The following is a 72,089-nucleotide window of genomic DNA, read 5'->3' on the forward strand; positions in this document are numbered from 1 at the left end:
AAGTCAGCGGCAAGCATACCTATTTTATCAGCCAACTGTGTGCTCGGGAACGCACTGGTAGAGAGCTTCTCTTTCATGGTCTGGCAGCTGGGAAAGTGGCTCAAATTTTCTTTCCGCATCTGCGTCTCCCACAGAGTCAGTTTGGTTTTAAATGCCTTCACTGTACTGTACATATCAGAGATGACACGATCCCGACCCTGCAGCTGCAAGTTTATTGCATTCAGATGACTCGTAATGTCACACAGAAAAGCCATTTCACACAGAAACATTTCGTCTCGGAGTTGTGTTGTGTCTTTCCCTTTGCTGTCCAAGAACAGACAAATCTCCTCACGAAGCTCGAAACATCTTTGAAGCACCTTTCCCTGGCTTAGCCATCGCACCTCTGTGTGATAAGGCAAATCACCATGCTCCGTTTCTAACTCCGTCAGAAATGCCTTGAACTGGCGGTGATTCAAACCTTTGGCTCTGATAAAGTTAACTGTGCGCGTGATGATGCTCATTACATGCTCCATTTTCAAGGCTTTACCGCACAACGCTTCCTGGTGTATGATACAATGATAAGCTGTCAGCTCACCTGTCGCGTTTTCCTCTTGCATCTTTTCCCGTATCTTCGCCACCAGTCCGCTCCTGTGTCCACACATCGCAGGTGCTCTGTCGGTTGTCAAACCCACGAGTTTTTCCCAAGGCAGCTCCATCTCATTTACACATCTTGACACCTCTTCATACAAATCATGCCCCGTAGTTGTGCCATGCATAGGACGTAAAGCCAAAAACTCCTCTGTCACGCTTAGGTTGGAGTCCACTCCGCGGATGAAAATTGACAACTGGGCAATGTCAGAAATGTCGGTGCTCTCATCCACAGCCAAGGAATATGCAATAAAATCTTTTCCCTTTTTCACAAGCTGCTCTTTTAGATTGATGGACAACTGGTCTACTCTCTCGGCAATGGTGTTTCTGCTCAGACTCACATTTAAAAAGAGTTGCCTTTTTTCTGGGCAAACTTCGTCACAAACTTTAATCATGCAGTTTTTGATGAAATCCCCCTCCGTAAATGGCCGGGCTGATTTAGCGATCTCTTCTGCCAAAATAAAACTGGCCTTGACAGCAGCCTGGCCTTGTGATTTGGCTTTTTTGAACAGAGCCTGTCGAGATTTGAGGCCTCGTTTTAATTCCTCTGCCTTTTGTAGCCTTTGTTCCATGTCCATATTCTTGTTTTTGTCCGCGTGTTTCGTTTCATAATGTCGTCTCAGATTATACTCTTTCAGTACCGCCACACTTTCTCCACACAGAAGACACACAGGTTTTCCAGCTACCTTCGTGAACATATACTCCGACTCCCACCTTGTTTGAAACCCCCGGTTCTCAGTATCCACCTTCCGTTTTGCCATTTTTGATGGGTATCTGAAAGTTAATTTTACTGTGATGCTGACGACTGCTGTGCCAATAAATATTGAAATGAAGCAGCCTACTGCTCGGTGCGTCACCTTTGCATTGTGGGAAATGTAGTATTGGTGCGTGTAAAAGATCTGCGGGCTGCCGGCTTGCTGCGGGCCGGTTCTAATAATAAATCAAGATCATCCCAGGGGCCGTAAAAAACCTTCTTGCGGGCCGGATGTGGCCCGCGGGCCTTGACTCTGACATATGTGACTTACAGGGACATCATCTGGAGGCCCAGAGGAACACTTACAGGGACATCATCTGGAGGCCCAGGGGAACACTTACAGGGACATCATCTGGAGAATGGCCAAGGAGAACACTTACAGGGACATCATCTGGAGAATGGCCAAGGAGAACACTTACAGGGACTTCATCTGGAGAATGGCCAAGGGGAACACTTACAGGGACATCATCTGGAGAATGGCCAAGGAGAACACTTACAGGGACATCATCTGGAGGCCCAGGGGAACACTTACAGGGACATCATCTGGAGGCCAAGGGGAACACTTACAGGGACATCATCTGGAGGCCAAGGGGAACACTTACAGGGACATCATCTGGAGAATGGCCAAGGAGAACACTTACAGGGACTTCATCTGGAGAATGGCCAAGGAGAACACTTACAGGGACTTCATCTGGAGAATGGCCCAGGGGAACACTTACAGGGACTTAATCTGGAGAATGGCCAAGGGGAACACTTACAGGGACATCATCTGGAGAATGGCCCAGGGGAACACTTACAGGGACTTCATCTGGAGAATGGCCAAGGAGAACACTTACAGGGACATCATCTGGAGGCCCAGGGGAACACTTACAGGGACTTCATCTGGAGAATGGCCCAGGGGAACACTTACAGGGACTTCATCTGGAGAATGGCCCAGGGGAACACTTACAGGGACTTCATCTGGAGGCCAAGGAGAACACTTACAGGGACATCATCTGGAGGCCCAGGGGAACACTTACAGGGACATCATCTGGAGGCCCAGGGGAACACTTACAGGGACATCATCTGGAGGCCAAGGGGAACACTTACAGGGACATCATCTGGAGGCCCAGGGGAACACTTACAGGGACATCATCTGGAGAATGGCCCAGGGGAACACTTACAGGGACATCATCTGGAGAATGGCCCAGGGGAACACTTACAGGGACTTAATCTGGAGAATGGCCAAGGGGAACACTTACAGGGACTTCATCTGGAGAATGGCCCAGGGGAACACTTACAGGGACTTCATCTGGAGAATGGCCAAGGGGAACACTTACAGGGACATCATCTGGAGAATGGCCAAGGAGAACACTTACAGGGACATCATCTGGAGGCCCAGGGGAACACTTACAGGGACATCATCTGGAGAATGGCCAAGGAGAACACTTACAGGGACATCATCTGGAGAATGGCCCAGGGGAACACTTACAGGGGCATCATCTGGAGAATGGCCAAGGAGAACACTTACAGGGACATCATCTGGAGGCCCAGGGGAACACTTACAGGGACATCATCTGGAGGCCCAGGGGAACACTTACAGGGACTTCATCTGGAGAATGGCCAAGGAGAACACTTACAGGGACTTCATCTGGAGAATGGCCAAGGAGAACACTTACAGGGACTTCATCTGGAGAATGGCCAAGGAGAACACTTACAGGGACATCATCTGGAGAATGGCCCAGGGGAACAAGTTTCTGGACGAGAAGAAGCTCCGCATCAAAGAGGTTCTGATAGCGCAGGATCAGACTGCCAGGGAGAAACTGTGGCCGCTTATACAGAAGGCACAACGAGAGGGAAAGAAGGCTGGGTTCAAGGGCCCACGCGCGTTTATCCAAGGAAGAATGATTACTGGGTAACTCTGTTGACATGAACCATACTGGAACTGTGAGTACTGCCAAGACTACATTTAATGTACTGCCATGAGTTAATGCACCGTGCGAACTACAATTTATGAACACTTGCCAACTAACAAAGGGGGAAAAAGAGATGTGTTATTCTGTTAACCACCGCTACCTCAGCTGAGGGTAGTTTTCCGTCAGAGTAATCCTCTGCTTCAATGTTTGTTTTATTGTTCACGTTACTACTTTGTTTTCAACTCACTCAATATCGTTAGTCTGAATGCTCGGGGTTTGAGAGATCTTACTAAAAGGAAAGCCTTATTTTTTATCTAGTAAAAGCAGTAACGCAGATTTTGTCCTTCTTCAGGAAACTCATTCGTGTGAAAGTGATTTGAGATGTTGTAAATCACAATGGGGAGACACATGGCCTATTTCAGTCATGGATCAAATCATTCTGCTGGTGTTTTGACACTTATTCACAAGTTTAAAGGTGACGTTCTAGAATCCACATATTCACAAGTTTAAAGGTGACGTTCTAGAATCCACATCTTCACAGTTTAAAGGTGACGTTCTAGAATCCACATATTCAAAAGTTTAAAGGTGACGTTCTAGAATCCACATCTTCACAGTTTAAAGGTGACGTTCTAGAATCCACATCTTCACAGTTTAAAGGTGACGTTCTAGAATCCACATATTCAAAAGTTTAAAGGTGATGTTCTAGAATCCACATCTTCACGGTTTAAAGGTGACGTTCTAGAATCCACATATTCACAAGTTTAAAGGTGACGTTCTAGAATCCACATATTCACAGTTTAAAGGTGACGTTCTAGAATCCACATCTTCACAGTTTAAAGGTGACGTTCTAGAATCCACATCTTCACAGTTTAAAGGTGACATTCTAGAATCCACATCTTCACAGTTTAAAGGTGACGTTCTAGAATCCACATCTTCACAGTTTAAAGGTGACGTTCTAGAATCCACATATTCACAAGTTTAAAGGTGACATTCTAGAATCCACAACTTCACAGGACGGGAGATGGGTCATAGTAACTGTTAAACTTGACAATGCTATTTTCATCATCTGTAATGTGTATGGACATAACTCACATGCTCCTAATAAGACCATTTTTACCCAATTTACCAGAAAAGTACAGGATTTAAACAACATATACTCGCTTTTCTAATAATTTCCGGGGATTTTAATGAAACACCTGATGCATCTGCTGATCGTTTTCCTCCTAGAACGAGTCAAAGCCCTCAAAAATAGTAACATTAACATTACCACGCCTGGCATTATTTCAATCCGGATGCTAAGGGTTATACCCACAAAACAGATTCCTAATTCACCCGTTTTGTTAGAATTTGTTATAGCTGTAGATCATCAGTTGGCCCCTTTTCTGATCATCACTTGATTTCCCTGAATTTACAAGCTACTAAAAAAATCTAAAAGGTACTCGAGGATATTGGAAATTAAACAACACACTTCTTAAAGATCCTATTGTCATTGGAAACATCAAATCGTTAGCCAAAGATATTTTTTACAAGAAAAGACATGTGTCATGGAAGTAGATGGGAATTTTTCAAATGTAAAGTCAGAGTCATTAAATGTGCCAAAGAGCTGATTGCACTTAAAAAGAACCTTAGAGAAAAATAGTGGATGAGCAAGCTTGATAGTTTTCTAAAGAAAGATCATCTATCTCAAGAAGAAGAGTCTGTATTTAAATCTTTACAACTAGAATTATAACTGCTTTACACAGATCAAAGAGGGCCTTTGTCAGGTCAAGAGCCAAATGGAGTGAAGAGGGGAAAGAAACACTGGTTACTTGAAAAGAGAAACTACAGAAGAAAATCTATAACTGCACTCAAAATGAATGATGTGTTATGCAAAGATCCCATTACAATGTCAACATTTGTCAATTCCTTTTATGAAAACCTTCACAACTCACAATTTCAGGAAGATGGTTATGTCCCTGTAATTGAGGATGATTTCCACTCAGTTTGCGATTCACCTGTGTCAATTGAAGAAATTAGAGAGGCTCTGAATTCAATGAAAAAGGGGGAATCACCTGGCCCTGATGGCCTGACAGTTGAATTCTATAGACAGTTTTGGGAGTTACTAGAAGACCCGATTTTTTAAATGTGTTTCAAGATTGCATTGAAAATGGGGAAATGGTCTCCACTATGAAACAGGGCCTTATTTCACTGATCCCGAAGCCCGATAAAGACCCTTCTCTCATTGATAATTGGAGACCAATTACGTTATTAAATATTGATTGCTCTGGTTTATGCCAAAAGATTAAACCGTCTGGCTTCGGTGAAAATGTTATCAAAGTCATTTGCATGTTTTACAAAGATATAAATAGTTCTGTGTTACTGAATCTTTTGGATGTACTAAGGTTTAGTATCAACAGAAGTGTACGACAGGGATGCCCGATTTCGCCATTTTGGTTCATTTTGGTTGTGGAACTTCTATCTCTAGATATTCTGAATAATGCAAATCTGTATGGCTTAACCATTTTTAACAGAGAAATCAACATGCTCCAACTGGCTGATGATACTACTCTTTTCTTAAGAGACAAACACCAGGTTGTCCTTAATGCTATTACTGCATTCTCTATTGCATTAGGATTCAAACTGAATGTTTCTAAATGTGAAATCTTATGTTCATATGACTCTGATGATAAAGAATTAGAAAATATTCCTGTAAAGGACTGTGTTAAATATTTAGGAATACATCTGTCAGACAACATAGGAATTTCTCTCCTAAAATTAAGAAAACAAAAAATATATTTTATAATTGGCTCCAAAGGGCTCTTTCTATACTTGGGAGAGTGATTCTGTCCAAGGCAGAGGGACTTTGTGTACCCCTCATTATATTTATTTGTAAATCCCTCTACTTGTAAAGAGATCAACAAGACCTTTCTTGACTTCATCTGGAAAAATAAGTCTCACAAACTAAAAGAGTCAGTCCTCCCTAATAAAAGAGCTGAAGGAGGTCTGGAAGTGTTGGATTTTGTTGACACTTTCAAGATCAACTGGTTGAAAATGTGTTTGAACGATACTCATTCAATACGGTATTTCATTACAAATAATGTGTTTAATAAGTTGGGAGGTCTTCAATTTTTACTGAAATTTAAATATATTTCTGGAAGATTACCCGCTAAATTGTCTGGGTTTCACCAACAAGCTTTAATGGCCTGGAAAATATGTTTCCTGGACAGTTTTTCCCCACATAAAGCTCTTTTGTGGAATAATTCAGACATAACTATAAGGAATAAGTCATTGTTCTACCCCAGCTGACATGAGAGGAATATTGACTTTGTTCTTGATGTTTTTGACAACAGGGGTAATATTCTCACATATGAACAGTTTATAACATTGAAAGAGTTTCCAATACCTTTCAGAGAGTTTATTTCTGTGATCAAAGCCGTTCCCAGTGGTCTAACTACACGAATGAAAACTCATCTTATCTTTGGTGATGATCACAAAGCTTATCCAGAACTCAGATTGGAAGGCGTGGGCTTACTTGAGAAATCTTGTTGTAATAAATATATAAGACAAATTCACCATTCACAGAACCAACTTACGCCTAGAGGAAAATGTTTATGACACATGCTTATTCCTGACATTGTCTGGAAAAAAAGCTTGGTTAAAACCTCTCTGGGATTTGTGGGACGATAGCGTCCCACCTCGCGAACAGCCAGTGAAATTGCATGGCGCCAAATTCAAAACAACAGAAATGTCATAATTTAAATTCCTCAAACATACAAGTATTATACACCATTTTAAAGATAAACTTCTTGTTAATCCAGCCACAGTGTCTGATTTCAAAAAGGCTTTACGGCGAAAGCACACCTTGCGATTATGTTTGGTCAGCGCCACAGAAAACCATACAGCCATTTTCCAAAGAAGGAGAGGTGTCACAAAAGACAGAAATAGAGTTAAAATTAATCACTAACCTTTGATGATCTTCACCGGATGGCACTCCCAGGACTCCATGTTAGACAATAAATGTGTGTTTTGTTCGATAAAGTTCCTCTTTATGTCCAAAAACCTCATTTGAAATTGGTGTGTTATGTTCAGAAATGCATTGTCTCAAACAAACATCCAGTGAAAGTGCAGAAAGCCACATCAAATTACAGAAATACTCATAATAAACATTGATGAAAGATGCAAGTGTTAAACATACGATTAAAGATAAACTTCTCCTTAATGAAACCATACAGCCATTTTCCAACCAAGGAGAGGTGTCACAAAAGTCAGAAATAGCGTTAAAATTAATCACTTACCTTTGATGATCTTCATCTGATGGCACTCCCAGGTCTCCATGTTCGACAATAAATGTTCGATAAAGTTAATCTTTATATCCAAATACCTCCTTTTTGTTTGCGCGTTTAGTTCACTAATCCAAATGCACAAGGCGCGGGCACTAAGTCCAGACGAAAAGTCCAAAAAGTTCCTTTACAGTTCGTAGAAACATGTCAAATGATGTATATAATCAATCTTTACGATGTTTTTATCATAAATCTTCAATAATATTCCAAATGGACAATTCCTTTCTCATTAGAAAGGAAAAGGAACGGAGCTCGCGCTCATGGCCGCACGCGAGACGTAGCTAAAGGCTTTCAGCCAGACCACTGTTTGAAACAGCTCTTATTCACTCCCCTTTCACAGTAGAAGCCGGAAACAAGGTTCTAAATACTGTTGACATCTAGTGGAAGCCTTAGGAAGTGCAATATGACCCCAAAGGCACTGTATATTTGATAGGCAATCACTTAAAAAAACTACAAACCTCAGATTTCCCACTTCCTGGTTGGATTTTTCTCAGGTTTTTGCCTGCCATATGAGTTATGTTATACTCACAGACATTATTTTAACAGTTTTGGAAACTTTAGAGTGTTTTCTATGCATATTTTAGCTTCTGGGCCTGAGCAGCAGGCAGTTTACTCTGGGCACCTTATTCATCCAAGCTACTCAATACTGCCCCCTGTTCCCAAATAAGTTTTAAGGCCTTACAAAATATTGTATACCAGACAAATTTAAGGAAGTGCATTTCAAAATTCTACATAAGATACATCCATGTAATTCTACGTTGTCCGAATGTGTGGCTATTGATGATGTCTGCGTCTTCTGTAAAAAAAGAAGGTGAGAATCTGACTTGTTCTTTGAATGTTTGCAGAATACTTATTTACCATTATGAACACTACCCATGTTTTACATGGAGGATATAATATGTTACCATTATGAACACTACCCATGTTTTACATGGAGGATATAATATGTTACCATTATGAACACTACCCATGTTTTACATGAAGGATATAATATGTTACCATTATGAACACTACCCATGTTTTTGACATGAAGGATATAATATGTTACTATTGCAATGATAACAAGACCATTGCATTTTTTTTAAATTCTTGTTTCCAAATACTTTATACACGAGCAAAAATTCCAGAATTCTATAACAAAATGACACATATTTTTGATTGAATATAATTATCTGGTTAATACATTATCCCCAGTTAATAACAACAAGAACAACATCTTCCTGAATCATTATAATAAGATGTTTTCAGCGTTAATACTACAATTATAATTATTTTAATTATTATATTGATATTTTTGGTATGTTTTAGTATTTTCTTGTTAATTCCTGTGTTTTGTTTTGTATTATGAATAAAATAATAATAATAAATAAATATTACAGAAACCAGAAGATTTGTGAACTACAAAAAAATAAAATAATATTAAAATAAACAGATCATCAGATGTGTTGTGGGAAGGGGGGATAGACACACACACACACGCACGCACGCACACGCACACACACACACACACACACACACAAACAACATGCACAAACAACACACACGCACACAAATAACACACACACACACACATACACACAACCAACACACACCCAGACGCGAACAACACAGACAACACACAGACACGAACAACACACACACGAACAACACACGGACAACAAGCAAACAACACACACACAAACAACAAGCAAACAACACACACACAAACAACACACACACGAACAACAAGCAAACAACACACACACAAACAACACACAAACAACACACACACGAACAACACACAAACAGCACACACACGAACAACACACACAGGGAAATCATGTGATATGAATATGATACAGTACAAGGAAGCCTTTTGGAGCACAGAGCAGTACCAGAATATTGGCCAGATCTCCTTTCTATTCCTTTGAGGGTTTCTTCCATATCACTGGTCTCTTTCATGTTTCTTAAATCATGCTGGCTTGAACACAGCATTTCTGTTGCTACTTTTTATTTATGTTATTATAAATGGCCCATTAATGAATTAATGGCTCACTCTATGCTATGTGTGTGTGTGCATGTGTGTAGTAGTATTTTTCATTATTACTAGAAATAAAGGATTTCAGCATTTAATTACTCTCAATGAAATGACATAGTAAAATATATATATACAGAACCAGTCACAAGGTTGGACACCTCCTCATTCCAGGGTTTTTATTTTTATTTTTACTATGTATCTACATTGTAGAATATTGGTGAAGACATCAGAACTATGAAATAACACATTTGTAATCATGTAGTAACCAAAAAAAGTGTTAAACAAATCAAAATATATTTTATATTTGAGATTCTTCAAAGTAGCCACCCTTTGCCTTGATGACAGCTTTGCACACTCCGGGAGATTTATTTTGATTTTTTATTCTACAATGTTGAAAATAGTAAAAATAAAGTAAAACCCTGGAATTAGTAGATGTGTCCATATATTATTTTGTAGTTCTTATTACCTGGAATTTCAGGGTCAAATGAATAAGGGTGCTCTCGAGCAGCTAGATGTTCTTCACCACTCGGACATCAGATTTGCCACCAATGCTCCTCAATTAAAGGACACATCACTGCACTATATATATATATATTTTAAATTGAACCTTTATTTAACTAGGCAAGAACAAATTATTATTTACAATGATGGCCTACACCGGCCAAACCCGGACAACGCTGGGCCAATTGTCTGCCACTCTATGGGCCTCCCAATCCCGGCTGTTTGTGAGGCCTACAGTGACGTGTCAAGCACTAAAATACAGTGCCTCAGACCGCTGCGCCACCCGGGAGCCCTATAAACTATACTCTTCTCTAAACTGGTCATCTCTGGAGACCCGTTGCAAGACCCACTGGTTGATACTATTTATAAAACACTCTTACTGTAGGCCTCACTCCCCCCTACTGTAGGCCTCACTCCCCCCTACTGTAGGCCTCACTCCCCCCTACTGTAGGCCTCACTCCCCCCTACTGTAGGCCTCACTCCCCCCTACTGTAGGCCTCACTCCCCCCTACTGTAGGCCTCACTCCCCCCTACTGTAGGCCTCACTCCCCCCTACTGTAGGCCTCACTCCCCCCTACTGTAGGCCTCACTCCCCCCTACTGTAGGCCTCACTCCCCCCTACTGTAGGCCTCACTCCCCCCTACTGTAGGCCTCACTACCCCCTACTGTAGGCCTCACTCCCCCCTACTGTAGGCCTCACTACCCCCTACTGTAGGCCTCACTACCCCCTACTGTAGGCCTCACTACCCCCTACTGTAGGCCTCACTCCCCCCTACTGTAGGCCTCACTCCCCCTACTGTAGGCCTCACTACCCCCTACTGTAGGCCTCACTACCCCCTACTGTAGGCCTCACTCCCCCTACTGTAGGCCTCACTCCCCTTACTGTAGGCCTCACTCCCCTTACTGTAGGCCTCACTACCCCCTACTGTAGGCCTCACTACCCCCTACTGTAGGCCTCACTCCCCCCTACTGTAGGCCTCACTCCCCCTACTGTAGGCCTCACTCCCCTTACTGTAGGCCTCACTACCCCCTACTGTAGGCCTCACTCCCCCCTACTGTAGGCCTCACTCCCCCTACTGTAGGCCTCACTCCCCTTACTGTAGGCCTCACTCCCCCCTACTGTAGGCCTCACTCCCCCTACTGTAGGCCTCACTCCCCCTCACTCCCCCTACTGTAGGCCTCACTCCCCCCTACTGTAGGCCTCACTCCCCTCTACTGTAGGCCTCACTCCCCCCTACTGTAGGCCTCACTCCCCCCTACTGTAGGCCTCACTCCCCTCTACTGTAGGCCTCACTCCCCCCTACTGTAGGCCTCACTCCCCCTACTGTAGGCTTCACTCCCCTTACTGTAGGCCTCACTCCCCCCTACTGTAGGCATCACTCCCACTACTGTAGGCCTCACTCCCCCCTACTGTAGGCCTCACTCCCCCCTACTGTAGGCCTCTCTCCCCCTACTGTAGGCCTCTCTCCCCCTACTGTAGGCCTCACTCCCCCTACTGTAGGCCTCACTCCCCCCTACTGTAGGCCTCACTCCCCCTACTGTAGACCTCACTCCCCCCTACTGTAGGCCTCACTCCCCCTACTGTAGGCCTCACTCCCCTCTACTGTAGGCCTCACTCCCTCTACTGTAGGCCTCACTCCCTCTACTGTAGGCCTCACTCCCCCTACTGTAGGCCTCACTCCCTCTACTGTAGGCCTCACTCCCCCTACTGTAGGCCTCACTCCCCCTACTGTAGGCCTCACTCCCTCTACTGTAGGCCTCACTCCCTCTACTGTAGGCCTCACTCCCTCTACTGCAGCCCTCATCCTCCACATACAACATCCGTTCTGCCAGTCACATTCTGTTAAAGGTCCTCAAAGCACACACATCTCTGGGTCGCTCCTCTAGTGACTGGAACGAGCTGCAAAAACACTCAAACTGATCAGTTTTATCTCCATCTCTTCATTCAAAGACTCAGTCATGGACACTCTTACTGACAGTTGTGGCTGCTTTGTGTAATATACTGTATTGTTGTCTCTACCTTCTCTACCTTCTTGCCCTTTGTGCTGTTGTCTGAATAGTTGCCCAATAATGTTTGTACCATGTTTTGTGCTGCTACCATGTTGTTGTCATGTTGTGTTGCTACCATGCTGTGTTATGTGTTGCTACCATGCTGTGTTATGTGTTGCTACCATGCTGTGTTATGTGTTGCTACCATGCTGTGTTATGTGTTGCTACCATGCTGTGTTATGTGTTGCTACCATGCTGTGTTATGTGTTGCTACCATGCTGTGTTATGTGTTGCTACCATGCTGTTATGTGTTGCTACCATGCTGTGTTATGTGTTGCTACCATGCTGTGTTATGTGTTGCTGCCATGCTGTGTTATGTGTTGCTGCCATGCTATGCTGTTGTCTTAGGTCTCTCTTTATGTAGGATTGTGGTGTCTCTCTGATCATGATGTGTGATTTGTCCTATATTTTGTTTCCTCTTTTGGTAGGCCGTCATTGTAAATAATACTTTTTTCTTTACTGATTGGCCTAGTTAAATAAAGTGTAAATTAATAAAATTTAAAATTTAAAAAATGAAGGATCCGTTAACAGAATTACCTATATTTATCTTGAAAAAGGTTGCTAATGATTCAAATTATAGGCTTTGTTTACATGATTACTTTCATCTGAATCAGTTATGATTTCGGAGGAAAGGCTATTAAAGCCAGAAATGAGGACAATAGACCAACTATCGGACTACCTTTATGGCTGAACCGAACTGGGGGGGGGGGGGGGGAGAAAGAGAGAGAGAGAGAGAGAGAGAGAGGGAGAGAAAGAGAGGAGGAGGAGGAGGGGATAGCCTAAGAGGAAGGAAACGGCGAGGGCTTCATCAACAGACAGGGGAGTCTCTTGTCAGGCTGATAGAAGGCTGGCTATATCAAATGAAAGCCTGACACGGGATACGCCACGGAAATCTCTCTGGCTGAGATAACCTCGTCGACGTTTACAGAAAATCATTCCAGCGGCTGGAGATCCAGATGTTTACGTAAAACAAGCTGTCAATCGTATTCGTGGAACTGGAACTTTCATCGCATTTTGATTCTCTCTGTGCTGCTTGGGGGGGTGGCTACAACGGTGCCACATTTAACTCGTTTGCGTCACGCTTTGGAGTTTCCTCCCTGGTTAGACATTTGGCGTTTGCTGAGGTTTTGAGACCAAAACCGAAATTCCAGACCATTTTTGGCTGGTGGGCTAAAACTGCGTTCTCCGATGGGTTACATTTGTACATTTGTTTGATCCTGGGGTGTGCGCTGCGCGATGGCCGCGTCGGGCGGACGGAAGAGCGAGAAGTTGGACGAGGCACAGGCGTTGGCCCGGAGCTGCGCGGGGAGACCGGACTTTCTCCCGTGCGACGGACTGTCCATCTGCGCAACACACAGCCACGGGAAGTGCTTCAAGCTCCACTGGTGCTGCCACTTGGGATGGTGTCACTGTGAGTAGCCTTGCTTAAAGACCGTCGATGTCTCACCATTCTCTGGGTTCTCCATGTGCTTAGCTGTGCTCTCCGCTCACTCCCTGGTTGGAAGGAGAAATTCAATGAATGTCTATAAATAGCCTGTTATATGCGAATGTTTACAAGAATAGCAGCCTATTGTTTGACTTCAGACAATTCTACTGCCCTACCAAGCAAAAAGGCAGTAACTGCTCATAGCTTGGAACTGAGAAAAATGGCTTTTATTTACGTTGGTTTCATAGTAACTTTATACAGTTACTGCTAACATGACCCCTATTTTATCCTGAACACAATACAACAGAGACAGGATACTTTTCCACATGATTATGCATGTCTTTAATTCTATCAAAAATGACTAACTCATTTTCAACCAAATGAGCAATTACTGCCTTTTTGCTTGGTAGGGCAGAATAGCACTCCTCCGTTTTTGTTGGCTTGTTGTTAACCAGACATACATCCTCTTAGCTGGATGGGACAAGTCAACACAGACATTCTGATGTGATAGACTACATATCTAAATACAGAGCCTAAATTCAGCTGATAAAACCAGTAGCAGGCTAGAATATTGTTCCTAGTTATTCAATGTTGGCTCAGTGGTGCAGACAGACAGACAGACAGACAGACAGACAGACAGACAGACAGACAGACATGGACGCACACACACAGTATGATGAACCTCCACCAGTGTACCATTCATGGACTGTCACCCTCACAGCTGGAAGCTGCTGATAGAGAGAGAATGAATGATGTTAAAGACAGTGAATTCATTCAACCTCTTATTCATCAACAGACCATGTCTGTCTTGCAGCTCAGCCTCAGCAGTTGGCTACTGAGATGACTAAATAGACTACACTGTCTTACAATCTATAGGAATCTCATGACCAAGTCTCCAAGAATTCAGACAGGACTGCCAGACTAGAGTATTGAGGATCATTGTCTGGACCTTGAGGTTATAAACTACAGTTGGCTCTCGTTACACCAACATATGTTTTTGGGCAACAAGCTTGTTTCTCTGCACCACAACAGACATTGATGAAGGTATTATCTGGTTTCTCTGTACTACAACAGACATTGATGAAGGTATTATCTGGTTTCTCTGTACTACAACAGACATTGATGAAGGTATTATCTGGTTTCTCTGCACTACAACAGCTGGTATATGATGAAGGTATTATCTGGTTTCTCTGCACTACAACAGACATTGATGAAGGTATTATCTGGTTTCTCTGCACTACAACAGCTGGGTTATGATGAAGGTATTATCTGGTTTCTCTGCACTACAACAGACATTGATGAAGGTATTATCTGGTTTCTCTGCACTACACCAGACACTGATGAAGGTATTATCTGGTTTCTCTGCACTACAACAGACATTGATGAAGGTATTATCTGGTTTCTCTGTACTACAACAGACATTGATGAAGGTATTATCTGGTTTCTCTGCACTACAACAGACATTGATGAAGGTATTATCTGGTTTCTCTGCACTACACCAGCTGGGTTATGATGAAGGTATTATCTGGTTTCTCTGCACTACAACAGACATTGATGAAGGTATTATCTGGTTTCTCTGCACTACACCAGCTGGGTTATGATGAAGGTATTATCTGGTTTCTCTGCACTACAACAGACATTGATGAAGGTATTATCTGGTTTCTCTGCACTACAACAGCTGGGTTATGATGAAGGTATTATCTGGTTTCTCTGCACTACAACAGCTGGGTTATGATGAAGGTATTATCTGGTTTCTCTGTACTACAACAGACATTGATGAAGGTATTATCTGGTTTCTCTGCACTACAACAGCTGGGTTATGATGAAGGTATTATCTGGTTTCTCTGCACTACAACAGACATTGATGAAGGTATTATCTGGTTTCTCTGCACCACAACAGACATTGATGAAGGTATTATCTGGTTTCTCTGCACTACAACAGACATTGATGAAGGTATTATCTGGTTTCTCTGCACTACAACAGCTGGGTTATGATGAAGGTATTATCTGGTTTCTCTGTACTACAACAGACATTGATGAAGGTATTATCTGGTTTCTCTGTACTACAACATACATTGATGAAGGTATTATCTTGTTTCTTTGCACTACAACAGCTGGGTTATGATGAAGGTATTATCTGGTTTCTCTGTACTACAACAGACATTGATGAAGGTATTATCTGGTTTCTCTGTACTACAACAGACATTGATGAAGGTATTATCTGGTTTCTCTGCACTACAACAGACATTGATGAAGGTATTATCTGGTTTCTCTGCACTACACCAGCTGGGTTATGATGAAGGTATTATCTGGTTTCTCTGCACTACAACAGACATTGATGAAGGTATTATCTGGTTTCTCTGCACTACACCAGCTGGGTTATGATGAAGGTATTATCTGGTTTCTCTGCACTACAACAGACATTGATGAAGGTATTATCTGGTTTCTCTGCACTACAACAGACATTGATGAAGGTATTATCTGGTTTCTCTGCACTACACCAGCTGGGTTATGATGAAGGTATCGTTACATTGTTAATAATGTATTACAACACCACAACACCAAGTAGTGAAACTGAGTGAAGTTACACTCAGCCACCAGTAGAGGGCAGGCTCACTTCCTCACTGTCTGACCAGGTTACACGTGGTGAAAACAGGTGATAGAAGACCAAGCCAATGCTGAGGGATATATAGAGTGTGTGTGTGTGTGTGTTTGTGTGCCCAACATCCCCACTAAACCTAATCATCAGACACACTGCAGTTTATCAAGCGTCTACTGTACCTTCTGCAGCAAAGTGTTTGGAGTAAATATTACACTTTCTAAGGAGTGTCTGGAACTGTATCTGTCTAGACTAGCACCCATTAGAGTAGCATGGAGACTGAGTCCCAGAGAGAGTTTAGTTTTCCTCAGTCAACTAAGGAGGGAGGGAGGGAGGGAGGGAGGGAGGGAGGAGGAAAAGGGAAGGGAGGAAGAGGGAGTGTTTAACCAGGGACCATAAAGCCCTGTGGTTAACCAGGGACCATAAAGCCCTGTGGTTAACCAGGGACCATAAAGCCCTGTGGTTAACCAGGGACCAAGGGTTTGACGTGTGTGTGTGTGTGTGTGTGTGTGTGCCCGTGCGTCTTTGTCCATATGTTTGTACGTTTTGGAGAAGTGAGACCCTAGAAACGCCTGTGAAATGTGTTGTCAGTCAGTTTCCTTTTCTGTATCAGTAACACAGTCATCTGTCCCGACTCTTGACTTCACAGTGCTGTTCAGTAACTGGTAGCTGCGTGTCTGTCAGCCTACATCCTCTGTAATGCTCCTCCATTCTCCGTTTGCTGCATTGTTATTGTGATGGGTAAAGTCAAGCAGTCCTGTGTCTCCGGGCCAGACCCCAAAACAACATTGTTATTGTGATGGGTAAAGTCAAGCAGTCCTGTGTCTCCGGGCCAGACCCCAAAACAACATTGTTATTGTGATGGGTAAAGTCAAGCAGTCCTGTGTCTCCGGGCCGGACCCCAAAACAACATTGTTATTGTGATGGGTAAAGTCAAGCAGTCCTGTGTCTCCGGGCCGGACCCCAAAACAACATTGTTATTGTGATGGGTAAAGTCAAGCAGTCCTGTGTCTCCGGGCCGGACCCCAAAACAACATTGTTATTGTGATGGGTAAAGTCAAGCAGTCCTGTGTCTCCGGGCCAGACCCCAAAACAACATTGTTATTGTGATGGGTAAAGTCAAGTAGTCCTGTGTCTCCGGGCCGGACCCCAAAACAACATTGTTATTGTGATGGGTAAAGTCATGCAGTCCTGTGTCTCCGGGCCAGACCCCAAAACAACATTGTCATTGTGATGGGTAAAGTCAAGCAGTCCTGTGTCTCCGGGCCGGACCCCAAAACAACATTGTCATTGTGATGGGTAAAGTCAAGCAGTCCTGTGTCTCCGGGCCGGACCCCAAAACAACATTGTCATTGTGATGGGTAAAGTCAAGCAGTCCTGTGTCTCCGGGCCGGACCCCAAAACAACATTGTCATTGTGATGGGTAAAGTCAAGCAGTCCTGTGTCTCCGGGCCGGACCCCAAAACAACATTGTCATTGTGATGGGTAAAGTCAAGCAGTCCTGTGTCTCCGGGCCGGACCCCAAAACAACATTGTCATTGTGATGGGTAAAGTCAAGCAGTCCTGTGTCTCCGGGCCGGACCCCAAAACAACATTGTCATTGTGATGGGTAAAGTCAAGCAGTCCTGTGTCTCCGGGCCGGACCCCAAAACAACATTGTTATTGTGATGGGTAAAGTCAAGCAGTCCTGTGTCTCCGGGCCGGACCCCAAAACAACATTGTCATTGTGATGGGTAAAGTCAAGCAGTCCTGTGTCTCCGGGCCGGACCCCAAAACAACATTGTTATTGTGATGGGTAAAGTCAAGCAGTCCTGTGTCTCCGGGCCGGACCCCAAAACAACATTGTTATTGTGATGGGTAAAGTCAAGCAGTCCTGTGTCTCCGGGCCGGACCCCAAAACAACATTGTTATTGTGATGGGTAAAGTCAAGCAGTCCTGTGTCTCCGGGCCGGACCCCAAAACAACATTGTTATTGTGATGGGTAAAGTCAAGCAGTCCTGTGTCTCCGGGTCGGACCCCAAAACAACATTGTTATTGTGATGGGTAAAGTCAAGCAGTCCTGTGTCTCCGGGCCGGACCCCAAAACAACATTGTTATTGTGTCAAGCTGAAGTGACAGAGGATGGCATTTCAAAAAGTATATCATAGTCAGACTGTATTCTATAGCCTGAACACACTAATGTTATACACAGAACACCAACACACAGCTGTCTCTGGGCTGACTGTCTGTGTGCTGACCGTCTCTGGGCTGACCGTCTCTGGGCTGACCGTCTCTGGGCTGACCGTCTGTGGGCTGACCGTCTCTGGGCTGACCGTCTCTGGGCTGACTGTCTCTGGGCTGACTGTCTCTGGGCTGACGGTCTCTGGGCTGACGGTCTCTGGGCTGACGGTCTCTGGGCTGACTGACTCTGGGCTGACTGACTCTGGGCTGACTGACTCTGGGCTGACTGATCACTGAGAGAACAGGCAGAGAGGGGTCACTCTCAGAGGTTATAGTTCAGCTGCCACTTGACCTCTCTGGTCCGTCAAACCTTATCAAACCATCTGGCCCGTTGCCATTTGTGATCCCCCCACACCCAACCTCCCTCTCCTCCCATCCTAGATGATTCAGACCCTGCTGGCAGCATTAACAGAGGTATCCCTCTGGGGGGATGGAGGTATGGCAACAGCTCTCTCTCTCTCCTCCTCCTCCTATGGAAACAAACATTGCTGAGGCTGTTACAGCCATGTTTCCATCACCTCCACTGTGTATATTATATGAAGTGTCTATAGTTCTCCCACCGATGCCGCCGTTGTTATGCATAATATTATATGAAGAGTATGAAGTGTACATTAGACAGGGGTTATAGTTAATATAGGTCATGAATAATAAACAGGAAGTGTACATTAGACAGGGGTTATAGTTAATATAGGTCATGAATAATAAACAGGAAGTGTACATTAGACAGGGGTTATAGTTAATATAGGTCATGAATAATAAACAGGAAGTGTACATTAGACAGGGGTTATAGTTAATATAGGTCATTAATAATAAACAGGAAGTGTACATTAGACAGGGGTTATAGTTAATATAGGTCATGAATAATAAACAGGATGTGTAAATTAGACAGGGGTTATAGTTAATGTAGGTCATGAATAATAAACAGGAAGTGTACATTACAGGGGTTATAGTTAATGTAGGTCATGAATAATAAATAGTGAATAATACACAGGAAGTGTACATTAGACAGGGGTTATAGTTAATATAGGTCATGAATAATAAACAGGATGTGTAAATTAGACAGGGGTTATAGTTAATGTAGGTCATGAATAATAAACAGGAAGTGTACATTACAGGGGTTATAGTTAATGTAGGTCATGAATAATAAATAGTGAATAATACACAGGAAGTGTACATTAGACAGGGGTTATAGTTAATATAGGTCATGAATAATAAACAGGAAGTGTACATTAGACAGGGGTTATAGTTAATGTAGGTCATGAATAATAAACAGGAAGTGTACATTAGACAGGGGTTATAGTTAATGTAGGTCATGAATAAATAATAGTGAATAATACACAGGAAGTGTAAATTAGACAGGGGTTATAGTTAATATAGGTCCTTAATAATAAACAGGAAGTGTACATTAGACAGGGGTTATAGTTAATATAGGTCATGAATAATAAATAGTGAATAATACACAGGAAGTGTACATTAGACAGGGGTTATAGTTAATATAGGTCATGAATAATAAACAGGATGTGTACATTAGACAGGGGTTATAGTTAATATAGGTCATGAATAATAAACAGGATGTGTACATTAGACAGGGGTTATAGTTAATGTAGGTCATGAATAATAAACAGGAAGTGTAAATTAGACAGGGTTATAGTTAATAGAGGTCATGAATAATAAATTATGAATTAACAGTCTGAGAAGTAATGTGATAATAAACAGGAAGAGACATGATGTCCTCTGAGGGAGCAGGAAATGTACTACTTCCTGCTTGCATCTACAGGCTTAAAACCACAGTCTCTGTATGTCGTCATCCCAAATGGCACCCTATTACCTATTTAGTGCACTACCCCATAGGACTCTGGTCAAAAGTGGAGGGGAGTGTATGTCAAATCAAATCAAATCAAATTTATTTATATAGCCCTTCGTACATCAGCTGATATCTCAAAGTGCTGTACAGAAACCCAGCCTAAAACCCCAAACAGCAAGCAATGCAGGTGTAGAAGCACGGTGGCTAGGAAAAACTCCCTAGAAAGGCCAAAACCTAGGAAGAAACCTAGAGAGGAACCAGGCTATGAGGGGTGGCCAGTCCTCTTCTGGCTGTGCCGGGTGGAGATTATAACAGAACATGGCCAAGATGTTCAAATGTTCATAAATGACCAGCATGGTCCAATAATAATAATGTGTGTGGAGTGGGGGTACCTGTCATCCTCTACATGTGGCTGTCATCCTCTACATGTACCTGTCATCCTCTACATGTGGCTGTCATCCTCTACATGTACCTGTCATCCTCTACATGTACCTGTCATCCTCTACATGTACCTGTCATCCTCTACATGTACCTGTCATCCTCTACATGTACCTATCATCCTCTACATGTACCTGTCATCCTCTACATGTACCTGTCATCCTCTACATGTACCTGTCATCCTCTACATGTACCTGTCATCCTCTACATGTACCTGTCATCCTCTACATGTACCTGTCATCCTCTACATGTACCTGTCATCCTCTACATGTACCTGTCATCCTCTACATGTAGCTGTCATCCTCTACTCTACATGTACCTGTCATCTTCTACTCTACATGTAACTGTCATCCTCTATATATATGTATATATATATATATCTGTACTGTAGTCTGGTCCTGGTAGATACTGTGTGTATTTTAGTCCTGGTAGATACTGTAGTCTAGTCCTGGTAGATACTGTGTGTAGTCTAGTTCTGGTAGATACTGTATGTAGTCTAGTTCTGGTAGATACTGTAGTCTAGTCCTGGTAGATACTGTATGTAGTCTAGTCCTGGTAGATACTGTATGTAGTCTAGTCCTGGTAGATACTGTATGTAGTCTAGTCCTGGTAGATACTGTATGTAGTCTAGTCCTGGTAGATACTGTAGTCTAGTCCTGGTAGATACTGTATATAGTCTAGTCCTGGTAGATACTGTGTGTAGTCTAGTCCTGGTAGATACTGTGTGTAGTCTAGTCCTGGTAGATACTGTATGTAGTCTAGTTCTGGTAGATACTGTATGTAGTCTAGTTCTGGTAGATACTGCATGTAGTCTAGTTCTGGTAGATACTGTATGTAGTCTAGTCCTGGTAGATACGGTATGTAGTCTAGTCCTGGTAGATACTGTATGCAGTCTAGTCCTGGTAGATACTGTATGTAGTCTAGTCCTGGTAGATACTGTATGTAGTCTAGTCCTGGTAGATACTGTATGTAGTCTAGTCCTGGTAGATACTGTATGTAGTCTAGTCCTGGTAGATACTGTATATAGTCTAGTTCTGGTAGATACTGTATGTAGTCTAGTCCTGGTAGATACTGTGTGTAGTCTAGTTCTGGTAGATACTGTGTGTAGTCTAGTTCTGGTAGATACTGTATGTAGTCTAGTTCTGGTAGATACTGTATGTAGTCTAGTCCTGGTAGATACTGTATGTAGTCTAGTTCTGGTAGATACTGTATGTAGTCTAGTCCTGGTAGATACTGTATGTAGTCTAGTCCTGGTAGATACGGTATGTAGTCTAGTCCTGGTAGACACTGTATGTAGTCTAGTCCTGGTAGACACTGTATGTAGTCTAGTCCTGGTAGATACTGTACTGTATGTAGTCTAGTCCTGGTAGATACTGTACTGTATGTAGTCTAGTCCTGGTAGATACTGTATATAGTCTAGTCCTGGTAGATACTGTATATAGTCTAGTCCTGGTAGATACTGTATATAGTCTAGTCCTGGTAGATACTGTGTGTAGTCTGGTCCTGGTAGATACTGTATGTAGTCTAGTCCTGGTAGATACTGTATGTAGTCTAGTCCTGGTAGATACTGTAGTCTAGTCCTGGTAGATACTGTATGTAGTCTAGTCCTGGTAGATACTGTATATAGTCTAGTTCTGGTAGATACTGTATATAGTCTAGTCCTGGTAGATACTGTATGTAGTCTAGTCCTGGTAGACACTGTATGTAGTCTAGTCCTGGTAGATACTGTAGTCTAGTCCTGGTAGATACTGTATGTAGTCTAGTCCTGGTAGATACTGTAGTCTAGTCCTGGTAGATACTGTGTGTAGTCTGGTCCTGGTAGATACTGTATGTAGTCTAGTCCTGGTAGATACTGTATGTAGTCTAGTCCTGGTAGACACTGTATGTAGTCTAGTCCTGGTAGATATTGTAGTCTAGTCCTGGTAGATACTGTATGTAGTCTAGTCCTGGTAGATACTGTAGTCTAGTCCTGGTAGATACTGTATGTAATCTAGTCCTGGTAGATACTGTATGTAGTCTAGTCCTGGTAGATACTGTGTGTAGTCTGGTCCTGGTAGATACTGTAGTCTAGTCCTGATAGATACTGTAGTCTAGTCCTGGTAGATACTGTATATAGTCTAGTCCTGGTAGATACTGTGTGTAGTCTAGTCCTGGTAGATACTGTATGTAGTCTAGTCCTGGTAGATACTGTAGTCTAGTCCTGGTAGATACTGTAGTCTAGTCCTGGTAGATACTGTATGTAATCTAGTCCTGGTAGATACTGTATGTAGTCTAGTCCTGGTAGATACTGTAGTCTAGTCCTGATAGATACTGTAGTCTAGTCCTGGTAGATACTGTATATAGTCTAGTCCTGGTAGATACTGTGTGTAGTCTAGTCCTGGTAGATACTGTATGTAGTCTAGTTCTGGTAGATACTGTACTGTAGTCTAGTCCTGGTAGATACTGTATGTAGTCTAGTCCTGGTAGATACTGTATATAGTCTTGTTACGTTCCCCAGTTTATGTGTTGTAGTTTGTGTATTTGCATGTGTTTATTTCAGGAAATGGCTTCCTGAAATCCCTCAAGCAGCTGATTGGTCGACTCCAGGGCTAATTGGAGAGCTGACCCCGCCCCCTCGTCAAGACACAGCTGTCTCCAATTATACATTCATTCTGAAGCTATATAAAAGCCAGTGTTCTGTTCAGGAGAGAGAGATTTTGGAGGTAGGGATTGCTGAGAGAGATTTTGCTAGAGAGATTTTGGAAGAGAGATTTTGGAGGTAGGGATTGCTGAGAGAGATTTTGCTAGAGAGATTTTGGAGGTAGGGATTGCTGAGAGAGATTTTGCTAGAGAGATTTTGGAGGTAGGGATTGCTGAGAGAGATTTTGCTAGAGAGATTTTGGAGGTAGGGATTGCTGAGAGAGATTTTGCTAGAGAGATTTTGGAGGTAGGGATTGCTGAGAGAGATTTTGCTAGAGAGATTTTGGAGGTAGGGATTGCTGAGAGAGATTTTGCTAGAGAGATTTTGGAGGTAGGGATTGCTGAGAGAGATTTTGCTAGAGAGATTTTGGAGGTAGGGATTGCTGAGAGATTTTGCTAGAGAGATTTGGAGGTAGGGATTGCTGAGAGAGATTTTGCTAGAGATTTGCTCTGAGGTCATTGCAGAGCGATTGTTTGTGATAGAGAGTTTTGCTAGAGGTTGATCTTGCTGGGAGTTCATTGCTGGGAGTTTGTTGTTGCTATGTTCTGTGAGTTTGTTGCTCATGTAGAGCTTATTTGATGTCCTTTGTTTTTTAGTTTGTTTGTGAAATTGTTTAATATTCTGTTTCATTTGTTCCCAGGGGGGAAGGGGAAGGCACCTTGGGAGTGCTTAGGCAAGAGGCCCGCGGGCATACATATACCCGTAGTATATTCATTGTCTAGGCACACTAGGTAAGACCTGGGCGGACCACTCCCTGTATTTTGGTTAGGGCACCAGGTGGTGCTAAATTAGGTAAGTTGTGGGTAGGCAGGTAAGATAGGAGAGGGGGGGCTTTGAGATTTACTTTCTTTGCTTTGGTTCCGTCCAGCCCCTTTTTCCCATATTACCGTGTAAAGGAATAAAGTCCTTGTAAACGGTACCACATACTGTCTGTGTCATCCTTACTCACACCTACAGTCCATACCTCTTTCACTTCACAGAGTTTAGTTGTAGCAGGGTGTTGCGTTCCCTCTTCATAGAGGCGTGCGTAACAGTCTAGTCCTGGTAGATACTGTATATAGTCTAGTCCTGGTAGATACTGTATATAGTCTAGTCCTGGTAGATACTGTATATAGTCTAGTCCTGGTAGATAATGTATATAGTCTAGTCCTGGTAGATACTGTATGTAGTCTAGTCCTGGTAGATACTGTACTGTATATAGTCTAGTCCTGGTAGATACTGTATATAGTCTAGTCCTGGTAGATACTGTACTGTATATAGTCTAGTCCTGGTAGATACTGTACTGTATATAGTCTAGTCCTGGTAGATACTGTACTGTATATAGTCTAGTCCTGGTAGATACTGCGTGTAGTCTAGTCCTGGTAGATACTGTATGTAGTCTAGTCCTGGTAGATACTGTATGTAGTCTAGTCCTGGTAGATACTGTATGTAGTCTAGTCCTGGTAGATACTGTATGTAGTCTAGTCCTGGTAGATACTGTATGTAGTCTAGTCCTGGTAGATACGGTATGTAGTTTAGTTCTGGTAGATACGGTATGTAGTCTAGTTCTGGTAGATACTGTATGTAGTCTAGTCCTGGTAGATACTGTATGTAGTCTAGTTCTGGTAGATACTGTATGTAGTCTAGTCCTGGTAGATACTGTATGTAGTCTAGTTCTGGTAGATACGGTATGTAGTCTAGTTCTGGTAGATACTGTATGTAGTCTAGTCCTGATAGATACTGTAGTCTAGTTCTGGTAGATACTGTATATAGTCTAGTCCTGGTAGATACTGTATGTAGTCTAGTCCTGGTAGATACTGTATGTAGTCTAGTCCTGGTAGATACTGTATGTAGTCTAGTTCTGGTAGATACTGTATGTAGTCTAGTCCTGATAGATACTGTAGTCTATTCCTGGTAGATACTGTATGTAGTCTAGTCCTGGTAGACACTGTTTTAACAGCCGTTCTAGATGCTCTGTCTTGAGAGGAGCTACCTGACTGCTAGTGTAGGAAGTATGAATTATTGAACAGACAGAGAGACTGCTCTGTCCACACTGACCCAGAACCAAGGGATTACCAAGGGAATTACCCAGAGAACCTAGGACAGGGATGGGCAACTCCAGTCCTCCAGGGCCTGATTGGTGTCACACTTTTGCCCCAGCTAACACACCTGACTCCAATAATCACCTAATCATGATCTTCAGTTCAGAATGCAGTTAGTTTAATCAGCTGTGTTCGCTAGGGATGGGGGAAATGGTTGACACCACTTCAGAGGTGGGCTTGAACCCAACCTGAGAGTTTCAACCTGAAACTCACCCGAGAGCTACACCCTGAGAACTATAACCTGAGAGCTACAACCTGAGAGATACACCCTGAGAGCTACAACCTGAGAGCTACACCCTGAGAACTATAACCTGAGAGCTACAACCTGAGAACTATAACCTGAGAGATACACCCTGAGAACTATAACCTGAGAGATACACCCTGAGAGCTACACCCTGAGAACTATAACCTGAGAGATACACCCTGAGAGCTATAACCTGAGAGATACACCCTGAGAACTATAACCTGAGAGCTACACCCTGAGAACTATAACCTGAGAGATACACCCTGAGAACTATAACCTGAGAGATACACCCTGAGAACTATAACCTGAGAGCTACAACCTGAGAGCTACACCCTGAGAGCTATAACCTGAGAGATACACCCTGAGAACTATAACCTGAGAGCTACACCCTGAGAGATACACCCTGAGAACTATAACCTGAGAGATACACCCTGAGAACTATAACCTGAGAGATACACCCTGAGAACTATAACCTGAGAGATACACCCTGAGAACTATAACCTGAGAGCTACACCCTGAGAACTATAACCTGAGAGATACAACCTGAGAACTATAACCTGAGAGATACACCCTGAGAACTATAACCTGAGAGATACACCCTGAGAACTATAACCTGAGAGCTACACCCTGAGAACTATAACCTCAGAGCTACACCCTGAGAACTATAACCTGAGAGATACAACCTGAGAACTATAACCTGAGAGAGACACCCTGAGAACTATAACCTGAGAGATACAACCTGAGAACTATAACCTGAGAGATACACCCTGAGAACTATAACCTGAGAGCTACACCCTGAGAACTATAACCTGAGAGCTACACCCTGAGAACTATAACCTGAGAGATACAACCTGAGAACTATAACCTGAGAGATACACCCTGAGAACTATAACCTGAGAGATACACCCTGAGAACTATAACCTGAGAGATACACCCTGAGAACTATAACCTGAGAGCTACACCCTGAGAACTATAACCTGAGAGCTACACCCTGAGAACTATAACCTGAGAGATACAACCTGAGAACTATAACCTGAGAGATACACCCTGAGAACTATAACCTGAGAGCTACAACTGTATGATCAAATAGAAATATATTCATGCAGTGTATGTCTGTTTCCTTATTAGTCCCTGGAGGCTGGGTTGGAGTGGTACTATGCACGTTCTCCTCTGTGATTACTCAGAGGGACAGGAAGTGAAAATAGGGCTGAAAATAGGAATGGATTTGTCACTCGTGGTTTTTGTGAATTTTTTATTAAAAATGCAAAAAAAACTGTGGCCTCTTTACATTAGAGTGGCTGAAATGTTTCATTCTGAAAACAGGTTTTCTACCCCTCTTCAAAACCAGTGGCCTCATTTTACATTAGTAGCTGAAATGTTTTTCATCCTGAAAACAGTCGCTACACAACTGTAGTTTTATGAAACCTGTATGATGCGACAATTCTGACAGTATCGTAAGTATTTCGGACTGTTTGTACTCTACAATATGACATACAATACGTTCTGTCTCTACATGTGCTCCAGAGGTGTTTCCTCCACAACTTAATATGTTGTGAAATGTTGATGACTGTTGCTGAGATGGAAAGGGACCATTGGTGAAGGACAATCTGTCACAGCTAGTGGTGTTAGAAAGGGACAATCAGTCACAGCTAGTGGTGTTAGATAGAAAGAGACAATCAGTCCCAGCTAGTGGTGTTAGATAGAAAGAGACAATCAGTCCCAGCTAGTGGTGTTAGATAGAAAGAGACAATCAGTCCCAGCTAGTGGTGTTAGATAGAAAGAGACAATCAGTCACAGCTAGTGGTGTTAGATAGAAAGAGACAATCAGTCCCAGCTAGTGGTGTTAGATAGAAAGAGACAATCAGTCCCAGCTAGTGGTGTTAGATAGAAAGAGACAATCAGTCCCAGCTAGTGGTGTTAGAAAGGGACAATCAGTCCCAGCTAGTGGTGTTAGATAGAAAGAGACAATCAGTCCCAGCTAGTGGTGTTAGAAAGGGACAATCAGTCCCAGCTAGTGGTGTTAGATAGAAAGAGACAATCAGTCACAGCTAGTGGTGTTAGAAAGGGACAATCAGTCCCAGCTAGTGGTGTTAGATGGAACAGGACAATCAGTCCCAGCTAGTGGTGTTAGATAGAAAGAGACAATCTGTCACAGCTAGTGGTGTTAGAAAGGGACAATCAGTCACAGCTAGTGGTGTTAGATAGAAAGAGACAATCAGTCATAGCTAGTGGTGTTAGATAGAAAGAGACAATCAGTCCCAGCTAGTGGTGTTAGATAGAAAGAGACAATCAGTCACAGCTAGTGGTGTTAGATAGAAAGAGACAATCAGTCCCAGCTAGTGGTGTTAGATAGAAAGAGACAATCAGTCCCAGCTAGTGGTGTTAGAAAGGGACAATCAGTCCCAGCTAGTGGTGTTAGATAGAAAGAGACAATCAGTCACAGCTAGTGGTGTTAGAAAGGGACAATCAGTCCCAGCTAGTGGTGTTAGATAGAAAGAGACAATCAGTTACAGCTAGTGGTGTCAGATAGAAAGGGGACAATCAGTCACAGCTAGTGGTGTTTGATTGTCCCCTTTCTATCTAACACCACTAGCTGTGACTGATTGTCCCCTTTCTATCTGACACCACTAGCTGTAACTGATTGTCCCCTTTCTATCTGACACCACTAGCTGTAACTGATTGTCCCCTTTCTATCTGACACCACTAGCTGTAACTGATTGTCCCCTTTCTATCTGTCACAGCTAGTGGTGTTAGAAAGGGACAATCAGTCACAGCTAGTGGTGTTAGCTAGAAAGGGACAATCAGTCACAGACAGTGGTGTTAGATAGAAAAGGGACAATCAGTCCCAGCTAGTGGTGTTAGTCATGTCACCAGATCTGCATATTACTGGGACTTATCTGTTTAATGTCGCTGCCAGAGCCAATAATGTATGTCATCTCTCATTCGAGAGTGCGTATGTGTTGAATCAAAGTTTATTGGCGTGTGCGTGTGATTAGCAGAGGTAGATTCCCAGCTGTGCTTGAGAGCTCAGCCTAATCATCTGTAAATGTCTCTAAATACCACCAGTCCCCATGATGCATCTCTTCACAGCATCTCTGTGAATTCATTATTCATGACATAACATCCAATCAGGTGGGAGGGAGGTTGACGACCAGGAAACTCCCTGTTTAGGGGAACTGTCTCTGTATGTAGTGTCTTTAGTATGACATTAGGATGTTATATCATGTATTACATCGCTAGCCATGCACCCCTTTATGTGGGTTAAAAGCCCTTTTGAAGGCTAAAGTGTAGCTAAGCTAACAACACTGAAACAGCCTCAGGAAGTCTTCAGTGAACCATCTGAAATGCTTCTTTAGCAGGCTATGAGTCTTCCTATAGTGCTGAAACCCAAACTTCATATCCAACCTTTACATCCCATCTCAACTTATATGAATTGAGGCTAAGACCCTGGAATGCTGCCTTCCTTCCTTCCTTCCTTCCTTCCTGCCTGCCTGCCATCCGTGTCTCTCTGTGTGTGACTGACTCTGATCCTGGTAAACTAGTGTTTTAGCCTTTCATCCATCTTACAGCTACTCTACAGCCCTGAAACCACACACACACACACACACACACACACACACACACACACACACACACACACACACACACACACACACACACACACACACACACACACACACACACAGCAGCAACCCTGAAACGTCGCAGCACATTCAGCCCAGACGAGGACATTTGCAAAGTGGAGCGAAAAGCCAGTCTTCAACCTTCCACACACATCCACAATATACAGTACATTAACAACCTTCCACACTATCCAGTACATTAACAACCTTCCACACTATCCAGTACATTAACAACCTTCCACAATATACAGTACATTAACAACCTTCCACAATATACAGTACATTAACAACCTTCCACAATATCCAGTACATTAACAACCTTCCACACACATCCACAATATACAGTACATTAACAACCTTCCACAATATCCAGTACATTAACAACCTTCCACAATATCCAGTACATTAACAACCTTCCACACACATCCACACTATCCAGTACATTAACAACCTTCCACACTATCCAGTACATTAACAATATCCAGTACATTAACAACCTTCCACAATATCCAGTACATTAACAACCTTCCACACTATCCAGTACATTAACAACCTTCCACACTATCCAGTACATTAACAATCTTCCACAATATCCAGTACATTAACAACCTTCCACACTATACAGTACATTATCAACCTTCCACACATATCCACAATATACAGTACATTAACAACCTTTCACACAGATCCACAATATACAGTACATTAACAACCTTCCACAATATACAGTACATTGACAACCTTCCACACAGATCCACAATGTACAGTACATTAACAACCTTCCACAATATACAGTACATTAACAACCTTCCACAATATACAGTACAATAACAACCTTCCACACACATCTACAATATCCAGTACATTAACAACCTTCCACACTATACAGTACATTAACAACCTTCCACAATATACAGTACATTAACAACCTTCCACACAGATCCACAATATACAGTACATTAACAACCTTCCACAATATACAGCACATTAACAACCTTCCACAATATACAGTACAATAACAACCTTCCACACAGATCCACAATATACAGTACATTAACAACCTTCCACAATATACAGTACATTAACAACCTTCCACACAGATCCACAATATACAGTACATTAACAACCTTCCACAATATACAGTACATTAACAACCTTCCACACAGATCCACAATATACAGTACAATAACAACCTTCCACAATATACAGTACATTAACAAACTTCCACAATATACAGTACATTAACAACCTTCCACACAGATCCACAATATACAGTACATTAACAACCTTCCACACAGATCCACAATATACAGTACATTAACAACCTTCCACAATATACAGTACATTAACAACCTTCCACAATATACAGTACATTAACAACCTTCCACAATATACAGTACATTAACAACCTTCCACAATATACAGGACATAAACAACCTTCCACAATATACAGTACATTAACAACCTTCCACAATATACAGTACATTAACAACCTTCCACAATATACAGTACAATAACAACCTTCCACAATATACAGTACATTAACAACCTTCCACACAGATCCACAATATACAGTACATTAACAACCTTCCACAATATACAGTACATTAACAACCTTCCACACAGATCCACAATATACAGTACATTAACAACCTTCCACACAGATCCACAATATACAGTACAATAACAACCTTCCACAATATACAGTACATTAACAACCTTCCACAATATACAGTACATTAACAACCTTCCACAATATACAGTACATTAACAACCTTCCACACAGATCCACAATATACAGTACATTAACAACCTTCCACACAGATCCACAATATACAGTACATTAACAACCTTCCACACAGATCCACAATATACAGTACATTAACAACCGTCCACAATATACAGTACATTAACAACCTTCCACACTATACAGTACATTAACACACAAACATCTCCATGCCTTGTCCTTCAACACAAACAGTGGTCACTGAAACAGTCCCAGCCTTGGAGCTTCCTGTCAGAGGAAAATCCCTGAGAGGGCCATCCTCACACCGAGTGCATGGATGGATGGGAAATACATTATTTTGGGGATTCAGGCCTTGAAATACTTTTTATTTAATTGAATTTGAATCTTATTTATTTTTTACAATAGATCAGGCTAGAGAAGGGTGGGTGTGATTGTATCACTGTGCTGCTAGTCAGTCAGCCAGCCAGCCAGCCAGTCAGTCAGCCAATCTGTCAGCCAGACAATTAGTCATCCAGCCAATCAGCCAGCCAATCAGCCAGTCATCCAATCAGCCAGCCAGTCAGCCAGACGTGTGCTGCTCTCACACATAATGTTAACATGTGGGCAGTGAGTGTGACTGTGCATGAGGTACTGGTACAGTAATCAAAATCAAATCAAATGTATTTATATAGCCCTTCGTACATCAGCTGATATCTCAAAGTGCTGTATAGAAACCCAGCCTAAAACCCTAAACAGCAAGCAATGCAGGTGTAGAAGCACGGTGGCTAGGAAAAACTCCCTAGAAAGGCCAAAACCTAGGAAGAAACCTAGAGAGGAACCTAGGAAGAAACCTAGAGAGGAAACAGGCTATGAGGGGTGGCCAGTCCTCTTCTGGCTGTGCCGGGTGGAGATTATAACAGTACATGGCCAAGATGTTCAAATGTTCATGAATGACCAGCATGGTCGAATAATAATAACCACAGGCAGAACATTTGAAACTGGAGCAGCAGCACGGCCAGGTGGACTGGGGACAACATGGTGGGCAGTCGTGCTGACAGACATGAGCTCTCTCGCTCAATTTCTTTTCAATTCAAATTGTTTTATTGGCATGCCGTAACGATGTACAGCACCAGTCATAAGGTTTGGACACACCGACTCATTCAAAGGTTTTTCTTCATTTTTTTAAACCATTTTCTACATTGTAGACATCAAAGACATCAAAACTATGAAATAACACACATGGGATTAAGTAGTAACCAAAAAAGTGTTAAACAAATCTAAATATATTTTAGATTCTTCAAAGTAGCCACCCCTTTGCCTTGATGACAGCTTTGCACACACTTGGCATTCTCTCAACCAGCTTCACCTGGAATGCTTTTACAACAGGCTTGAAGGAGTTCCCACATATGCTGAGCACTGCTTTTCCTTCACTCTGCAGTCCAACTCATCCCAAACCATCTCAATTGGGTTGAGTTCGGGTGATTGTGGAGGCCAGGTCATCTGATGCAGCACTCCATAACTCTCCTTCTTTGTCAAATAGACCTTACACAGCCTGGAGGTATGTTGGGTCATTGTCCTGTTGAAAAACTAAAGATAGTCCCACTAAGCTCAAACCAGATGGGATGGCGTATCGCTGCAGAATGATGTGGTAGCCATGCTGGTAAAGTGTGCCTTGAATCCTAAATAAATCACAGACAGTGTCACCAGCAAAGCACCCCCATACCATCACACCTCCTCCTCCATGCTTTATAGTGGGAACTACACATGCAGAGATTATCTGCTCACCTACTCTTCGTCTCACAAAGACATGGCGGTTGGAACCAAAAATTAAAAAAATCTCAGACCAAAGGACAGATCTCCACCAGTCTAATGTCCATTGCTCGTGTTTCTTGGCCCAAGCAAGTCTCTTCTTCTTATTGGTGTCCTTTAGTAGTGGTTTCTTTAGTAGTGGTTCCTTTAGTAGTGGTTTCTTTGCAGCAATCTGACCATGAAGGCCTGATTCACAGTCTCCTCTGAACAGATGATGTTGAGAGGTGTCTGTTACTTGAACTCTGTGAAGCATTCATTTGGGCTGCAATTTCTGAGGCTGGTAACTCTAATGAACGTATCCTCTGCAGCAGAGGTACCTCTGGGCCTTCCTTTCCTGTGGCGGTCCTGATGAGAGCCAGTTTCATCATAGCAGAGGTAACTCTGGGCCTTCCTTTCCTGTGGCGGTCCTGATGAGCCAGTTTCATCACAGCAGAGGTAACTCTGGGCCTTCCTTTCCTGTGGCGGTCCTGATGAGAGCCAGTTTCATCATAGCAGAGGTAACTCTGGGTCTTCCTTTCCTGTGGCGGTCCTGATGAGAGCCAGTTTCATCATAGCAGAGGTAACTCTGGGCCTTCCCTTCCTGTGGCGGTCCTGATGAGAGCCAGTTTCATCATAGCAGAGGTAACTCTGGGCCTTCCTTTCCTGTGGCGGTCCTGATGAGAGCCAGTTTCATCATAGCAGAGGTAACTCTGGGCCTTCCTTTCCTGTGGCGGTCCTGATGAGAGCCAGTTTCATCATAGCAGAGGTAACTCTGGGCCTTCCTTTCCTGTGGCGGTCCTGATGAGAGCCAGTTTCATCATAGCAGAGGTAACTCTGGGCCTTCCTTTCCTGTGGCGGTCCTGATGAGAGCCAGTTTCATCATAGCAGAGGTAACTCTGGGCCTTCCCTTCCTGTGGCGGTCCTGATGAGAGCCAGTTTCATCATAGCAGAGGTACCTCTGGGCCTTCCCTTCCTGTGGCGGTCCTGATGAGAGCCAGTTTCATCATAGCAGAGGTAACTCTGGGTCTTCCTTTCCTGTGGCGGTCCTGATGAGAGCCAGTTTCATCATAGCAGAGGTAACTCTGGGCCTTCCTTTCCTGTGGCGGTCCTGATGAGAGCCAGTTTCATCATAGCAGAGGTAACTCTGGGCCTTCCCTTCCTGTGGCGGTCCTGATGAGAGCCAGTTTCATCATAGCAGAGGTAACTCTGGGCCTTCCCTTCCTGTGGCGGTCCTGATGAGAGCCAGTTTCATCATAGCAGAGGTAACTCTGGGCCTTCCCTTCCTGTGGCGGTCCTGATGAGAGCCAGTTTCATCATAGCAGAGGTAACTCTGGGCCTTCCCTTCCTGTGGCGGTCCTGATGAGAGCCAGTTTCATCATAGCAGAGGTAACTCTGGGCCTTCCCTTCCTGTGGCGGTCCTGATGAGAGCCAGTTTCATCATAGCAGAGGTAACTCTGGGCCTTCCTTTCCTGTGGCGGTCCTGATGAGAGCCAGTTTCATCATAGCAGAGGTAACTCTGGGCCTTCCTTTCCTGTGGCGGTCCTGATGAGAGCCAGTTTCATCACAGCAGAGGTAACTCTGGGCCTTCCTTTCCTGTGGCGGTCCTGATGAGAGCCAGTTTCATCATAGCAGAGGTACCTCTGGGCCTTCCTTTCCTGTGGCGGTCCTGATGAGAGACAGTTTCATCATAGCAGAGGTACCTCTGGGCCTTCCTTTCCTGTGGCGGTCCTGATGAGATACAGTTTCATCATAGCAGAGGTACCTCTGGGCCTTCCTTTCCTGTGGCGGTCCTGATGAGAGCCAGTTTCATCATAGCAGAGGTACCTCTGGGCCTTCCTTTCCTGTGGCGGTCCTGATGAGAGACAGTTTCATCATAGCAGAGGTACCTCTGGGCCTTCCTTTCCTGTGGCGGTCCTGATGAGAGCCAGTTTCATCATAGCAGAGGTAACTCTGGGTCTTCCTTTCCTGTGGCGGTCCTGATGAGAGCCAGTTTCATCATAGCAGAGGTAACTCTGGGCCTTCCTTTCCTGTGGCGGTCCTGATGAGAGCCAGTTTCATCATAGCAGAGGTAACTCTGGGCCTTCCTTTCCTGTGGCGGTCCTGATGAGAGCCAGTTTCATCATAGCAGAGGTAACTCTGGGCCTTCCTTTCCTGTGGCGGTCCTGATGAGAGCCAGTTTCATCACAGCAGAGGTAACTCTGGGTCTTCCTTTCCTGTGGCGGTCCTGATGAGAGCCAGTTTCATCATAGCAGAGGTAACTCTGGGTCTTCCTTTCCTGTGGCGGTCCTGATGAGAGCCAGTTTCATCATAGCAGAGGTAACTCTGGGCCTTCCCTTCCTGTGGCGGTCCTGATGAGAGCCAGTTTCATCATAGCAGAGGTAACTCTGGGCCTTCCCTTCCTGTGGCGGTCCTGATGAGAGCCAGTTTCATCATAGCAGAGGTAACTCTGGGCCTTCCCTTCCTGTGGCGGTCCTGATGAGAGCCAGTTTCATCATAGCAGAGGTAACTCTGGGTCTTCCTTTCCTGTGGCGGTCCTGATGAGAGACAGTTTCATCACATCAGAGGTAACTCTGGGCCTTCCTTTCCTGTGGCGGTCCTGATGAGAGCCAGTTTCATCACAGCAGAGGTAACTCTGGGTCTTCCTTTCCTGTGGCGGTCCTGATGAGAGCCAGTTTCATCACAGCAGAGGTAACTCTGGGTCTTCCTTTCCTGTGGCGGTCCTGATGAGAGCCAGTTTCATCACAGCAGAGGTAACTCTGGGTCTTCCTTTCCTGTGGCGGTCCTGATGAGAGCCAGTTTCATCATAGCAGAGGTAACTCTGGGCCTTCCTTTCCTGTGGCGGTCCTGATGAGAGCCAGTTTCATCATAGCAGAGGTAACTCTGGGCCTTCCCTTCCTGTGGCGGTCCTGATGAGAGCCAGTTTCATCATAGCAGAGGTAACTCTGGGCCTTCCTTTCCTGTGGCGGTCCTGATGAGAGCCAGTTTCATCATAGCAGAGGTAACTCTGGGCCTTCCTTTCCTGTGGCGGTCCTGATGAGAGACAGTTTCATCATAGCAGAGGTAACTCTGGGCCTTCCTTTCCTGTGGCGGTCCTGATGAGAGACAGTTTCATCATAGCAGAGGTAACTCTGGGCCTTCCTTTCCTGTGGCGGTCCTGATGAGAGACAGTTTCATCACAGCAGAGGTAACTCTGGGCCTTCCTTTCCTGTGGCGGTCCTGATGAGAGCCAGTTTCATCATAGCAGAGGTAACTCTGGGCCTTCCTTTCCTGTGGCGGTCCTGATGAGAGACAGTTTCATCATAGCAGAGGTAACTCTGGGCCTTCCTTTCCTGTGGCGGTCCTGATGAGAGCCAGTTTCATCATAGCAGAGGTAACTCTGGGCCTTCCTTTCCTGTGGCGGTCCTGATGAGAGCCAGTTTCATCATAGCAGAGGTACCTCTGGGCCTTCCTTTCCTGTGGCGGTCCTGATGAGAGCCAGTTTCATCATAGCAGAGGTAACTCTGGGCCTTCCTTTCCTGTGGCGGTCCTGATGAGAGCCAGTTTCATCATAGCAGAGGTAACTCTGGGCCTTCCCTTCCTGTGGCGGTCCTGATGAGAGCCAGTTTCATCATAGCAGAGGTAACTCTGGGCCTTCCTTTCCTGTGGCGGTCCTGATGAGAGCCAGTTTCATCATAGCAGAGGTAACTCTGGGTCTTCCTTTCCTGTGGCGGTCCTGATGAGAGCCAGTTTCATCATAGCAGAGGTAACTCTGGGCCTTCCTTTCCTGTGGCGGTCCTGATGAGAGACAGTTTCATCATAGCAGAGGTAACTCTGGGCCTTCCTTTCCTGTGGCGGTCCTGATGAGAGACAGTTTCATCATAGCAGAGGTAACTCTGGGCCTTCCTTTCCTGTGGCGGTCCTGATGAGAGACAGTTTCATCACAGCAGAGGTAACTCTGGGCCTTCCTTTCCTGTGGCGGTCCTGATGAGAGCCAGTTTCATCATAGCAGAGGTAACTCTGGGCCTTCCTTTCCTGTGGCGGTCCTGATGAGAGACAGTTTCATCATAGCAGAGGTAACTCTGGGCCTTCCTTTCCTGTGGCGGTCCTGATGAGAGCCAGTTTCATCATAGCAGAGGTAACTCTGGGCCTTCCTTTCCTGTGGCGGTCCTGATGAGAGCCAGTTTCATCATAGCAGAGGTACCTCTGGGCCTTCCTTTCCTGTGGCGGTCCTGATGAGAGCCAGTTTCATCACAGCAGAGGTAACTCTGGGTCTTCCTTTCCTGTGGCGGTCCTGATGAGAGCCAGTTTCATCATAGCAGAGGTAACTCTGGGTCTTCCTTTCCTGTGGCGGTCCTGATGAGAGACAGTTTCATCATAGCAGAGGTAACTCTGGGCCTTCCTTTCCTGTGGCGGTCCTGATGAGAGACAGTTTCATCATAGCAGAGGTAACTCTGGGCCTTCCTTTCCTGTGGCGGTCCTGATGAGAGCCAGTTTCATCATAGCAGAGGTAACTCTGGGTCTTCCTTTCCTGTGGCGGTCCTGATGAGAGCCAGTTTCATCACAGCAGAGGTAACTCTGGGTCTTCCTTTCCTGTGGCGGTCCTGATGAGAGCCAGTTTCATCATAGCAGAGGTAACTCTGGGCCTTCCTTTCCTGTGGCGGTCCTGATGAGAGCCAGTTTCATCATAGCAGAGGTAACTCTGGGTCTTCCTTTCCTGTGGCGGTCCTGATGAGAGCCAGTTTCATCATAGCAGAGGTAACTCTGGGTCTTCCTTTCCAGTGGCGGTCCTGATGAGAGCCAGTTTCATCATAGCAGAGGTAACTCTGGGCCTTCCCTTCCTGTGGCGGTCCTGATGAGAGCCAGTTTCATCATAGCAGAGGTAACTCTGGGCCTTCCCTTCCTGTGGCGGTCCTGATGAGAGCCAGTTTCATCATAGCAGAGGTACCTCTGGGCCTTCCCTTCCTGTGGCGGTCCTGATGAGAGACAGTTTCATCACAGCAGAGGTAACTCTGGGCCTTCCTTTCCTGTGGCGGTCCTGATGAGAGCCAGTTTCATCATAGCAGAGGTAACTCTGGGCCTTCCTTTCCTGTGGCGGTCCTGATGAGAGCCAGTTTCATCATAGCAGAGGTAACTCTGGGTCTTCCTTTCCTGTGGCGGTCCTGATGAGAGCCAGTTTCATCATAGCAGAGGTAACTCTGGGCCTTCCTTTCCTGTGGCGGTCCTGATGAGAGCCAGTTTCATCATAGCAAAGGTAACTCTGGGCCTTCCCTTCCTGTGGCGGTCCTGATGAGAGCCAGTTTCATCATAGCAGAGGTAACTCTGGGCCTTCCTTTCCTGTGGCGGTCCTGATGAGAGCCAGTTTCATCACAGCAGAGGTAACTCTGGGTCTTCCTTTCCTGTGGCGGTCCTGATGAGAGCCAGTTTCATCATAGCAGAGGTAACTCTGGGCCTTCCTTTCCTGTGGCGGTCCTGATGAGAGACAGTTTCATCATAGCAGAGGTAACTCTGGGCCTTCCTTTCCTGTGGCGGTCCTGATGAGAGACAGTTTCATCATAGCAGAGGTAACTCTGGGCCTTCCTTTCCTGTGGCGGTCCTGATGAGAGACAGTTTCATCACAGCAGAGGTAACTCTGGGCCTTCCTTTCCTGTGGCGGTCCTGATGAGAGCCAGTTTCATCATAGCAGAGGTAACTCTGGGCCTTCCTTTCCTGTGGCGGTCCTGATGAGAGACAGTTTCATCATAGCAGAGGTAACTCTGGGCCTTCCTTTCCTGTGGCGGTCCTGATGAGAGCCAGTTTCATCATAGCAGAGGTAACTCTGGGCCTTCCTTTCCTGTGGCGGTCCTGATGAGAGCCAGTTTCATCATAGCAGAGGTACCTCTGGGCCTTCCTTTCCTGTGGCGGTCCTGATGAGAGCCAGTTTCATCATAGCAGAGGTAACTCTGGGTCTTCCTTTCCAGTGGCGGTCCTGATGAGAGCCAGTTTCATCACAGCAGAGGTAACTCTGGGTCTTCCTTTCCTGTGGCGGTCCTGATGAGAGCCAGTTTCATCATAGCAGAGGTAACTCTGGGTCTTCCTTTCCTGTGGCGGTCCTGATGAGAGCCAGTTTCATCATAGCAGAGGTAACTCTGGGTCTTCCTTTCCTGTGGCGGTCCTGATGAGAGCCAGTTTCATCATAGCAGAGGTAACTCTGGGCCTTCCCTTCCTGTGGCGGTCCTGATGAGAGCCAGTTTCATCATAGCAGAGGTAACTCTGGGCCTTCCCTTCCTGTGGCGGTCCTGATGAGAGCCAGTTTCATCATAGCAGAGGTAACTCTGGGCCTTCCCTTCCTGTGGCGGTCCTGATGAGAGCCAGTTTCATCATAGCAGAGGTAACTCTGGGTCTTCCTTTCCTGTGGCGGTCCTGATGAGAGACAGTTTCATCACATCAGAGGTAACTCTGGGCCTTCCTTTCCTGTGGCGGTCCTGATGAGAGCCAGTTTCATCACAGCAGAGGTAACTCTGGGTCTTCCTTTCCTGTGGCGGTCCTGATGAGAGCCAGTTTCATCACAGCAGAGGTAACTCTGGGTCTTCCTTTCCTGTGGCGGTCCTGATGAGAGCCAGTTTCATCACAGCAGAGGTAACTCTGGGTCTTCCTTTCCTGTGGCGGTCCTGATGAGAGCCAGTTTCATCATAGCAGAGGTAACTCTGGGCCTTCCTTTCCTGTGGCGGTCCTGATGAGAGCCAGTTTCATCATAGCAGAGGTAACTCTGGGCCTTCCCTTCCTGTGGCGGTCCTGATGAGAGCCAGTTTCATCATAGCAGAGGTAACTCTGGGCCTTCCTTTCCTGTGGCGGTCCTGATGAGAGCCAGTTTCATCATAGCAGAGGTAACTCTGGGCCTTCCTTTCCTGTGGCGGTCCTGATGAGAGACAGTTTCATCATAGCAGAGGTAACTCTGGGCCTTCCTTTCCTGTGGCGGTCCTGATGAGAGCCAGTTTCATCATAGCAGAGGTAACTCTGGGCCTTCCTTTCCTGTGGCGGTCCTGATGAGAGCCAGTTTCATCATAGCAGAGGTACCTCTGGGCCTTCCTTTCCTGTGGCGGTCCTGATGAGAGCCAGTTTCATCATAGCAGAGGTAACTCTGGGCCTTCCTTTCCTGTGGCGGTCCTGATGAGAGCCAGTTTCATCATAGCAGAGGTAACTCTGGGCCTTCCCTTCCTGTGGCGGTCCTGATGAGAGCCAGTTTCATCATAGCAGAGGTAACTCTGGGCCTTCCTTTCCTGTGGCGGTCCTGATGAGAGCCAGTTTCATCATAGCAGAGGTAACTCTGGGTCTTCCTTTCCTGTGGCGGTCCTGATGAGAGCCAGTTTCATCATAGCAGAGGTAACTCTGGGCCTTCCTTTCCTGTGGCGGTCCTGATGAGAGACAGTTTCATCATAGCAGAGGTAACTCTGGGCCTTCCTTTCCTGTGGCGGTCCTGATGAGAGACAGTTTCATCATAGCAGAGGTAACTCTGGGCCTTCCTTTCCTGTGGCGGTCCTGATGAGAGACAGTTTCATCACAGCAGAGGTAACTCTGGGCCTTCCTTTCCTGTGGCGGTCCTGATGAGAGCCAGTTTCATCATAGCAGAGGTAACTCTGGGCCTTCCTTTCCTGTGGCGGTCCTGATGAGAGACAGTTTCATCATAGCAGAGGTAACTCTGGGCCTTCCTTTCCTGTGGCGGTCCTGATGAGAGCCAGTTTCATCATAGCAGAGGTAACTCTGGGCCTTCCTTTCCTGTGGCGGTCCTGATGAGAGCCAGTTTCATCATAGCAGAGGTACCTCTGGGCCTTCCTTTCCTGTGGCGGTCCTGATGAGAGCCAGTTTCATCACAGCAGAGGTAACTCTGGGTCTTCCTTTCCTGTGGCGGTCCTGATGAGAGCCAGTTTCATCATAGCAGAGGTAACTCTGGGTCTTCCTTTCCTGTGGCGGTCCTGATGAGAGACAGTTTCATCATAGCAGAGGTAACTCTGGGCCTTCCTTTCCTGTGGCGGTCCTGATGAGAGACAGTTTCATCATAGCAGAGGTAACTCTGGGCCTTCCTTTCCTGTGGCGGTCCTGATGAGAGCCAGTTTCATCATAGCAGAGGTAACTCTGGGTCTTCCTTTCCTGTGGCGGTCCTGATGAGAGCCAGTTTCATCACAGCAGAGGTAACTCTGGGTCTTCCTTTCCTGTGGCGGTCCTGATGAGAGCCAGTTTCATCATAGCAGAGGTAACTCTGGGCCTTCCTTTCCTGTGGCGGTCCTGATGAGAGCCAGTTTCATCATAGCAGAGGTAACTCTGGGTCTTCCTTTCCTGTGGCGGTCCTGATGAGAGCCAGTTTCATCATAGCAGAGGTAACTCTGGGTCTTCCTTTCCAGTGGCGGTCCTGATGAGAGCCAGTTTCATCATAGCAGAGGTAACTCTGGGCCTTCCCTTCCTGTGGCGGTCCTGATGAGAGCCAGTTTCATCATAGCAGAGGTAACTCTGGGCCTTCCCTTCCTGTGGCGGTCCTGATGAGAGCCAGTTTCATCATAGCAGAGGTACCTCTGGGCCTTCCCTTCCTGTGGCGGTCCTGATGAGAGACAGTTTCATCACAGCAGAGGTAACTCTGGGCCTTCCTTTCCTGTGGCGGTCCTGATGAGAGCCAGTTTCATCATAGCAGAGGTAACTCTGGGCCTTCCTTTCCTGTGGCGGTCCTGATGAGAGCCAGTTTCATCATAGCAGAGGTAACTCTGGGTCTTCCTTTCCTGTGGCGGTCCTGATGAGAGCCAGTTTCATCATAGCAGAGGTAACTCTGGGCCTTCCTTTCCTGTGGCGGTCCTGATGAGAGCCAGTTTCATCATAGCAAAGGTAACTCTGGGCCTTCCCTTCCTGTGGCGGTCCTGATGAGAGCCAGTTTCATCATAGCAGAGGTAACTCTGGGCCTTCCTTTCCTGTGGCGGTCCTGATGAGAGCCAGTTTCATCACAGCAGAGGTAACTCTGGGTCTTCCTTTCCTGTGGCGGTCCTGATGAGAGCCAGTTTCATCATAGCAGAGGTAACTCTGGGCCTTCCTTTCCTGTGGCGGTCCTGATGAGAGACAGTTTCATCATAGCAGAGGTAACTCTGGGCCTTCCTTTCCTGTGGCGGTCCTGATGAGAGACAGTTTCATCATAGCAGAGGTAACTCTGGGCCTTCCTTTCCTGTGGCGGTCCTGATGAGAGACAGTTTCATCACAGCAGAGGTAACTCTGGGCCTTCCTTTCCTGTGGCGGTCCTGATGAGAGCCAGTTTCATCATAGCAGAGGTAACTCTGGGCCTTCCTTTCCTGTGGCGGTCCTGATGAGAGACAGTTTCATCATAGCAGAGGTAACTCTGGGCCTTCCTTTCCTGTGGCGGTCCTGATGAGAGCCAGTTTCATCATAGCAGAGGTAACTCTGGGCCTTCCTTTCCTGTGGCGGTCCTGATGAGAGCCAGTTTCATCATAGCAGAGGTACCTCTGGGCCTTCCTTTCCTGTGGCGGTCCTGATGAGAGCCAGTTTCATCACAGCAGAGGTAACTCTGGGTCTTCCCTTCCTGTGGCGGTCCTGATGAGAGCCAGTTTCATCATAGCAGAGGTAACTCTGGGTCTTCCTTTCCTGTGGCGGTCCTGATGAGAGACAGTTTCATCATAGCAGAGGTAACTCTGGGCCTTCCTTTCCTGTGGCGGTCCTGATGAGAGACAGTTTCATCATAGCAGAGGTAACTCTGGGCCTTCCTTTCCTGTGGCGGTCCTGATGAGAGCCAGTTTCATCATAGCAGAGGTAACTCTGGGTCTTCCTTTCCTGTGGCGGTCCTGATGAGAGCCAGTTTCATCACAGCAGAGGTAACTCTGGGTCTTCCTTTCCTGTGGCGGTCCTGATGAGAGCCAGTTTCATCATAGCAGAGGTAACTCTGGGCCTTCCTTTCCTGTGGCGGTCCTGATGAGAGCCAGTTTCATCATAGCAGAGGTAACTCTGGGTCTTCCTTTCCTGTGGCGGTCCTGATGAGAGCCAGTTTCATAATAGCAGAGGTAACTCTGGGTCTTCCTTTCCTGTGGCGGTCCTGATGAGAGCCAGTTTCATCATAGCAGAGGTAACTCTGGGTCTTCCTTTCCTGTGGCGGTCCTGATGAGAGCCAGTTTCATCATAGCAGAGGTAACTCTGGGTCTTCCCTTCCTGTGGCGGTCCTGATGAGAGCCAGTTTCATCATAGCAGAGGTAACTCTGGGCCTTCCCTTCCTGTGGCGGTCCTGATGAGAGCCAGTTTCATCATAGCAGAGGTAACTCTGGGCCTTCCCTTCCTGTGGCGGTCCTGATGAGAGCCAGTTTCATCATAGCAGAGGTAACTCTGGGCCTTCCCTTCCTGTGGCGGTCCTGATGAGAGCCAGTTTCATCATAGCAGAGGTACCTCTGGGCCTTCCCTTCCTGTGGCGGTCCTGATGAGAGCCAGTTTCATCATAGCAGAGGTAACTCTGGGCCTTCCTTTCCTGTGGCGGTCCTGATGAGAGCCAGTTTCATCATAGCAGAGGTACCTCTGGGCCTTCCTTTCCTGTGGCGGTCCTGATGAGAGCCAGTTTCATCATAGCAGAGGTACCTCTGGGCCTTCCTTTCCTGTGGCGGTCCTGATGAGAGCCAGTTTCATCATAGCAGAGGTAACTCTGGGTCTTCCCTTCCTGTGGCGGTCCTGATGAGAGCCAGTTTCATCATAGCAGAGGTAACTCTGGGTCTTCCTTTCCTGTGGCGGTCCTGATGAGAGACAGTTTCATCATAGCAGAGGTAACTCTGGGCCTTCCTTTCCTGTGGCGGTCCTGATGAGAGACAGTTTCATCATAGCAGAGGTAACTCTGGGCCTTCCTTTCCTGTGGTGGTCCTGATGAGAGACAGTTTCATCATAGCAGAGGTAACTCTGGGTCTTCCTTTCCTGTGGCGGTCCTGATGAGAGCCAGTTTCATCATAGCAGAGGTAACTCTGGGCCTTCCCTTCCTGTGGCGGTCCTGATGAGAGCCAGTTTCATCACAGCGTTTGATGTAATGATGTTTCCAAAACGTAATTGCTATTTTTTGAGTGTTTATTATTGGTGGATAATGGCCTAATTCTGCCCTGCATGCATTGTTTGTAGTTTTCCTCTGGACATGTAGGAGAATCTTACAGAACTCTGCATGCAGGGTTTCAATGGGGTGTTTGTCCCATTGGGTGACATCTTGTTTTGCAAGTGGACCCCACACCTCGCTGCCATAAAGTGCAATTGGTTTTAGCCACATTTGTCCAGGTTTATTCATTTGTATTTGTGTTTTAATGGTGTAGAATACCCTGCTTGCTTTCTCTCTGTTCATTTACTGCCTAATTTAGGTCTCCAGTTGAGCTTCTTTTATAAACCTGAGTAATTGTAGTGTGTGGGTATTTACTACCAGGGTCCAGGTCTGACAGGTCCAGGCTCTGCTGTAGGCCATGTGCTGTGGGTGACAGCAGGCACGGGTCATCTGGGTAGAGCAGGCATTTAACCTCTGAATTGTGGAGACTAACACGGGGCTGAGGATTTATCTAGAATAGTGGCCAAGTCATTGATATATAGTGCCTTCGGAAAGTATTCAGACCCCTTGACTTTTTGCACATTTTGTTAGGTTACTGCCTTATTCTAAAATTGATTTAAATAGTTTTTTTCTCCTCAATCTATACACAATACCCCATAATGACACAGCGTAAACAGGTTTTAAGGAATTTGAGCAAATGTGTTAAGAAAATATATTCAAATTTACATAAGCATTCAGACCGTTTACTCTGTACTTTGTTGAAGAACCTTTGGCAGTGATTACAGCCTCGAGTCTTCTTGGGTATGATGCTACAAGCTTGGCACACCTGTATTCGGGGAGTTTCTCCCATTCTTCTCTACAGATCCTCTCAAGCTCTGTCAGGTTAGATGGGGAGTGTTGTTTCTCATGGTCTGAGATGCCTTTAGGTGCTTTGGCAAACTCCAAGCGGGCTGTCATGTGCCTTTTACTGAGGAGTGGCTTCTGTCTGGCCACTCTGCCATAAAGGACTTTTGGAGTGCTGCAGAGATGGTTGTCCTTCTGGAACGTTCTCCCATCGCCACAGAGGAACTCTGAAGCTCTGTCAGAGTGACCATTGGCCCTTCTCCCCCATTTGCTCAGTTTGACTGAGAGGCCAGATCCAGGAAGAGTCTTGGTGGTTCCAAACCTCTTCCATTTAAGAATGATAGAGGTCAAGTTGTTCTTGGGGACCTTCAATGCTGCAAAAAATGTTGGTACCCCCAGATCTGTGCCTCGACACAATCCTGTCTCTGAGCTCTACGGACAATTCCTTTGACATCATCACCTGGTTTTTGCTCTGACATGCACTGTCAGCTGTGGGACCTTGTATAGACAGGTGTGTGTCTTTCCAAATCATATCCAATCAATTGAATTTACCACAGATGGACTCCAATCAAGTTGTAGAAACAACTCAACGATGATCAATGGAAACAGGATGCACCTGAGCTCAATTTAGCTTCTCATAGCAAAGGGTCTGAATACTTATGTAAATAACGTATTTCATTTGCACCAAAAAATCGGTTGTGTGTAGATTCATGAGGAAAAAAATAATTGTAAACAATTGTAGAATGAGACTAATGTAACAAAGTGGAAAAAGTCAAGGGGTCTGAATACTTTTTCAATGCACTGTACATTGATTTACTGCTTTCAATAACTTTGTAAAACAGTCCTGTATGATTACCCATCTGTAATCATCTGCCAAACTCATGATTACCTCTCTGTAGCCTGTGGGACGGTGACAGCATGATTACCTCTCTGTAGCCTGTTTGACGGTGACAGCATGATTACCTCTCTGTAGCCTGTTTGACGGTGACAGCATGATTACCTCTCTGTAGCCTGTGGGACGGTGACAGCATGATTACCTCTGTAGCCTGTGGGACGGTGACAGCATGATTACCTCTCTGTAGCCTGTTTGACGGTGACAGCATGATTACCTCTCTGTAGCCTGTTTGACGGTGACAGCATGATTACCTCTCTGTAGCCTGTGGGACGGTGACAGCATGATTACCTCTCTGTAGCCTGTGGGACAGTGACATCATGATTACCTCTCTGTAGCCTGTGGGACAGTGACATCATGATTACCTCTCTGTAGCCTGTGGGACAGTGACATCATGATTACCTCTCTGTAGCCTGTGGGACAGTGACATCATGATTACCTCTCTGTAGCCTGTGGGACAGTGACATCATGATTACCTCTCTGTAGCCTGTTTGACGGTGACAGCATGATTACCTCTCTGTAGCCTGTGGGACGGTGACAGCATGATTACCTCTCTGTAGCCTGTGGGACAGTGACATCATGATTACCTCTCTGTAGCCTGTGGGACAGTGACATCATGATTACCTCTCTGTAGCCTGTGGGACAGTGACATCATGATTACCTCTCTGTAGCCCGTGGGACAGTAACAGCATGATTACCTCTCTGTAGCCTGTGGAGCAGTGACAGCATGATTACCTCTTTGTAGCATGTGGAACAGTGACAGCATGATTACCTCTCTGTAACCTGTGGAACAGTGACAGCATGATTACCTCTCTGTAGCCTGTGGGACAGTGACAGCATGATTACCTCTCTGTAGCCTGTGGAACGGTGACAGCATGATTACCTCTCTGTAGCCTGTGGGACAGTGAGTAACAATGTCTGTCTTACACCAGGTCTCCTTCAGAATGATGACATTTACAACTACAGTCCAAAGGTTCACTAGTGGAGGCCTTGAACGTTCCACATGCTAACTGATAGCGATTTAATATTGCAAAAATACAGTAACTACTAAGATACTGTAACTACAATGATACTGTAACTACTAAGATACAGTAACTACTAAGATACAGTAACTACTAAGATACAGTAACTACTAAGATACAGTAACTACTAAGATACAGTAACTACTAAGATACTGTAACTACTAAGATACAGTAACTACTAAGATACTGTAACTACTAAGATACAGTAACTACTAAGATACTGTAGCTACTAAGATACAGTAACTACAAAGCTGGCTCTATCGATCTCTCCAAGTGGATCAAAATCACTCTCCCTTCACCATGATGATGCAGGGATGAACTGCATTCCCTCCAACAGGCACTAGCTACAGAGACTAAAGGACAAACCTCTGTCTCTCTCTAGCTACAGAGACTAAAGGACAAACCTCTGTCTCTCTCTAGCTACAGAGACTAAAGGACAAGTCTCTGTCTCTCTCTAGCTACAGAGACTAAAGGACAAACCTCTGTCTCTCTCTAGCTACAGAGACTAAAGGACAAACCCCTGTCTCTCTCTAGCTACAGAGACTAAAGGACAAACCTCTGTCTCTCTCTAGCTACAGAGACTAAAGGACAAACCTCTGTCTCTCTCTAGCTACAGAGACTAAAGGACAAACCTCTGTCTCTCTCTAGCTACAGAGACTAAAGGACAAACCTCTGTCTCTCTCTAGCTACAGAGACTAAAGGACAAGTCTCTGTCTCTCTCTAGCTACAGAGACTAAAGGACAAACCTCTGTCTCTCTCTAGCTACAGAGACTAAAGGACAAACCCCTGTCTCTCTCTAGCTACAGAGACTAAAGGACACACCTCTGTCTCTGTCTCTCTTTAGCTACAGAGACTAAAGGACACAGCTCTGTCTCTGTCTCTCTCTAGCTACAGAGACTAAAGGACAAACCTCTGTCTCTCTCTAGCTACAGAGACTAAAGGACAAACCTCTGTCTCTCTCTCTCTCTGGCTACAGAGACTAAAGGACAAACCTCTGTCTCTGTCTAGCTACAGATACTAAAGGACAAACCCCTGTATTTCTCTAGCTACAGATACTAAAGGACAAACCCCTGTCTCTCTCTAGCTACAGAGACTAAAGGACAAACCCCTGTATCTCTCTAGCTACAGATACTAAAGGACAAACCCCTGTATTTCTCTAGCTACAGAGACTAAAGGACAAGTCTCTGTCTCTCTCTAGCTACAGAGACTAAAGGACAAACCTCTGTCTCTCTCTAGCTACAGAGACTAAAGGACAAACCCCTGTCTCTCTCTCTAGCTACAGAGACGAAAGGACAAACCTCTGTCTCTCTCTAGCTACAGAGACTAAAGGACAAACCTCTGTATCTCTCTAGCTACAGAGACTAAAGGACAAACCCCTGTCTCTCTCTAGCTACAGATACTAAAGGACAAACCCCTGTCTCTCTCTAGCTACAGAGACTAAAGGACAAACCCCTGTCTCTCTCTAGCTACAGAGACTACTCTCTGTGTGTGTGTGTGTGTCTCTATCTCTCTCTGTGTGTGTGTCTCTATCTCTCTATGTCTCTCTCACTCTCTCTCTCTAGCTACAGAGACTAAAAGCTAAAGCTCTCTAATGTTCTTTTCCTTACATCTTTAGAAGGCAGAATCTTACCCACTGCCCCTCTCCTCCCCTCCTCTCTTTTCTAGTCTGATCTCTCTTAAGGACATACATCTTGAAACAGGCACAGCTCTCCAGGAGGGCCACTTCACTAAAGAAAATACTGAGAGAAAAAGAGTCCTTATGTCATGTTGTGACCTTGATTTGATGTCATGTTGTAACCTTGATTTGATGTCATGTTGTAACCTTGATTTTACCACTTCCCCTGTCTGTTCTCTGTACCCACGTTTCATTTAATTTCTGTACCAACTACATCACAGTGACTTTGATATTGGATATAGTCTATATTTTCTACCCTCTTTTATCCCCTCCTCCTGTAGAATCTCCCCCTCCTGTAGAATCTCCTCCTCCTGTAGAATATCCTGCTCCTGTAGAATCTCCTCCTCCTCTAGAATATCCCCCTCCTGTAGAATCTCCTCTAGAATATCCTGCTCCTGTAGAATCTCCGCCTCCAGTAGAACTCCTCATCTTATAGAATCTCCTCCTCCTGTAGAATCACCTCCTGTAGAATCTCCTCCTCCTCTAGAATATTCTCCTCTTGTAGAATCTCATCCTCTTGTGTGTTTGTGACGCTCCAGTTCTCAGTGGAGGAGAGGAGGAAGGAGAGAGAGAGAGGGTAGAGGGAGGGAGGGAGGAAGGAGAGAGGGAAGAGAGAGAGAGAGAGAGGGAGGGAGGAAGGAAGGAGAGAAAGGGAAGAGAGAGAGGGAGGGAGTTAGGGAGGGGAGCAGATGAGGGAGGGAAGAGGAGAACGTGTTATACTGGAGATTCCCATGGTAACACACAGTAGGGTGGACAGAATATTCCACATTTTGATATTTTACAGCCATATTCTAAAATGGATTAAGTAAATAAAAGCATTAAGATTTCGCTTCACTGGAACTAAGAGGCGTAGCCCGAACCGTGAACAACAGCCCCAGACCTCATCCACCAAACTTTACAGTTGGCACTATGCATTGGGGCAGGTAGCGTTCTCCTTGCATCCGCCAAACCCAGATTTGTCCGTCGGGCTTCCAGATGGTGAAGCGTGATTCATCAGTCCAGAGAACGCGTTTCCACTGCTACAGAGTCCAATAGCGGCGAGCTTTACACCACTGCAGCCAACACTTAGTATTGCGCATGGTGATCTTAGGCTTGTGTGCGGCTGCTCGACCATGAAAACCCATTTCATGAAGCTCCCGACAAACAGTTCTTGTGCTGACGTTGCTTCCAGAGGCAGTTTGGAAGTCGGTAGTGAGTGTTGCAACCGAGGACAGACAATTTTTATGCGCTACGCGCTTCAGCTTGTGTGGCCTACCACTTTCGCGGCTGAGCCGTTGTTGCTCCTAGATGTTTTCACAATAACAGCACTTACAGTTGACTAGGGGGCAGCTCTAGCAGGGCAGACATTTTACAAACTGACTTGTTGGAAAGGTGGCATCCTATGACGGTGCCACGTTGAAAGTCACTCAGCTCTTCAGTAAGGCCATTCTACTGCCAATGTTTGTCTATGGAGATTGCATGGCGGTGTGCTCGATTTGATACATCTGTCAGCAACGGGTGTGGCTGAAATAGTGGAATCCACTCATTTGAAGGGGCGTCCACATACTGCTGTATATGAGTATCATTTGAAGGGGTGTCCACATACTGCTGTATATGAGTATCATTTGAAGGGGTGTCCACATACTGCTGTATATGAGTATCATTTGAAGGGGTGTCCTCATACTGCTGTATATGAGTATCATTTGAAGGGGTGTCCACATACTGCTGTATATGAGTATCATTTGAAGGGGTGTCCTCATACTGCTGTATATGAGTATCATTTGAAGGGGTGTCCACATACTGCTGTATATGAGTATCATTTGAAGGGGTGTCCACATACTGCTGTATATGAGTATCATTTGAAGGGGTGTCCTCATACTGCTGTATATGAGTATCATTTGAAGGGGTGTCCTCATACTGCTGTATATGAGTATCTGGCTTGTCATTCTTACTGCTTCCCTTGTAATGCCTTTATCTTTGTGATTGAATACCCACGTATTTCAGTTCTGTATTTGTTACATAAAGTAACCCTGTCTCTGTACCTCTCTCTCCTCCTCTCTCTCCTCCTCTCTCTCTCTCTCTCTCTCTCCTCTCTCTCTCTCTCTCTCTCCTCTCTCTCTCTCTCTCTGTCTCTCTCTCTTTCTCTCTCTCTCTCTCTCTCTCTCTCTCTCTGTCTCTCTCTCTTTCTCTCTCTCTCTCTCTCTCTCTCTCTCTCTCTCTCTCTCTCTCTCTCTCTCTCTCTCTCTCTCTCTCTCTCTCTCTCTCTCTCTCTCCCCTTCTCTCTCTCTCTCTCTCCCCTTCTCTCTCTCTCTCTCCCCCCTTCTCTCTCTCTCTCTCCCCCCTTCTCTCTCTCTCTCTCTCTCTCCCCTTCTCTCTCCCTCTCCCTCTCCCTCTCCCTTCCCTTCTCTAGGTAAATATGTGTACCAGCCGATGACCAACGTGTGCCGCCTCCCCAGCACCCCAGTGCCTGCCACGCCCACAGACCACCCCCATACCATGGACCTGACAGTCTCATTGGCCGAACGCTTCCTCATGACCGCCCCCGCCTTCCAAGCCCCGCCCTGCCTGGAGTCGCCAAAGTTCTGCATCATCTCAGACCTCTTTGTGGACGACTACATGGTGAAACGCATCAATGGGAAGATGTGCTATGTCCAGAGACCTCAACCTTCGACCATGCCCAGCCCGCCTCAATCACATCCCCCTCACCCCTGGTCCAAACCCCACCCCCAACGGACCCCCAGACACCACCCACACCCCCAGCCCAGACCACACCCCCAGGGCACCAAGCCCAGTGCCCTGGGGGACAAGGTCACCACCCCCAAAATAGACCACTGCTCCTCCCCGTCCAGCTCTGAGGATTCTGGGATAAATGCGCTGGGCGGCCATTACATGGAGTCATGTGACGAGGGTTCTGAGGAAGAGGAGGAAGACGAGGAGGAAGTGGAGGAGGAGGATGAAGAGTTAAGTAGTGATGGAGAGTCTAGTCCACTAAGTATGTGGAATCAAGATGAGTGTTCTCTGCTCTCTCCGTCCAAGTCTATGGTGGAGATTATTGAGAAGATCGAGACAACTGTGTGAGACAACTTGCACTGTCGCGTTGAAATGGAGACGATGAGACAGTGATCTAGCCGGTTCAGCTTAGAGCACACACACACACACACACACACACACACACACACACACACTAGCCTGTCAACGTTCCTCTAACTTATACTAATCGTACAACATCAAAACAGTGACCTGTTACCTATGAACTTTGACCTTTCACCTGTTATAGCATGGTTATCTATGACCTTTCACCCTGTTATAGCATGGTTACCTACGACCTTTCACCCTTTTATAGCATGGTGTACCGAACGCATTCTACTCTGGAGGGATTTCACTTATCTTTCCAGACCAGTAGTCAGCTGAAAAAAACCCACAAATGAACAAGAGCACAAATGTAGGAATCAGTGAATGTGATCTAGTCCATGACCCAACACACTTAAAGAAGAGCACGAAGTGACCAAACACTCTGAGGATTCTAAGTCATGAGGCTACTGCTTTTTACACAACAATCAAGGTTGAAACCCAAATGGCACCCTATTCTCTATATAGTGCACTACTTTAGACCAGGGCCCATAGGGGATAGTGCACTACTTTAGACCAGGACCCATAGGGGATAGTGCACTACTTTAGACCAGGGCCCATAAGGGATAGTGCACTACTTTAAACCAGGGCCTATAGGGGATAGTGCACTACTTTAGACCAGGGCCCATAAGGGATAGTGTACTACTTTAGACCAGGGCCCATAGGGGATAGTGCACTACTTTAGACCAGGGCCCATAGGGGATAGTGCACTACTTTAGACCAGGGCCCATAGGGGATAGTGCACTACTTTAGACCAGGGCCCATAGGGGATAGTGCACTACTTTAGACCAGGGCCCATAGGGGATAGTGCACTACTTTAGACCAGGCCCATAGGGGATAGTGCACTACTTTAGACCAGGGCCCATAGGGGATAGTGCACTACTTTAGACCAGGGCCCATAGGGGATAGTGCACTACTTTAGACCAGGGCCCATAGGGGATAGTGCACTACTTTAGACCAGGGCCCATAGGGGATAGTGCACTACTTTAGACCAGGGGCCCATAGGGGATAGTGCACTACTTTAGACCAGGCCCATAGGGGATAGTGCACTACTTTAGACCAGGGCCCATAGGGAGTAGTGCACTACTTTAGACCAGGGCCCATAGGGGATAGTGCACTACTTTAGACCAGAGCCCATAGGGGATAGTGCACTACTTTAGACCAGGGCCCATAGGGGATAGTGCACTACTTTAGACCAGGGCCCATAGGGGATAGTGCACTACTTTAGACCAGGGCCCATAGGGGATAGTGCACTACTTTAGACCAGGCCCATAGGGGATAGTGCACTACTTTAGACTATGGCCCATAGGGGATAGTGCACTACTTTAGACCAGGGCCCATAGGGGATAGTGCACTACTTTAGACCAGGGCCCATAGGGAGTAGTGCACTACTTTAGACTATGGCCCATAGGGGATAGTGCACTACTTTAGACCAGGGCCCATAAGGGATAGTGCACTACTTTAGACTATGGCCCATAGGGGATAGTGCACTACTTTAGACTATGGCCCATAGGGGATAGTGCACTACTTTAGACCAGGGCCCATAGGGGATAGTGCACTACTTTAGACCAGGGCCCATAGGGGATAGTGCACTACTTTAGACCAGGGCCCATAGGGGATAGTGCACTACTTTAGACCAGGCCCATAGGGGATAGTGCACTACTTTAGACTATGGCCCATAGGGGATAGTGCACTACTTTAGACCAGGGCCCATAGGGGATAGTGCACTACTTTAGACCAGGGCCCATAGGGAGTAGTGCACTACTTATCTACACCGGTGGAGGAAGGGTTACAGCGTCCAGACACACCCAGTGTCCTGCCAAGGCTTTCTGACAATCATCTGACTATATCGGAAGTGTGAACATAGACCCTGTACATGTAACTGCCTGAGGAGTCACAGCCCAGGACAGGAAATCTCAGTGTATTACAGACATAATGCAGAGCAGTAGCAGTGGGACTAGGACATTGTTCTGACCACAACAAAACAACAACAACAAGACCCGCTGTGTGTCTTGTCCGTCTCTAAATGATTGCTCCAATCACATGTTGAGGGTCTTGAACAAAGCACACCTTTCTGATCTGTTAACACACAGAAACTATAGACACACACACACGCACACAAACACGCATATATATACACGCTTTGTGGGTGAATTTCTATTCCTCTCTGATTGAAAGAGAATCGTAACATCAGGGATAAAAAAAAAAATATACGCTTTAAAACATCACTGTAAATACAGATGCAGGATCTTAATTTGATCACCGTGTTGCAGGACAACTTTCCTGCAATGCAGGAAATATACAACTTGTAGTGTATTTGAGGTTTTAAAAGGCTTCTGAAGTTTCTAATTTCCACTTTGAAATGTCAGACATCTATCAACCCCGACAAAAATGTAAATTCATTCAAATCCACGTAATAATTCACATTTCCTGTTGATGCAGGGTTCATTTCATACTGTAGCAAACTGGCTCAAATGAAGATCCTACATCTGTACACATACAGTCAAATGATCACATATTACAGAGGGAATATCAAGCAAACCATGATCTGATTTTTCTAATAAATGTTTTCACTAAAAAGAGGCTGCCTTGTGTGTTTTGTGTGGTGATTGAGTCCCAAGAAGTGAGTTTGTCATATTAACATTTCTATCAGCATGTATCTCTAAAACAGCATTACAATACATCCATCAGAAACAGTAGAGACAAAGGATTAATACAGTACAATATGACCTCACTGTCAACAGTAGAGATATAGGATTAATACAGTACAGTAGAGATATAGGATTAATACAGTACAGTAGAGATATAGGAGTAATACAGTACAATATTACCTCACTGTCAACAGTAGCGATATAGGATTAATACAGTGCAGTAGAGATATAGGATTAATACAGTACAATATTACCTCACTGTCAACAGTAGAGATATAGGATTAATACAGTACAATATTACCTCACTGTCAACAGTAGAGATATAGGATTAATACAGTACAGTAGAGATATAGGATAAATACAGTACAATATTACCTCACTGTCAACAGTAGAGATATAGGATTAATACAGTACAGTAGAGATATAGGATTAATACAGTACAGTAGAGATATAGGATTGATACAGTACAGTAGATATATAGGATTAATACAGTACAATATTACCTCACTGTCAACAGTAGAGATACAGTGCCTTGCGAAAGTATTCGGCCCCCTTGAACTTTGCGACCTTTTCCCATTCCTCCTTGCAAAACAGCTCGAGCTCAGTGAGGTTGGATGGAGAGCATTTGTGAACAGCAGTTTTCAGTTCTTTCCACAGATTCTCGATTGGATTCAGGTCTGGACTTTGACTTGGCCATTCTAACACCTGGATATGTTTATTTTTGAACCATTCCATTGTAGATTTTGCTTTATGTTTTGGATCATAGTCTTGGTGGAAGACAAATCTCCGTCCCAGTCTCAGGTCTTTTGCAGACTCCATCAGGTTTTCTTCCAGAATGGTCCTGTATTTGGCTCCATCCATCTTCCCATCAATTTTAACCATCTTCCCTGTCCCTGCTGAAGAAAAGCAAGCCCAAACCATGATGCTGCCACCACCATGTTTGACAGTGGGGATGGTGTGTTCAGGGTGATGAGCTGTGTTGCTTTTACGCCTAACATAACGTTTTGCATTGTTGCCAAAAAGTTCAATTTTGGTTTCATCTGACCAGAGCACCTTCTTCCACATGTTTGGTGTGTCTCCCAGGTGGCTTGTGGCAAACTTTAAACGACACTTTTTATGGATATCTTTAAGAAATGGCTTTCTTCTTGCCACTCTTCCATAAAGGCCAGATTTGTGCATTATACGACTGATTGTTGTCCTATGGACAGAGTCTCCCACCTCAGCTGTAGATCTCTGCAGTTCATCCAGAGTGATCATGGGCCTCTTGGCTGCATCTCTGATCAGTCTTCTCCTTGTATGAGCTGAAAGTTTAGAGGGACGGCCAGGTCTTGGTAGATTTGCAGTGGTCTGATACTCCTTCCATTTCAATATTATCGCTTGCACAGTGCTCCTTGGGATGTTTAAAGCTTGGGAAATCTTTTTGTATCCAAATCCGGCTTTAAACTTCTTCACAACAGTATCTCGGACCTGCCTGGTGTGTTCCTTGTTCTTCATGATGTTCTCTGCGCTTTTAACGGACCTCTGAGACTATCACAGTGCAGGTGCATTTATAGGGAGACTTGATTACACACAGGTGGATTGTATTTATCATCATTAGTCATTTAGGTCAACATTGGATCATTCAGAGATCCTCACTGAACTTCTGGAGAGAGTTTGCTGCACTGAAAGTAAAGGGGCTGAATAATTTTGCACCCCCAATTTTTCAGTTTTTGATTTGTTAAAAAAGTTTGAAATATTCAATAAATGTCGTTCCACTTCATGATTGTGTCCCACTTGTTGTTGATTCTTCACAAAAAAATACAGTTTTATATCTTTATGTTTGAAGCCTGAAATGTGGCAAAAGGTCGCAAAGTTCAAGGGGGCCGAATACTTTCGCAAGGCACTGTATAGGATTAATACAGTACAATATTACCTCACTGTCAACAGTAGAGATATAGGATTAATACAGTACAGTAGATATATAGGATTAATACAGTACAGTAGAGATATAGGATTGATACAGTACAGTAGAGATATAGGAGTAATACAGTACAGTAGAGATCTAGGAGTAATACAGTACAATATTACCTCACTATCAACAGTAGAGATATAGGATTAATACAGTACAATAGAGATATAGGATTAATACAGTACAGTAGAGATATAGGATTTATACAGTACAGTAGAGATATAGGATAAATGCAGTACAATGTTACCTCACTGTCAACAGTGTAGTTCATTGACCTTGCCACCCCTCTCTTCCCTCCCATCCACCAATTCCTCCTTCCCTCTCACTCTCTCTCCCCTCCCCTTCCCGCCTCTTCCCCATTCACAACTCTCTTCTCTTCCTTCCCATCTACTCCCCTCCCTCTCCCTCCTTCCCCTCTACTCCCCTCCCATTCCCTCCGTCCTCTCTGCTCCCCTCCCCTCCCTCCTTCCCCTCTACTCCCCTCTACTCCCCTCCCCCTCTACTCCCGTCTACTCCCATCTACTCCCCTCCCTCTACTCCCCTCTACTCCCCTCCCTCTACTCCCCTCCCCCTCTACTCCCCTCCCCCTCTACTCCCCTCCCCCTCCCCTCTACTCCCCTCCCCCTCTACTCCCCTCTACTCCCCTCCCTCCTTCCTCTCTGCTCCCATGAAGCATTCATCATTTCCACTCTAGTGTGTTTCTCACCACCATGCATTAGATGGCAGCCAGAACCACCAGGAGATAGGAGACAGAACCACCAGGAGATAGGAGCCAGAACCACCAGGAGATAGGAGCCAGAACCACCAGGAGATAGGAGCCAGAACCACCAGGAGATAGCAGCCAGAACCACCAGGAGATAGCAGCCAGGACCACCAGGAGATAGGAGCCAGAACCACCAGGAGATAGGAGCCAGAACCACCAGGAGATAGCAGACAGCAGCCAGAACCACCAGGAGATAGCAGACAGAACCACCAGGAGATAGCAGCCAGAACCACCATGCAGGAGATAGCAGACAGAACCACCATGCAGGAGATAGCAGACAGAACCACCATGCAGGAGATAGCAGACAGAACCACCAGGAGATAGGAGCCAGAACCACCAGGAGATAGCAGACAGAACCACCAGGAGATAGCAGCCAGAACCACCATGCAGGAGATAGCAGCCAGAACCACCATGCAGGAGATAGCAGACAGAACCACCATGCAGGAGATAGGAGCCAGAACCACCAGGAGATGGCAGCCAGAACCACCAGGAGATAGCAGACAGAACCACCATGCAGGAGATAGCAGCCAGAACCACCAGGAGATAGCAGTCAGAACCACCAGGAGATAGCAGACAGAACCACCAGGAGATAGCAGACAGAACCACCAGGAGATGGCAGCCAGAACCACCAAGAGATAGCAGACAGAACCACCATGCAGGAGATAGCAGCCAGAACCACCAGGAGATAGCAGTCAGAACCACCAGGAGATAGCAGCCAGAATCACCAGGAGATAGGAGCCAGAACCACCAGGAGATAGAGACATCTGCTCTACAAAGACACCTCTCTCTCTATCCACCCATCATGATGTGAGTCATGTGTCCAAAGGGGGAAGTACCGGTCCCCTGGGGCCCTTTGGTAAATATGCTAAATGTTTTCTTCACATGCCTGTCAGCAAAAGGAATAAAATATGTTGGTAATGGATGACAGTTACTCCACATGATCTGAAGTTTTCCCACCTCCAGTGAGATGATGTGTATTGATAGTGAGATGTTGTACTGCTCTTGTTTTCTTGTCTTTGTTTTTGTCCTGCTCCAATAACACACGTCACCAGATTGGGTCTGCTGGATGGTGGGGATTTCTCCCTGAGGATTAACCCTCTGACTCCCTGATCTGTACCTCTGTAATGAGATTATAAACGGAGACACCTTTCCTTCTCAAAACAAGGTCTGTGCCTACTGCCAAATTGCAGATACTGGTAAGTGAGGATTCGTTCAGTCAGTCACTTGCATGAACACAGAAATTGGTTATTAGAACATTCTATCATTCTATCCTCTTGTCACTTATGTGACCTCACTCTTTTTATCTTCTGGAGAGAAAGAACGAGAAATAGAATGAGAGAGAGAAATAGAATGAGAGAGAAATAGAATGAGAGGGAGAAATAGAATGAGAGAGAAATAGAATGAGAGAGAAATAGAATGAGAGGGAGAAATAGAATGAGAGAGAAATAGAATGAGAGAGAAATAGAATGAGAGGGAGAAATAGAATAGAATGAGAGAGAGAAATAGAAGAGAGAGAAATAGAATGAGAGAGAGAAATAGAATGAGAGAGAGAAATAGAATGAGAGAGAGAAATAGAATGAGAGAGAAATAGAATGAGAGAGAGAAATAGAATGAGAGAGAGAAATAGAATGAGAGAGAGAAATAGAATGAGAGAGAAATAGAATGAGAGAGAGAAATAGAATGAGAGAGAGAAATAGAATGAGAGAGAGAAATAGAATGAGAGAGAGAAATAGAATGAGAGAGAGAAATAGAATGAGAGAGAAATAGAATGAGAGAGAGAAATAGAATGAGAGAGAAATAGAATGAGAGAGAAATAGAATGAGAGAGAGAAATAGAATGAGAGAGAGAAATAGAATGAGAGAGAGAAATAGAATGAGAGAGAGAAATAGAATGAGAGAGAGAAATAGAATGAGAGAGAGAAATAGAATGAGAGAGAGAAATAGAATGAGAGAGAGAAATAGAATGAGAGAGAGAAATAGAATGAGAGAGAAATAGAATGAGAGAGAGAAATAGAATGAAAGAGAGAAATAGAATGAGAGAGAGAAATAGAATGAGAGAGAGAAATAGAATGAGAGAGAAATAGAATGAGAGAGAGAAACATAGAATGAGAGAGAGAAATAGAATGAGAGAGAAAGAAATAGAATGAGAGAGAAATAGAATGAGAGAGAAATAGAATGAGAGAGAGAAATAGAATGAGAGAGAAATAGAATGAGAGAGAGAGAAATAGAATGAGAGAGAGAGAAATAGAATGAGAGAGAGAAATAGAATGAGAGAGAAATAGAATGAGAGAGAGAAATAGAATGAGAGAGAGAGTGCCTGGGAGACAGGAGAGAGAATAGAATGAGAGAGAGAGTGCCTGGGAGACAGGAGAGAGATATAGAATGAGAGGGAGAGTGCCTGGGAGACAGGAGAGAGAATAGAATGAGAGAGAGAGTGCCTGGGAGACAGGAGAGAGAATAGAATGAGATAGAGAGTGCCTGGGAGACAGGAGAGAGAATAGAATGAGAGAGAGAGTGCCTGGGAGACAGGAGAGAGAATATAATGAGAGAGAGAGTGCCTGGGAGACAGGAGAGAGAATAGAATGAGAGAGAGAGTACCTGGGAGACAGGAGAGAGAATAGAATGAGAGAGAGAGTGCCTGGGAGACAGGAGAGAGAATAGAATGAGAGAGAGAGTGCCTGGGAGACAGGAGAGAGATATAGAATGAGAGGGAGAGTGCCTGGGAGACAGGAGAGAGAATAGAATGAGAGAGAGAGTGCCTGGGAGACAGGAGAGAGAATAGAATGAGAGAGAGAGTGCCTGGGAGACAGGAGAGAGATATAGAATGAGAGGGAAAGTGCCTGGGAGACAGGAGAGAGATAGAGTTTCTCCCTAGAGGGGAGACAGGAGAGAGACAGAGTTTCTCCCTAGAGGGGAGACAGGAGAGAGATAGAGTTTCTCCCTAGAGGGGAGACAGGAGAGAGATAGAGTTTATCCCTAGAGGGGAGACAGGAGAGAGATAGAGTTTATCCCTAGAGGGGAGACAGGAGAGAGATAGAGTTTCTCCCTAGAGGGGAGACAGGAGAGAGATAGAGTTTCTCCCTAGAGGGGAGACAGGAGAGAGATAGAGTTTCTCCCTAGAGGGGAGACAGGAGAGAGATAGAGTTTCTCCCTAGAGGGGAGACAGGAGAGAGATAGAGTTTCTCCCTAGAGGGGAGACAGGAGAGAGACAGAGTTTCTCCCTAGAGGGGAGACAGGAGAGAGACAGAGTTTCTCCCTAGAGGGGAGACAGGAGAGAGATAGAGTTTCTCTCTAGAGGGGAGACAGGAGAGAGACAGAGTTTCTCCCTAGAGGGGAGACAGGAGAGAGATAGAGTTTCTCCCTAGAGGGGAGACAGGAGAGAGATAGAGTTTCTCCCTAGAGGGGAGACAGGAGAGAGACAGAGTTTCTCCCTAGAGGGGAGACAGGAGAGAGATAGAGTTTCTCCCTAGAGGGGAGACAGGAGAGAGATAGAGTTTCTCCCTAGAGGGGAGACAGGAGAGAGATAGAGTTTCTCCCTAGAGGGGAGACAGGAGAGAGACAGAGTTTCTCCCTAGAGGGGAGACAGGAGAGATAGAGTTTCTCCCTAGAGGGGAGACAGGAGAGAGATAGAGTTTCTCCCTAGAGGGGAGACAGGAGAGAGACAGAGTTTCTCCCTAGAGGGGAGACAGGAGAGAGATAGAGTTTCTCCCTAGAGGGGAGACAGGAGAGAGATAGAGTTTCTCCCTAGAGGGGACGAAGCCATTCACATCACTTGTCAATCATAATAGGTTCCCAAATCGTCTCAGTCCAGAAGGCTTGGCCAGCTACTCAGAAAAACACCCTCTTATCAGACTCCTGTTTCCCAACTCAAACCCACAACAATTATTTGAACGTGTTTCTCCCTAGAGGGGAGACAGGAGAGAGATAGAGTTTCTCCCTAGAGGGGAGAAAGCCATTCACATCACTTGTCAATCATAATAGGTTCCCAGATCGTCTCAGTCCAGAAGGCTTGGCCAGCTACTCAGAAAAACACCCTCTTATCAGACTCCTGTTTCCCAACTCAAACCCACAACAATTATTTCAACGTATTTCCATTTAATTGGTCCGTCGACACGCTTCGCACACAGGAGAAAGAAAGACAACATTATTTCCCCGGTTTTCACAAGCTATCAAAATCTACCTCAGGCGGGGAAAATGAGTGAGAGAAGAAGAAAACAGTAATTGTTAATGTGTTCATGAATATTCTCCCTAATGGAAGTGAAATGAAGTGGTTCTCTCTCTGTGTGGGTGGTGGGTGGTCTGGAGGTAAGAGGGGAAGATGATGATGGAGAGAAGGGTGGATGGAGGGAGGAGAAGAGGGGGGAGGAATATAATGATAAACAGACGCACGCACCACTGTTACAGTACCAGCCTCCTGCATGGAAAGCCTCGGGGAGTGTATCTCTCTGTTTTCTCCCTCTCTCATCCTCTCTCCCCCTCTCATCCTGTCTCTCCCTCTCTCATCCTGTTTCTCCCTCTCTCATCCTGTTTCTCCCTCTCTCATCCTGTCTCTCCCTCTCTCATCCTGTTTCTCCCTCTCTCATCCTGTCTCTCATCCTGTTTCTCCCTCTGTTTTCTCCCTCTCTCATCCTGTCTCTCCCTGTTTTCTCCCTCTGTTTTCTCCCTCTCTCATCCTGTTTCTCCCTCTCCCATCCTGTCTCTCATCCTGTTTCTCCCTCTCTCATCCTGTCTCTCCCTCTCTGTTTTCTCCCTCTCTCATCCTGTCTCTCCCTCTCTCATCCTGTTTCTCCCTCTGTTTTCTCCCTCTCTCATCCTGTCTCTCCCTCTCTGTTTTCTCCCTCTCTCATCCTGTCTCTCCCTCTCTCATCCTGTCTCTCCCTCTCTCATCCTGTCTCCCTCTGTTTTCTCCCTCTCTCATCCTGTCTCTCCCTCTCTCATCCTGTCTCTCACTCTCTCATCCTGTCTCTCCCTCTCTCATCCTGTCTCTATCATCCTGTATCTCCCTCTCTCTTCCTGTCTCTCCCTCTCTCTTCCTGTCTCTCCCTCTCTCATCCTGTCTCTCCCTCTCTCCTCCTGCCTCTCCCTCTCTCATCCTGTCTCTCCCTCTCTCATCCTGTCTCTCCCTCTCTCATCCTGTCTCTCCCTCTCTTCCTGTCTCTCCCTCTCTCTTCCTGTCTCTCCCTCTCTCTTCCTGTCTCTCCCTCTCTCTTCCTGTCTCTCCCTCTCTCTTCCTGTCTCTCCCTCTCTCACCCTGTCTCTCCCTCTCTCATCCTGTCTCTCCTTCTCTCTTCCTGTCTCTCCCTCTCTCTTCCTGTCTCTCCCTCTCATCCAGTCTCCCTCTGTTTTCTCCCTCTCTCATCCTCTCTCCCTCTCTCATCCTGTCTCTCCCTCTCTCATCCTGTCTCTCCCTCTCTCTTCCTGTCTCTCCCTCTCTCTTCCTGTCTCTCCCTCTCTCTTCCTGTCTCTCCCTCTCTCATCCTGTCTCTCCCTCTCTCTTCCTGTCTCTCCCTCTCTCATCCTGTCTCTCCCTCTCTTCCTGTCTCTCCCTCTCTCTTCCTGTCTCTCCCTCTCTCTTCCTGTCTCTCCCTCTCTCTTCCTGTCTATCCCTCTCTCTTCCTGTCTCTCCCTCTCTCATCCTGTCTCTCCCTCTCTCATCCTGTCTCTCCTTCTCTCATCCTGTCTCTCCCTCTCTCTTCCTGTCTCTCCCTCTCTCTTCCTGTCTCTCCCTCTCTCATCCTGTCTCTCCCTCTCTCATCCTTTCTCTCCCTCTCTGTTTTCTCCCTCTCTCATCCTGTCTCTCCCTCTCTCTTCCTGTCTCTCCCTCTCATCCTGTCTCCCTCTGTTTTCTCCCTCTCTCATCCTCTCTCCCTCTCTCATCCTGTCTCTCCCTCTCTCATCCTCTCTCCCTCTCTCATCTTGTCTCTCCCTCTCTCTTCCTGTCTCTCCCTCTCTCTTCCTGTCTCTCCCTCTCTCATCCTCTCTCTTCCTGTCTCTCCCTCTCTCTTCCTGTCTCTCCCTCTCTAATCCTGTCTCTCCCTTAGGCAGAATAACACATTTGGAAAAACAAACCAGGTGCACTTCTAAAGAACTGTGTTAGCTCTGCCTCTTTGCACAGTGTTTAGTTCCATACTCAGACAGACATCTATCCAGTTTAATAGTGTTTAGTTCCACACTCAGACAGACATCTATCTAGTTTAATAGTGTTTAGTTCCACACTCAGACAGACATCTATCCAGTTTAATAGTGTTTAGTTCCATACTGAGACAGACATCTATCTAGTTTAATAGTGTTTAGTTCCACACTCAGACAGACATCTATCCAGTTTAATAGTGTTTAGTTCCATACACTCAGACAGACATCTATCCAGTTTAATAGTGTTTAGTTCCACACTCAGACAGACATCTATCCAGTTTAATAGTGTTTAGTTCCATACTGAGACAGACATCTATCCAGTTTAATAGTGTTTAGTTCCATACTGAGACAGACATCTATCTAGTTTAATAGTGTTTAGTTCCACACTCAGACAGACATCTATCTAGTTTAATAGTGTTTAGTTCCATACACTCAGACAGACATCTATCCAGTTTAATAGTGTTTAGTTCCACACTGAGACAGACATCTATCTAGTTTAATAGTGTTTAGTTCCATACACTCAGACAGACATCTATCCAGTTTAATAGTGTTTAGTTCCATACTGAGACAGACATCTATCTAGTTTAATAGTGTTTAGTTCCACACTCAGACAGACATCTATCTAGTTTAATAGTGTTTAGTTCCATACACTCAGACAGACATCTATCCAGTTTAATAGTGTTTAGTTCCACACTCAGACAGACATCTATCTAGTTGAATAGTGTTTAGTTCCATACACTCAGACAGACATCTATCCAGTTTAATAGTGTTTAGTTCCACACTGAGACAGACATCTATCTAGTTTAATAGTGTTTAGTTCCATACACTCAGACAGACATCTATCCAGTTTAATAGTGTTTAGTTCCACACTGAGACAGACATCTATCTAGTTTAATAGTGTTTAGTTCCATACACTCAGACAGACATCTATCCAGTTTAATAGTGTTTAGTTCCATACACTCAGACAGACATCTCTCTAGTTTAATAGTGTTTAGTTCCACACTCAGACAGACATCTATCTAGTTTAATAGTGTTTAGTTCCATACACTCAGACAGACATCTATCTAGTTTAATAGTGTTTAGTTCCATACACTCAGACAGACATCTATCTAGTTTAATAGTGTTTAGTTCCATACACTCAGACAGACATCTATCCAGTTTAATAGTGTTTAGTTCCATACTGAGACAGACATCTATCTAGTTTAATAGTGTTTAGTTCCATACTGAGACAGACATCTATCTAGTTTAATAGTGTTTAGTTCCACACTCAGACAGACATCTATCTAGTTTAATAGTGTTTAGTTCCATACACTCAGACAGACATCTCTCTAGTTTAATAGTGTTTAGTTCCACACTCAGACAGACATCTATCTAGTTTAATAGTGTTTAGTTCCACACTCAGACAGACATCTATCTAGTTTAATAGTGTTTAGTTCCACACTCAGACAGACATCTATCTAGTTTAATAGTGTTTAGTTCCTCACTCAGACAGACATCTATCTAGTTTAATAGTGTTTAGTTCCACACTCAGACAGACATCTATCTAGTTTAATAGTGTTTAGTTCCATACTGAGACAGACATCTATCTAGTTTAATAGTGTTTAGTTCCATACTGAGACAGACATCTATCTAGTTTAATAGTGTTTAGTTCCACACTCAGACAGACATCTATCTAGTTTAATAGTGTTTAGTTCCATACACTCAGACAGACATCTATCCAGTTTAATAGTGTTTAGTTCCATACACTCAGACAGACATCTATCTAGTTTAATAGTGTTTAGTTCCTCACTCAGACAGACATCTATCCAGTTTAATAGTGTTTAGTTCCATACACTCAGACAGACATCTATCTAGTTTAATAGTGTTTAGTTCCTCACTCAGACAGACATCTATCTAGTTTAATAGTGTTTAGTTCCATACACTCAGACAGACATCTATCTAGTTTAATAGTGTTTAGTTCCATACACTCAGACAGACATCTATCCAGTTTAATAGTGTTTAGTTCCATACTGAGACAGACATCTATCTAGTTTAATAGTGTTTAGTTCCACACTGAGACAGACATCTATCCAGTTTAATAGTGTTTAGTTCCATACACTCAGACAGACATCTATCCAGTTTAATAGTGTTTAGTTCCACACTCAGACAGACATCTATCCAGTTTAATAGTGTTTAGTTCCATACTCAGACAGACATCTATCTAGTTTAATAGTGTTTAGTTCCATACTGAGACAGACATCTATCTAGTTTAATAGTGTTTAGTTCCATACACTCAGACAGACATCTATCTAGTTTAATAGTGTTTAGTTCCATACACTCAGACAGACATCTATCCAGTTTAATAGTGTTTAGTTCCATACACTCAGACAGACATCTATCCAGTTTAATAGTGTTTAGTTCCATACTTACAGACATCTATCTAGTTTAATAGTGTTTAGTTCCATACTGAGACAGACATCTATCTAGTTTAATAGTGTTTAGTTCCATACACTCAGACAGACATCTATCCAGTTTAATAGTGTTTAGTTCCATACTGAGACAGACATCTATCTAGTTTAATAGTGTTTAGTTCCATACACTCAGACAGACATCTATCTAGTTTAATAGTGTTTAGTTCCACACTCAGACAGACATCTATCTAGTTTAATAGTGATTGGTTCCATACTGAGACAGACATCTATCTAGTTTAATAGTGTTTAGTTCCATACACTCAGACAGAGATCTATCCAGTTTAATAGTGTTTAGTTCCATACTGAGACAGACATCTATCCAGTTTAATAGTGTTTAGTTCCATACACTCAGACAGACATCTATCTAGTTTAATAGTGTTTAGTTCCATACACTCAGACAGACATCTATCTAGTTTAATAGTGTTTAGTTCCATACTCAGACAGACATCTATCCAGTTTAATAGTGTTTAGTTCCACACACTCAGACAGACATCTATCCAGTTTAATAGTGTTTAGTTCCATACACTCAGACAGACATCTATCCATCCACACACCACTCTGACAGTAGGGTCCAGCAGGCTTCAGTGTTGTCTATCCATCCACACACCACTCTGACAGTAGGGTCCAGCAGGCTTCAGTGTTATCTATCCATCCACACACCACTCTGACAGTAGGGTCCAGCAGGCTTCAGTGTTATCTATGACAGTAGGGTGCAGCAGGCTTCAGTGTTATCTATCCATCCACACACCACTCTGACAGTAGGGTCCAGCAGGCTTCAGTGTTATCTATGACAGTAGGGTGCAGCAGGCTTCAGTGTTATCTATCCATCCACACACCACTCTGACACCATCAGTTACCACTGCAGTCGTGTTTCTAACCACTGAGCATAACATTCTCTCTGGCCTTTAGAGGGATGGGGGTATTGTTCCATATAATGCAAACCTACGCAATCATTCCACAAACCACTCAGACTACAACAGACAAGTATCCTTCACCTGGTACCACTCCACTCAACCAGCCACCTCATACCACTTCAAGCCTGTTTCTAAACACTGAGCTCTCCTGTTGAGAGGTGAATTGCTCCATTGTTTAATGGCAGACAGTCTCATTCTCCCGTTGAGAGGTTAATTATTCCATTGTTTCATGGTAGACAGTCTCATTCTCCTGTTGAGAGGTTAATTCTTCCATTGTTTCATGGTAGACAGTCTCATTCTCCTGTTGAGAGGTGAATTGTTCCATTGTTTAATGGCAGACAGTCTCATTCTCCCGTTGAGAGGTTAATTATTCCATTGTTTCATGGTAGACAGTCTCATTCTCCTGTTGAGAGGTTAATTCTTCCATTGTTTCATGGTAGACAGTCTCATTCTCCTGTTGAGAGGTGAATTGTTCCATTGTTTAATGGCAGACAGTCTCATTCTCCCGTTGAGAGGTTAATTATTCCATTGTTTCATGGTAGACAGTCTCATTCTCCTGTTGAGAGGTGAATTCTTCCATTGTTTCATGGTAGACATTCTCATTCTCCTGTTGAGGTGAATTATTCCATTGTTTCATGGCAGACGGTCTCATTCTCCTGTTGATAGGTGAATTATTCCATTGTTTCATGGTAGACAGTCTCATTCTCCTGTTGAGAGGTGAATTATTCCATTGTTTCATGGTAGACAGTCTCATTCTCCTGTTGAGAGGTGAATTGTTCCATTGTTTCATGGTAGACAGTCTCATTCTCCTGTTGAGAGGTGAATTCTTCCATTGTTTCATGGTAGACAGTCTCATTCTCCTGTTGAGAGGTGAATTCTTCCATTGTTTCATGGTAGACAGTCTCATTCTCCTGTTGAGAGATCCATTATTCCATTATTTCATGGTAGACAGTCTCATTCTCCTGTTGAGAGGTGTATTCTTCCATTATTTCATGGTAGACAGTCTCATTCTCCTGGTGAGAGATCCATTATTTCATGGTAGACATTCTCATTCTCCTGTTGAGAGGTGAATTATTCCATTGTTTCATGTAGACAGTCTCATTCTCCTGTTGAGAGGTGAATTATTCCATTGTTTCATGGTAGACAGTCTCATTCTCCTGTTGAGAGATCCATTCTTCCATTGTTTCATGGTAGACAGTCTCATTCTCCTGTTGAGAGATCCATTCTTCCATTGTTTCATGGCAGACAGTCTCATTCTCCTGTTGAGAGATCCATTCTTCCATTGTTTCATGGTAGACAGTCTCATTCTCCTGTTGAGAGATCCATTCTTCCATTGTTTCATGGCAGACAGTCTCATTCTCCTGTTGAGAGATCCATTCTTCCATTGTTTCATGGTAGACAGTCTCATTCTCCTGTTGAGAGATCCATTCGTCCATTGTTTCATGGTAGACAGTCTCATTCTCCTGTTGAGAGATCCATTGTTTCATGGTAGACAGTCTCATTCTCCTGGTGAGAGATCCATTATTCCATGGTAGACAGTCTCATTCTCCTGGTGAGAGATCCATTATTCCATGGCAGACAGTCTCATTCTCCTGGTGAGAGATCCATTGTTCCATGGCAGACAGTCTCATTCTCCTGACACCACCACCACCCAGACAGTCTCATTCTCCTGACACCACCACCACCCAGACAGTCTCATTCTCCTGACACCACCACCACACAGACAGTCTCATTCTCCTGACACCACCACCACCCAGACAGTCTCATTCTCCTGGTGAGAGATCCATTATTCCATGGTAGACAGTCTCATTCTCCTGGTGAGAGATCCATTGTTCCATGGCAGACAGTCTCATTCTCCTGACACCACCACCACCCAGACAGTCTCATTCTCCTGGTGAGAGATCCATTATTCCATGGTAGACAGTCTCATTCTCCTGGTGAGAGATCCATTATTCCATGGTAGACAGTCTCATTCTCCTGGTGAGAGATCCATTATTCCATGGTAGACAGTCTCATTCTCCCGTTGAGAGATCCATTGTTCTATGGCAGACAGTCTCATTCTCCTGGTGAGAGATCCATTGTTCCATGGCAGACAGTCTCATTCTCCTGGTGAGAGATCCATTGTTCCATGGCAGACAGTCTCATTCTCCTGGTGAGAGATCCATTGTTCCATGGCAGACAGTCTCATTCTCCTGGTGAGAGATCCATTGTTCCATGGCAGACAGTCTCATTCTCCTGACACCACCACCACCCAGACAGTCTCATTCTCCTGACACCACCACCACCCAGACAGTCTCATTCTCCTGACACCACCACCACCCAGCCAGTCTCATTCTCCTGGTGAGAGATCCATTGTTCCATGGCAGACAGTCTCATTCTCCTGGTGAGAGATCCATTGTTTCATGGTAGACAGTCTCATTCTCCTGGTGAGAGATCCATTGTTCCATGGCAGACAGTCTCATTCTCCCGTTGAGAGATCCATTGTTCCATGGCAGACAGTCTCATTCTCCTGGTGAGAGATCCATTGTTCCATGGCAGACAGTCTCATTCTCCTGACACCACCACCACCCAGACAGTCTCATTCTCCTGACACCACCACCACCCAGACAGTCTCATTCTCCTGACACCACCACCACCCAGACAGTCTCATTCTCCTGACACCACCACCACCCAGCCAGTCTCATTCTCCTGACACCACCACCACACAGACAGTCTCATTCTCCTGACACCACCACCACCCAGACAGTCTCATTCTCCTGGTGAGAGATCCATTATTCCATGGTAGACAGTCTCATTCTCCTGGTGAGAGATCCATTGTTCCATGGCAGACAGTCTCATTCTCCTGACACCACCACCACCCAGACAGTCTCATTCTCCTGGTGAGAGATCCATTATTCCATGGTAGACAGTCTCATTCTCCTGGTGAGAGATCCATTATTCCATGGTAGACAGTCTCATTCTCCTGGTGAGAGATCCATTATTCCATGGTAGACAGTCTCATTCTCCCGTTGAGAGATCCATTGTTCTATGGCAGACAGTCTCATTCTCCTGGTGAGAGATCCATTGTTCCATGGCAGACAGTCTCATTCTCCTGGTGAGAGATCCATTGTTTCATGGTAGACAGTCTCATTCTCCTGGTGAGAGATCCATTGTTCCATGGCAGACAGTCTCATTCTCCTGGTGAGAGATCCATTGTTCCATGGCAGACAGTCTCATTCTCCTGGTGAGAGATCCATTGTTCCATGGCAGACAGTCTCATTCTCCTGACACCACCACCACCCAGACAGTCTCATTCTCCTGACACCACCACCACCCAGACAGTCTCATTCTCCTGACACCACCACCACCCAGCCAGTCTCATTCTCCTGGTGAGAGATCCATTGTTCCATGGCAGACAGTCTCATTCTCCTGGTGAGAGATCCATTGTTCCATGGCAGACAGTCTCATTCTCCCGTTGAGAGATCCATTGTTCCATGGCAGACAGTCTCATTCTCCTGGTGAGAGATCCATTGTTCCATGGCAGACAGTCTCATTCTCCTGACACCACCACCACCCAGACAGTCTCATTCTCCTGACACCACCACCACCCAGACAGTCTCATTCTCCTGACACCACCACCACCCAGACAGTCTCATTCTCCTGACACCACCACCACCCAGCCAGTCTCATTCTCCTGACACCACCACCACCCAGACAGTCTCATTCTCCTGGTGAGAGATCCATTATTCCATGGTAGACAGTCTCATTCTCCCGTTGAGAGATCCATTGTTCCATGGCAGACAGTCTCATTCTCCTGACACCACCACCACCCAGACAGTCTCATTCTCCTGACACCACCACCACCCAGACAGTCTCATTCTCCTGACACCACCACCACCCAGACAGTCTCATTCTCCTGACACCACCACCACCCAGCCAGACTCACCTCAGACAAGCCTTTCATTTCCAAACACTTCCAGCAATGTATTTACTTTTCTTGTTGTAAAACAATATCCCAAGTATAATTACAGTAATGTACACACACTTAATGGTAAAACAATATCCCAAGTATAATTACAGTAATGTACACACACTTAATGGTAAAACAATATCCCAAGTATAATTACAGTAATGTACACACACTTAGTGGTAAAACAATATCCCAAGTATAATTACAGTAATGTACACACACTTAATGGTAAAACAATATCCCAAGTATAATTACAGTAATGTACACACACTTAATGGTAAAACAATATCCCAAGTATAATTACAGTAATGTACACACACTTAGTGGTAAAACAATATCCCAAGTATAATTACAGTAATGTACACACACTTAATGGTAAAACAATATCCCAAGTATAATTACAGTAATGTACACACACTTAATGGTAAAACAATATCCCAAGTATAATTACAGTAATGTACACACACTTACTGGTAAAACAATATCCCAAGTATAATTACAGTAATGTACACACACTTAATGGTAAAACAATATCCCAAGTATAATTACAGTAATGTACACACACTTAATGGTAAAACAATATCCCAAGTATAATTACAGTAATGTACACACACTTAATGGTAAAACAATATCCCAAGTATAATTACAGTAATGTACACACACTTAGTGGTAAAACAATATCCCAAGTATAATTACAGTAATGTACACACACTTAATGGTAAAACAATATCCCAAGTATAATTACAGTAATGTACACACACTTAATGGTAAAACAATATCCCAAGTATAATTACAGTAATGTACACACACTTAATGGTAAAACAATATCCCAAGTATAATTACAGTAATGTACACACACTTAATGGTAAAACAATATCCCAAGTATAATTACAGTAATGTACACACACTTAATGGTAAAACAATATCCCAAGTATAATTACAGTAATGTACACACACTTAATGGTAAAACAATATCCCAAGTATAATTACAGTAATGTACACACACTTAGTGGTAAAACAATACGTTTTGAGCAAATAATTGTTTTTAAACAAAACTGCAAACTTTAAGGAGCAGGTCGGATTTAAATATATATATATATTTAACTCAGTAAGTCAGTTAAGAACACATTCTTATTTACAATGACGGCCTACCTTGGCCAACCTCGGACGACCCTGGGCCAATTGTGCGCCGCCCTATGGGATTCCCAATCACGGCCGGTTGTGATACAGCGCGGAAGGTAATCTGCAATATCATCGCTCCCCACCGCCTCTTCTTCAGGATCGGTGTACCTTCCACGGGACAGTTGAGCTAACGTAGGCTAATGCAATTAGCATGAGGTTGTATGTAACAAGAACATTTCCCAGGACATAGACATATCACAGATCACTGCACCTGTTCATAGCCCATCTGTATACAGCCCGACTATCTACCTCATCCCCATACTGTATTTATTTATTTAGCTCCTTTTGCACCACAGTATCTCTACTTGCACATTCATCTTTTGCACATCTACCATTCCAGTGTTTAATTGCCATATTGTAATTACTTCGCCACCATGGCCTATTTATTGCCTTAACTCCCTTATTTGACCTAATTTGCACTCACTGTACTTTTTTTTCTACTGTGTTATTGACTGTATGTTTGTTTATCCCATGTGTAACTCTGTGTTGTTGTATGTGTCGAACTGCTATGCTTTATCTTGGCCAGAATCACAGTTGCAAATGAGAACTTTTTCTCAACTAGCCTACCTGGTTAAATAAAGGTTAAATAAATAAAAAAATATCTCATATTGGCAGAAAGCTTAAATTCTTGTTAATCTAACTACACTGTCTAATTTCCAGTACCTATTACAGTGAAATAATACCATGCTATTGTTTGAGGAGAGACACAGTTTTAAACATGAACAGTTATTAATAAACAAATTTGGCACATTTGGGCGGTCTTGATAC

The 72,089-nt window shown here is 44.8% G+C and overlaps 1 protein-coding gene across 2 annotated transcripts; it reads left to right on the plus strand.

The window, feature by feature from the left end:
• The first annotated feature begins 13,275 nt into the window (after positions 1 to 13,275).
• On the plus strand, positions 13,276 to 53,913 carry LOC139402504 (UPF0524 protein C3orf70 homolog A-like). Of its 2 annotated transcripts, XR_011633255.1 has the most exons (4): positions 13,276 to 13,573; positions 50,615 to 51,820; positions 52,058 to 52,713; positions 52,847 to 53,913. XR_011633255.1 is itself a non-coding variant. In XM_071146492.1 (2 exons), exons 1-2 carry the CDS (start codon positions 13,399 to 13,401, stop codon positions 51,280 to 51,282), a joined length of 843 nt encoding a protein of 280 aa, XP_071002593.1. In that variant the 5' UTR covers positions 13,378 to 13,398; the 3' UTR covers positions 51,283 to 51,922. The 2 variants fall into 2 exon arrangements, 1 of the variants encoding a protein (XP_071002593.1); XM_071146492.1 differs by lacking the exons at positions 52,058 to 52,713; positions 52,847 to 53,913 and having other exon boundaries at positions 13,378 to 13,573; positions 50,615 to 51,922.
• Positions 53,914 to 72,089: the final 18,176 nt, after the last annotated feature.

Source organism: Oncorhynchus clarkii, unplaced genomic scaffold (genome assembly GCF_045791955.1).
Source record: "Oncorhynchus clarkii lewisi isolate Uvic-CL-2024 unplaced genomic scaffold, UVic_Ocla_1.0 unplaced_contig_8902_pilon_pilon, whole genome shotgun sequence".
Taxonomy (NCBI): domain Eukaryota; kingdom Metazoa; phylum Chordata; class Actinopteri; order Salmoniformes; family Salmonidae; genus Oncorhynchus; species Oncorhynchus clarkii.

Coding starts and splice junctions, on each gene's coding strand:
- LOC139402504 (XM_071146492.1), top strand. CDS start 13,399: ATGGCCGCGTCGGGCGGACGGAAGAGCGAGAAGTTGGACGAGGCACAG. Junction 13,574..50,614: donor CCACTTGGGATGGTGTCACT/GTGAGTAGCCTT, acceptor TCCCTTCTCTAG/GTAAATATGTGTACCAGCCG.